Below are 71,684 nucleotides of genomic sequence, written 5' to 3'. Positions count from 1 at the left end.
TTCTTCATATCTTTAGTTGAAACTAAAAGCTGAGGCTGGGTGGAGCTGAGAGGTTGGTTTCTTTTCAGCATTTACCTGGTATACTTAAGACATTTTTTTCCTTTGGAGAAAGTCTGGACTAATTTGAGATGTTATAAATTTATGAAATAAGGGTCTCTGTTTTGCTTATTGGTGACTTGGGGACATCTGGTTTAAAATTAAGTACACCTCAGACCACAATCCTTTAATGTCCATTGATTTGGATAATTGGGGCCAAAATTGACAAAAACTAGAGGGACTGGTTCTGGCAGTAGCTGATCAGAAGTCATACATGTGGATAACTTAGGGATGCATCAAGATAAGATTGTTTGCTGCTAATGGCTGTTCACGTTGGTATTTCTACTCTCTGGATCAGCTGCTGAATGAAAATCATAAAATCACTTCCAGATTATGACTTGTGGACTGCATTGTCTTGGGAATTGGCCAAACCCAAATGTGATCCAGATCACTTCCCACAGGCTGGTTTAAACTTTTCATAAAGTTTAAACTAGGAAACCTGGGAAATTGTCCACCTGAAGTCTCAATGTGCAAAAGTTTGGATTTTAAAGTCAGATATTTGCAATACGGTATTTCTTTTTGATTTGATTTTCATGCGACATGAGTCTTGGATGTTGCTGATACAGAAATTATGCATTACAGATATAGAAGGGGACAGCAAAATCGAAACAGATAGCAAGGCCAAGAGTCAAATAAATTGATAAATGAATTAGGCTTTTCCTGTTTATCTTTTAAGTAGCTTCTACATCTTGGACCTACAAAAGAACAGTAGTGTAACACCTTAAAATCCTACATTACCCTGAGACAATAAAAAACATAGATTATTGTCATATCACTACCATTGTGAGCTGATGTCAAAGTAGTAATTAACACATGCAGAGACGCTATCAAAACTTGTTTCAACAGCATGCCAAATCAGAGATTGTGACATTCATTCACTTTGGTTTCCCCCCATACGGAATAAATCAATGACAATTAAAAACATCCCAAACTTCTGACAGCTTTTTTTGTTTACTGTTTATTTCCAATCAGAGAGGAAAGGAAAAATCTTGAACCATTTCACTGATAACAGTTGTCAGGTATAAACTTCATTTCCTGGACTGCAAGAAGGAACTAAAACAAAACAGATTACCGTATTTAAAGGTTTGTAAAGTCAGGGTGTGTATTTAATGTGCAATAACAGGTTGCCATTGAATTCAAGAACACTATTGTTGACAAAGGTCAACAGGTTTACAACACTGTGCTGATCTTGGATTAAAGATCAAAATATCCACATTTAAAAGTTATTTTAAAATTCATAGTCTAATGCAAAAATCTACTTCAATGTGAAGGCAACAATGAATTTTTAATTAAATTATGTGGGCTATATTTCTCCCCCCCCTACTGACAGGCATGGCTGAAGTGGATTAACTATCTGCCCTCAGTATGATAAGATCTGATATAATAGTGATCACGAACAATGCAGATTATTATTCTTTCTCATCTACTACTATGGTCCTTCAGCTCATAAAAGAAGCGTTCTGCCAAATGTCATGCAAAGATGGATGATTATCGTCAGAGCCGCTGTCATGGGAATTTATCTGTGTGGTGTAATTTTCAAGCTGGAGCAGCAATGAGCACATACTCAATATTTAATGAAAGTATAAGTGAGGCTTGAGGGTTGTCACTTATGCCTCTACTGTTAATGATGTGTCACATTATACTTATCAGATTGGGTCAATCTCAACTGCAATCACTGCTTTCATTTCTTTTTAATTCATTACAAATATTGGATCGTTTCTATCCAACTCTATGCAAACACATCTGCATTGCACTCTAGTTGCTTGAATCGACATTTGTGTCAAATGCGTGAACAAAAAAAAAAATAAAATCTATTAGTTGGGCCATGAATTGGTATAATTCAATCAACACAGCTCAAATGTGTTTGTAAGTTGGACAAAACATGTATTTCATGGCTGAGGAAGCCCCTATGGCTGGTGCCTCACTCTCCCTGGTAATAGTATCCCAGAGTGAACAGGTTGATTGTTTTAGTCCTGGATCACTGGCCATGAGATAAACCTGAGAGTCCAACCTGCTTTTCATGTCAAAACCTTCAAGGGAAAGCAGCCACAATCCAAGGGCAATCACACTTGAAACATCAAAGTGCCAGAGAGAAGAGCGGCGAGAGTCGGTCTGCTTTTTTTTTTTTTCTCTCCATCCGATCCAAGTGCAACTCAACCGTGGAGGAAGAGGAGATGATCTAAGGCGAGGGTGCCATTGAGAGGAAGACGGAGAGCGGACAGATGTGCATGGGCAGGTAGCGACACATCAGGGCCCCTTCTGGAGACGCAGAGAAGCCTCTGCTGGTCGCATTCCTGCTTGCTGCTCACTCACTGTCCATTTCAGTTTTAAGAAAAATTTGATTCTTAATGTGTCCCAAAAGCTTTGAACTTTTAGTTTGTTAAAACAGATAAGACCTCGACAAAGAATCAAAAACAGATATTTACTGCTTTAATATAAAATTATAACCAACTTTCCGTTTAAAATTCTCTGCCCTTCAATTGCTCTAAATTTCACGTTTGAAATAATTTGAAACTTAAACTTTTTGAGGCTTTTAAATTTTCACTGATTTCGAATTTTCCTTGTACTTCATAAATTCAACTTGATACATGAAGCACGTACGGTTGCCAATGAATATGTTCAGCTTATACAAATAAACAGATACATTTGAGGGCATCTGCCCTATTAAGATAAATAAAGGTAGAGGTTGTTAGCTTGTCAGTAGTCTGGGCACCCCCTTTACACCCTTTCTACTTCCTTGTTAACTGTCACTCATCTCTGTTCCGCCTCACTGCTGTCCAGCCAATGGGATGCTGGCGCCCCACCAAGGCCCCAAGCTGCTACGACTTGTGTAAGTTGGTTGATTGATAACCATAAACAGAGCTTTTTGGCTGGTCACTGGACACCATGCAGGTGCAATTAACACATGAAACAAAAGAAGCGGTGAGAGATGAGCAGATAAGGCTGTGAAGGACATGATTAGGTTTTATATACAGAAAAGAATCTGAAGATGCATTTTAACTGGAGGGAAATTTTTCCCATCATTTAAATATGTTTAAAGCTGCATTTTTAACAGAAACTGATACGATGGACTCCTCATTTCAATTATCTGATGTATTTATCCACAATAATTTTCCGACAAAATGCACTGACCCACCGGTTTGGGCACGTCGACATCTTTTTTAGCTTTGGCTTCGTCTCCATGTCCTGCTACATACCACACCAGGATCACAGCACTCTGAAACACTACACTCTCCAAAGACCATTTTGGTCTGTGTGATTGTCACCAGTTATCGCCATGGTTAGTTAACCGTCAATGGAGGGAGATCCACTTTCTGTGTTCACCAGCATGCTTACAGCAGACAGTTAACTGTTTCTTCTGACTTTGTTATGAAGCTCTTTTTTTTTTTTTTACTCAAACTTAGAAAAAACAACCCATACTTTCATGGCAAAGTAGTTTCTGTCACACAATGAGCATATAGCCTTTAATTTGTCAACTCCATCTGAAAAGCTGGTCTTCAGTTTAGTTTTTTTTTTTAAATCAGAATCGGAATAAAATTAAATCTTTAGTCATTTAATTCTCAACTTTGAGGTGATGAATTATTCAGGACAATTAATGGGTTCTTGTTGCAATAGTGACATAGAATTCTGAGTTTTCATAGAGCAAAAATTATCTTCTGAAATCTAACACCTTCCACTTTATTGTTGAAATAAGAAAATTAAAGATCAGTATTTCAAGAATGTTTTAATTCACATCAAAGAGGCTCACATATAGAAGTTCAGATTAATTTACAAAATTGTTTTGAAAGGTAACATTTCTCTGTTTTGGCCTCTTAGTTTTAAGGATATCAGACATGTTTGAAAATGTGCCAATTAGTTGAGGGAATGTGGCAATTATTAAAAGTTTTTTTGTGACATTCAGAATAATCTTTTAATAAATTCTACATTTAAAATAATAAAAACATAAAAAGTCACATTGCTCAGTTACCCAGTGGTAATCTAAACTTACTGTGCAGTATTTTCCACCTTTTAAAAATATGAAGCCAAAACAAAGTTGGCAAAATTGGTGTGATGAAGAGAGGAAGTAATAATGTTTCTGCTTTCAACTTAACTTCACAAATGGCAAAAATTCCTCTAACTGAATTATGTTTTATTTACCTTTTCACATTTAATTCTAAGTTGAGTTGTAGCAGATTTTCAATGGAGTGTAAAATAACAGGACTAAATTATACTTACGGTACTATATATCATTAGTACCCAAATAAAATTTATATTGCCTAAAATATGCAATATAAAATGAAAGTGGAGTGGTTTACATTCAACAATTCAACTGTTTTCACTGTTTTTACAGCAAACCACAAAAAGTCATCAATTTATTCAGAACTTAAATGATTTAGGGGAGAATCTTTAATCTGAGAAAGAATTACGTTATTTTTAGACAGACTGAAAGTCGTAGTTAAGTTGTTGATTCCATATGAAGCACCTTCATTGACTCAGAGATGACTGAGCTGGTGTCAATTTGTCCATAGATACCAACCAAAAAGGCCTTGTGGAGCAAAATATCAGCATGTTCTGCAAAGAAAACAGACAACAGTTCATTGCAGTGATAGAAATTTCACTATTTTCTTGAAAGATGAGCTGGACGGGTTTTTAAAGTTCTAAACCGCCTCCTACAAACTTTAGCACGTTACCTTGACAGACTAGTACGTATTCTGGAAGATTCCTTAGAGAAGTCTGCACCACGTCAAAGTTACCACTCCCTATGCAGTACATGAAAGTCGGCAGGAAGTCTGTCGCCAAGCTACCGGAAAGAAAGAAAAACAATATTTATTCAAAGTAAACCTAAAAATAACCCAGCACCAACTGTCTCTAGCTTATTCAATGCAAAACAAGATATTTTTCAAACGTACCTGGGATTATTCTGAATGCAGCGCAGGGCCAGACTGAAGGCCATGTTCCGACTCAACTCCTCAGACGATGTCATCAGTCTCTGCAGGTCGTTCTACAAACATCCACACAAAGCTGTGATTGACGCGTTACACACAATGACACGGATCAGAGTTTACTTTTTCCTTGTGACTCACGGTGAAGTACTGTATGATTTCTGGGCTCCTCCTGGACTTCTCATCCACCTCTGTCAACACTTCTAGGACATCTGCACCAGATGGTAAAATTCACTCGGTTAGTCACTACAGATGAAAACGGTTCATGTTCGGGTGAAACCGCCGCAGCAGTATGATTCTCACCCTCCACTGCTTCTCCCTTTGACATCTTCTTCAAGTACATAGTCATATCTGCAGCACTCAGTGTAAACGGAGCAGATATGTTGACCAGGGGCAAAGAGCCGGCAGACAAGTCATCTGCAATGTAAGCAGAAAAATCTGTCAGGAATGTGAAGCAAAAATGTTGAGCTGGAAATGTATCAAATGCTTAAAAATTAGTAAATGTTTTACTCTTTTGGGTTAAAAAGTAACCTAATTGGACACAAAGGTGCTCACCGTCTTTCTCTTCTGTTGTGACGTCTGCAGATGAGCTTTTCACTGGTAAAGTGAGTCCAGCGAGTAGAGATTTTAGCTGAACCAGATCTGGATTTTCTGCACACAAATTCCTTAAAAAAACAAAGCAAAACAAAATTTCCTTAAGACCTCCAGCAGTGTTTGAAACCATCAACGTATAAGAGGCACTTCAGACTTACTGTAAGATGTCAGAGTGTTTCTGTAAATAAGGAATGGCAGCTGCAGCGTCGTGTGTTATGTACTTCTGTGTAAACTGCAGGAACTTATTAATGAAGATCAGTGGAAAACGACTCCTCTGAAAGTTCTACAAAAAAAGAACATGACATAAAACATGACTTAAGACATTTCATTCACTAAAATAAGTTTTGTAATCCCCTTAAAGGGAAAATAAATTATTTGAGCACCTGAAGGACTTTCATAAATGACAAGAGGCAGTCTTGAAGCGCCCTCTGGTGGTCACTGTGGAAAACAAGTGGTTGTAGGAGTTCCAGGATGGCAAGCACGTTGCTAAAGAACGTCATGTGGTTTTGCTGACGGAACTCCAGCATATTCAGGTGAATGCGACCATGTAGGAGTCCTGCAATCATGGGGAGGTGTCTGTGGGACAAACGGAGCAGATGGGACCAGTCACCATTTTCAAACTGTCCTTTAAAGAAGTAGAAAATCTAAAAGATTGAAAAATGTGTTATTTTAACCTACCTGAGTAACAGAACAGGATGCGACACAGCCAGCTTCCTACAGGCAAGGTTGGCATCAGAGACACGACCCTCTGCAGACTTGGAGTCGCCGACATCGGCAAGCAGCGTCACCAGGCGATGAACCAGGACATCCAGCTGAGAAACAAAAAATCACAAAGTATTTATGGCATAGTACAGAGGTTAAAAACCAATTTAATTAATTATTGAACGCATTTAGCAAACAAGAAAAACTAGAGATGCACCAATCAGGTTTCTACAGGTTGATTGAGATTTCTGAATATGTTGATTTTGTGTTGTAGTCTTCCACTGACTACAACACAAAACTTATTTGAGTACACTTTCTGTTACATTAACAGTTAACTGCAACAGATATTAATCACAGGCAATAAATTGCATTGATAGATCCATGATTAAGTTTGTAAACTCAAAGTAAAAACTGAAGAGTTCTTAAAGTACTTGATGTCAACTACACTAATTCCAATTGTTGTGTACGTCTTTATGTGAGAACCAGTTTCTATGAGTACATCAACATATTTTTGTTAATATCAATGCAGTACATAAGGAGTCTTTTATACTTAGCAGAACAAATCTAGCACAAAATGGCTCAAGAAACTGTTGAATCTGTAGCACATGAAGCAGGAGGGACATTTTTACCTTGCAGCTGCTACCGTCTGCAGCACCGCCGCTGCTAAACGTGTCTCCAGGCAGGGTCACATGCTGGATGACCTCAGGGAAGTGGAGATAGATTTGCAGCAGCAGGTTCTGGCACCACTTACTCATTGCGCTGAACAAAAGAAAATTCCAAATTGAAATTTGTCCACTACATTCAGAAGACAAATAAATCAACACAAAAATAAGTAAGAATTGTAACTTTGATGTGGTTCCATTACAAGAAACTGAGCCTGCCAGACTATCAAAAGCAAAGCTACAATAACCCAAATGGCATTAATGCTGATGATGTACTGACACCTCAAAATCAGGGCAACTGCAGACTTTAGCAAGTCAAATTTAAGGCTTTTTAATGCCCGCTTGAATTAAATGTAAGACTGAAAAAACTCTGAATAAAGGAGATAACTGGGGGATCCTGTTGGCTCATATGGGCTGGTAACTGAAGTGAACCAGTGGCAAAAATGAACATCATCTAGCCTTACACACATTAGATGCAAAAAATGGTATCTAGCTAGGATATATTAGCAGCTAGTTAACGTCTGACTCTAGTCACAAAACGCAATGAAGATGCATTAAAGGATGTGAACACCCTCCAAACAATTAAAACAGTAAATTTTCCTTTTATATGCTCATCTGGTTTTACTCTGCTTTATCTTTTTAAAATGAACAATAATCAGATTTGATTTCCCAGAGATCAGGAAGCACTATAGAGCCCTCCTTTTTGTTTCAGTCGACTAGCAACATAAATTCATGCAACGAGCATAAATAGCATAATGTAATTCAAAGGTATTTGCGTTTAAGTCACTGCAGTTCCACCAAATCCTCTTACTGGATAAGGCCCTTGTCACACTCGTATGATGCAGTCTCTGCTAAATGAGGAGTTTATTACAGCCATGCTTTAAAGCAAATCACAGCGACCTTGAACAAGAGCAAAGAGTTTGCTGGTTGTTACCAGATTGGGTGTAATTGGAATAAACACCAACTTATCTGACAGAAAGCTCCCCCAATAAGAATGCTTTACATACCCTCAAATGTTTAGCCAACACAAGGCCGAAACCTCTTTACTTTCAGTGTGTTTTTATGCTGCCATGTTCCCACTTGCAAGTATTTTACCAGGAAGCTTAGTGCTACTTAAAATACTGTAATTCTGAAGCTAATTTTGCCTGACCTTGGCCAAAGTTTCCTCATTAAAGTGGTTTAATAAGCAAAGACATGTTCATGAAAGAAGGGTTTGCCTCCACAAAGAGTTGCACCCTGATCTCTGACAGCTAAGTCAGAGCAGGAATTCACAACACAGGCAAGTTTAGAGCTTCAGCCTTAATCCTCTTGCCTTCATTATAATACACTGAGCTTTTAAAGAGATCACACTACAGACGACTTCTGCTGGTTTTAATTTCACACCAATAGACCTAATTATCGAGTTCTCCCTGGTCCAAAGCATTGTGGGTGACAGGGGGAGTCTAAAAAGTTCATCTGTGCGGAGAAGAAAATCTGGAGCAATTTAGCTCAAAACTATCAGTGCAACATAAGAAAATAAAACATTTCGCATTATTTGAAGATATTTTGAGGAAATGATTGAGCACTAGAATAAACACCAATTACGTTGCACTATTTTGCCTCTATGAAACAAATTAGCCAAATTTCAGGCTGCATGTTCTTTGCATGTACTCCCCATGCATACATGGTTATCATGGTGGTATGGCTGTTGATACACACAGGCTGCTCTGTGTGTTGTAGAACCTCTATTCTACCGGTCTTTTGTGGGCTCTAATGTCCCTTATTCGAAAGTAGGCTGACAGGAAAGGGGGGAGTAGAGGGAAGAAGACATGCGGCAAACGTCGGCCGGGTCCAGGAATCGAACCCACGACCGCCGCAGAGGACTGAAGGCCTCCAAATGTGGGTCGCGCTATCCCCTACGCCACCACAGCATGCCCTCTACCGGCATTTTCATACACAAACATCTCTCAGATTTACAGAAATTGGTTTGAAAGAGACAAAATATCCAGTGAGCAGAAGTTGAGTCAATATTAAAGCACTGCTGAGGACAAGTTCAGAGAAATCGGACAACTACAGATTAAAAACATTTCCTCGTCTGCTGAATATCTGTTTCAGGTGCAACATTAAACTTGTAAAATCAGAACTTGAAGCAGAAGCATTGATTCGTCCAGTCCTGTATCAGTGGTCCAGCCTGGGTGGTGCTATGGTGTTGGGGATATTTTCTTGGCACACTATAGGCTCCTCAACACTACAGACCATAGTGTTTCCTCTGCTGAAGATGACTTTATGCAGCAGGACAATGCCCCGTGTCACAAAGCTCAAAACATTTCAAACTGATTTCTTAAACATGATGAGGAGTTCACAGCACTCTGATGGCCTCTACAGGCACCAGATCTCAGTCCAACAGAGAACAGTTTGGACGCTGAAGAACAGCAAATTAGCATCATAATGCTATTATGTCAACATTTACCAAAACTTTGTGGAATTACCTTAACGTTCCGCCATATTACCCATCCTGTTTTTAAGGTTTTGTTGTTGTAATGAGAGAGGGGGAAGACATTTGGCAAATGTCACCAGGCCGGAAATCAAACCTGCGACCATCGCCATGAGGACTAAGGCCTCAATACGTGGGTTGAGCTTTGCTTACGTGCCACTAAGCACCCCCATATTACCCATCATAAACGGAAAATTATTCAGTAAATGTTATTAAGTGATAGATTTTTCTGTTTAGTTTACATCCACTGACGTTTGTGTTTAATTATTAGTTAACAGTTGGTATTTAAAGGATTCTTCTTTAAATGTCTTTAAATATCACACACTCTTTAAGTCTTAAGGTGTTTTTAACACCCAAGGTATCACATCAGTTTAAAACCAACATTGGTTCTCACCAGGAGTGAGAGTGAGAGTGAGCATGATCCAACACGGATCTGACTCAGCTTCCAGATCTGAGCAGCAGGTTTGAGCAAAACACCTTCCTGTGGCCGGGTTTGCGCTGCATTCAGAATGAACTACAGTAAACAAACTAATAAACAATGGCTCTGCATTTTTTTTCCTTGAAGCATAAAGCCCTATTAAACTTTCAAAATGTCTTCTCGGACAATTTTGCCTGAAATAATACAATAAAATTAACTTCTTTGTTTTACCCTGGCTTAGAAGACAGAGTGTGGCTTCTGTGTTTACACTTGGTTCTCCCACCCGACCAATAAGCAGACTAAATGTTCACACTTGATTTTTAGTGACAGATTTAAGTCTGCTGAAGTTTTCTTTGAGTGAAAACAAACTGAACCATTGGAAAAAGTTACAGGTTAAACCCATTAACTGATTCAAAAAGAAAAAGCAAAAAAAATATAAAAAATACAACTGTGAAATTAAACATTACCTGTCATCCCTCTTCTTTGTGCAGTTAATGAGGTATTCTGATACTTTCTTGATGTTTTCGAGGGACCCATCACAATAGGAGTGAAGGAGAGGAAGTCTGGATTGGATAAGGGAACAGGAAGCCTGGTCCAGGCCGCTTCTACCATCGCTGGGTGAGTTGACGCTACTGAGCTTTGATTCTGACAAGATGAGGTCCACCAGGCTGATGAGCTCCTCGGAGCTCAGTCGCAGTACGAACTTCTCTGTTTTCTTCTGCAGAAGCAAATACAATTAGAGTCATCAGCCTCAGCAGATAAAAATGTATCACCTTGTTTTCAACAGAAACAATATGAAGTCGTCAGGAAAGTGTGAATGCAACAGTTTAAAGTTACCTGAGGAATCTTCTGGTCACGTCCTTGCCAGATGCGTGGAATATGACTGCATGCCCAGAGGAAGTCTAGGGCTGATGACGGATCCAGTCTAACAAAAAAAAGAAAGAAATAGACTTAATTATTTTAGTCATTTGTAATTTATTATATATTACAATGTCACAAAGAATATTGCAGATGAATTGTACTTGTAGTCCCTGTGCTTGCAAAGAAGAGCACTGATGCACTGCAGCAGGGTGGACCAGTTGGACTGGTGAGTAAGCAATGCCAAAAGATAAGGTCTGTAAGCTGGGGTGCCACGTGCCTAGAACACACAAAAAATGGATCATTAATACAGCATATTATTCTGTCATTTGACCAAAAGTAAGAAAGTTCCTGTACAAATTTGATTTTACCTTGTTGAGGGCAAAAAGCAGCTTCTGCTGCAGGTCTGGGCACACTGAAGTAACTTCAGGGTCGAGATGCTCCAACCAATCAACCAGCAGGCCGGAGTTCAGTCCTGACTTAGTTACCTCACAACTGCTGAGTAAGGGCAAACAGAGAGGTTAGCTCCTAAACTTATAAATCTGTTACATCAGCTTAAAAATACAAAAAGACACACAACAGGTGCAGTTCTGCTGGTTCTGTCTCTGTCAGGAGTGTCTCTCATTTGGTTCAGTCAGACATAAACATTTCTTATAGAGACCAAACAGGATAAACAGCTACAGTGCTCACCTCTTCGTTTCCACTTCCTTTTTCCCTGGTCTCTCTTCGCCTTCCTGGAGGAGCAGGGATATCACCATGGCAACAGGGCCAGCTGCCCCATTCTGAGTACCAACGGTCATCAGCAGTGACAAGAGCTCCTCCAAATATGGTGACTTTACCTCCATCAGCCCTTTTAACACTAACAGAAATAAGACAAAACGGTTAAACTAACAGAAACAACCACTAAGCTTTAACCTGATACATGGAATTAAACTTCAGTTTGAGATGCCATTAGGCTACAGCTTTGCCTTCTTCTATTAATAGCATTAGGGCTGAAACGATAAACCACAATTAATTGTGATAAAAAAAGAAACATTTTGCAGTCAAGATGAAAAATATCTGTCTGTAAATATGTTCTACCCTGAACTCAGGGGGCATAGAAATTATATAAAAACAATCTTATTAAGCACCTTATGCTATCCAAATAACAGTTAATCCAAATAATTGTCAAAAAAATTTGTACTACACTGTATTAATGCTGAGCTCTTCACATGTTGATGTTAGGAATATTTTTTAGCAGTGGATGCACCCTTGGCAACAAGTGATCAAGTTTACACCAAAAGAATGTTGTTTTGCATTTTAGGCAAAAAAAAAAAAGAAAGAAATTCTTATTTCAAAAAAAGAATCAAATTTTTTATTTGCATATTTTAATGTATTGTGGAATGTGCGGATTTTTTATGTGATTAATGATCAGAATAATTTATTAATTGATTACTAAAATAATTGTAAGCAAAACTACAAAGTTAGTAATAGATAAACCTCCACTTTCAGCCAGTATTCAGACAGAATTATTGTGCATATAAAAGCCCCTGATGAAAGAATGGCAATGTCAAAGCACTGTGTATACACAATAAACAGCTTTAAGGATCCGTTTATTGTCCCTTAGCTCCATTGATACCTTTGCCAATGAGCTCCGGTTCAGCGTTGCATCGTTCTCCGGCTTTCAGCATCGCCATGACAGCTCTTAGCGGCACCTCGGGGTCTCTGCGGTACGCCAACGCTTCGGCCAGATGGATGAAACCTGTTCTCACTGCAAAGCAGCAAACACGCATAAAGTTATTCATGCAAACATCAATCCACCAGCATATAAAAAGACTAAGTATTCTCACCGTCACTGTATCGCTGTACGTGAGTGCTCTGACCAGCGAAGGTCTTGAGGAGGGACTTCAGAGGTCCAACTTCCAGAGTTGGGTTGTCCAACCACATCAACATCTCAACGACGACTTTTAGGAATAGAGAGGAGAAAGCAATGTCCTGGGAAACGAAGCGCTGCAGCAGCACAAGATTAAACAAAATCAGACAAAACTATTAAATCAAGCAGGAAGACGATTACACACTGCCTGGTGTGGTTATATCTTTCACCTGGTACAGATGAAGTTGCCGCATTAGAGGACAGGAGAGCGCATGGCTACGGTGCATTGACATCACAATCGGCCCTGCATGGGTGGAAGTGAGCAGAGCTGCAACAGCCTGCAGGAGACGAAAGGCCAGACTCCCCTGCTGAATCTGCCCCTGCCTGGCCCGCATCAGCTCCTTAGCCAAAGCCTGCTGCAAGGTGAGTGAGAGCTGACTGGGAGGAGGCCCGTGCCAACGAGGGTCCACTTTTACCGGGAAAATCTGGCGAAGACAAAAATAAATCAAAAATCAGTTTTATATACGTACTTAACAACTTCATGGACAACAACAAAGAAACAAAAGTGGTTAGGGAAGTTGTTTAAAAACCAAAAGAAGGGAAGACCTGAAGCAACATGCCGGTGAGGTCATCCTCAGGCCCAACTGGTGGAAGCTGAGTGGCCGCTCTCATCTTTACTGAGCTGTGAGTCGTTTCCACGGTAACTTTTGCCTTGTTAGTTTCCAATGAATCTGCCAAGAAGAAAGTATTTAGGAATCACAAAACCTAATTTGCATCCTGTGGTTTATAAATTACCTAAGTACGTGGAAGTTTAATGAGAGAATATAGTTTTGCTGATTAAACTCAAATTATTACAGCTGTGTGATAACTGATTATTACAGCTGTATGATAACTGATTATTACAGCTGTGTGATAACTGATTATTACAGCTATGCGATAACAGATTATTACAGCTATGCAATAACTGATTATTACAGCTGTGTAATAATTGATTATTACAGCTGTGTAATAATTGATTATTACAGCTGTGTAATAATTGATTATTACAGCTATGTAATAATTGATTATTACAACTATGTAATAATTGATTATTACAGCTATGTAATAATTGATTATTACAGCTATGTAATAATTGATTATTACAGCTATGTAATAATTGATTATTACAGCTATGTAATAATTTGCTGAACATATTGTTTTATGTCCAGCATAAAAACAATAAGAATCTGGGAGATAAAGGAACTCACCTCTGCGTGGCAGAAGGGATGAGCTAAGCAAAGCATGGAAAGTGTGCCCCCCAGTGGCACCTCGCTCATGCTGCACCTCAACCAGATGAGCCATGTAGTCTGTTGTTGAAGAAATAAACACATTATGACAATTTTAATTACATTAACGTTTGAAGAGAAGAACATCAGGAGAAAAACCTTACGTTTGTCCATGATGTTTTGCTCCAGACTTTCTGGATCATGAGAGACGGCCTGATCCAGGTACTGCAGGAGTTTACTCATGCTGGAGACGGGAATGCCAAATGACTGGACAAACAGCAGCAGCTGCTGAGGCTCCAAGTCCTGTAAAGCTGAAAAAAAAGAAAATAAAAACACAATGATTGGTTCATGTAAAAAAAAAAAAAAACTCTCCAGTGGAAGGTAATGTTGTAATTTTACATTTTACCTGCATCTACTAATCGAGAGACCTCTGAACGGATCATCCTCAGTTTCAACCAGTCCGGCAGCAGCAGAGCCTCCTCCGAAGTGTCAACCAGGAAGGCAGTAGGCAGAGGTTTCTTCTCAGGAAACCAGATGTTTAACAGAGCATAAAAATCACTCTCTCCTGTAGGAAAGTAACAAAGGGGATCCTGTATTACAATGAAGCAAAGCCAAAAATGTAAAAATTGTTTGCACGGACACTCTGTTCTTCTATCTTCTTTAACAAAGCAAACCTAAAGTAAGCTAGCCTACCTTTGGGTGGTCCCAGCGTTAGCAAGATGACCATCGCATGGACAACAAGAATGTGCATCGTGGCCGTCTCTCCTGTCGTCCAGCGGAGGAACACTTGGTCCTGAGACTCTGACTGGGAAAGAAAATTAAAATAAAATCAACGTTGAGATCTGTTACAAAGTTTGAAGAAGCGGTTTCACTTTGTGTTAATTGTTTGTCTCACCCAGCTGTACAGATCCTCGCCCTCCTTCGTCTTCCTCATCCTCTTGATGTACGTAGAAAATATAGTGAGGAAAGCAGAGAGCACTGCGTCGGACTCAGGTCTGCTGGAGTGTTTGGAAAACAAATTGTTCATGATGGTGGAACGCTCTACAATGAGTCGGGCAATGTCCTGGAAGAAGAAAAAAGAAGGAAAAAAAATAAAGCTGTCAGCTGTCCTCTGGGAAATAAAAGCGGAGGCAGGAGAAGATGCAAGCAACTTGCTTTGATTACCAGCGCGAGGTCGTTATGAGCTGCCTGCTCCTCTATCGGAGCATGCTGGGAAAGGTAGATGAGGTATGCGCTGATGGTCTGGGGATCTGTTTCCATGTGAATGGCCTTTAAGAAATAAAAAAAAAAAATCAATTGTTAGGAGAGAACAACTGGTTTGTACACTTTTCCCAAAACGTGTAAAATTCAGGCATTTTTCAAGCATTTTCAAGGTATGTTTTCAACCTTTTCCAGTACTACACTTTGGAGATAAAAACGATACAATCTAAAGAAGAATTCATTATTCATTATTGTACTACAACAGTTATTACTGCTGATAATGTCTTGTGGTGATATTCCACACTGTATGGACAAAGTAAACTAAAATATAACAAAATGTTATGTTTTGAAAAGTCTCTCTCCCTTATACGCATATCACTTGAGCCAATAGGAATAATAATAAATGTGAATTACATTGGACAAATCTGTTTGTGTTGAGGTAAATGACCTTCCCTCTCAAATTAAATGATTAAACACAATATGAATCATCACTTGACTTTCTATAAATAGTCTTTTCATTTTCAAAAGTGTGTAAATGGAATATCGAACACTTTCAAAGACTATCTACAGAAATCAAGCGCTTTCCAAACCTTGAAAGCATCTTATAAAAACTCAAGCATTCTCAAGAACTTTAAGCACCCATGAAAATCTGGAAAAAAGCTCCACAAATGACACAAGCTCATCGTTGGTTCGGACTGACCTGCTGCAGGGCGGTGGATGTCATGCCACGGACGCTGTCGAACAGGGGGAGCTTCGGAAGGTCCTGCAGGAGCCACTGGTAACCAGGCAGAAGCTCGGCATCTGCAGAGTCTTCCTCCATGGGCTGCTCTCGCTCCTCTCCGTCTTTTAAGCCTCCTTCACTCAGCACCAAAGACAAACCCTACGTATACATAAAATATAGGAACTTACCGGTAATTTGTTCCCCCAACACACTGCGACTAGGAGTTTTTACTTGGGTTTTAGTTTGGTACCTTCATGGCTAAGACTCTGGAAGCAGCTTGGGAAGAGCTAAGACGGCGCAGGAAGTAATCCAGAACTTCACAGGTTGTCTGTTCATCAGCTTTAGAACCCAGGAGAAGATCCTGAAGCCGTCCAAGCAGCTGCCTCTGCTTTTGTTGTCGCTACGAGAACAAATAAGGAGCAGTTAAGAATTTGTGTTTAGTATAATCCAGCATGCATTAACTTTACATCCAGGATGGTAAGTATAAGAAAGAAAAAAACGTACTTGTCTCTTTTTGGCTTTCTGCTCTTTGCTCTCTCCATCTTCGTCGTCCTCCACTGGCAGGCTGTCATCCGCAGCGTCGTGTAAAAGGAACTCACACAAACACTGAACTGGAAGCACATCCAGGGAACCCTCACTGGACTGGACCAGGTCGGCCAACCAGGGCATGGACTGAGAGGACGCCTTTCAGATTAAAAAGCAGAAACTTCAACAATTAGATAAAACTCACATTTTCTCCTATGTTTATCCATACAGCAGCAGCTGAAGACCTATGACCGTCCTCAAGACAGCAGAAAACTCAGAAGCAAGTGTCATACAGATGTTTCCATCACCTGTCTCTGGATGATGTTGAGCAGAAAGTCGGGGCTGCGGCTGCGACAGAGGAGATGACCGAGGCGGAGCGACTGGTTGAGGCTTTTTACCTGTTCCTGCACCTGAGGAGGGGGCCGACGCGGAGGACCCCTTAACACAAAAACATATAGTATGGATTTTAGAAGGGGGAAAAAAATTGTAAGCTTAAAAATCTGCTTACAATTAACATCTTACTGTGGGTCCAGGCTGGTGAGCTGAGACAGCAGCAAGCTGTTGCTCTCTGTGATGGTTTGTTTCGTAGAGGCGGCCGCCAAATGGCTCTCAAAGGCCAAAATCTCCTGCTTCTCCCGCTGGGAGATCTGCAGCTCTCTGTTGATCATTTCTGTCTTTGTGTCTTCGTCGGCAATGGTGCATGGCGGGAAAGTGTAGTTACTGAGAAATAAGAGAGAAAAAAGTCTTAGCTGGTGTTCACTTGGAAATGATTTTATTACAAATTACAAGTTTTACTTACTTTGTCATTACCATCTCCATAAGCATTTTCAGGGTAGGATAACCATCCCAAGCAGCCAAGCCTGAAGAAAAAAAAAAGAAATGTTGGAGCATAACAACTACAGTTCATTACTAGAGTATAACTTCAATGGATGTGATAAATCAACACAAACTAGTGCATAGTTGAAAAGTAAAAAATAAATAAATACATAGTTTACAATTTCTCAAAGATAAAAATCTGAAAAATGTGGTATGCATTTATTGCTATTGTATTGTATTGTGAGAAAATAGTCCAAGGATGAATACTTTGCAATGAGCTACACACATGCTACTACTCTACCTATTTTTTGAGGATTAAAGGCAGCCACCACCAACAGCAGGAGCCATGCCTTCCAATAGAGAGTGGATATTGCCAAATTTGGCGGTTGGTACCTTAAACAACAAAGTCATTAGTCATTTTTAGTTTGTGTTTAAGTGACCCAGTGTGTGTCTTTCAAACCAATAAATGACCAATGTCCTACCCAGCTGGCAGCTGAATGTTCTCTGGGTGGTGGTATGTACACAGATTCAGCACAGCATCAATGAGCTGGATCCTCTCCACTCTCAGGACCTCGAGATCTGTTTATCAGGAAACCAGATATACAAAATTAGCTTTGCTCATGCTTCACAAATACTACTTAACCAACTCACAAAGACAAAACATGAATGAAGGAGTTTCCTCTCGGAATAAGTCAAGGGGCACATTACGCTGAGGCACAAGTGTTTAAAGTACTGTCCAAACATTCTGACAGAGAGTAAAATAAACAGCTGGAACGGATCCATGCTCACCATCGGACTGAACCGCAGCGGCTCTCTTGACCAGGTGATCTGCGAGCTCCATGGCATCGGCCGGGCCGAGAGGCAAATCACGGGACAGCCCAATGACCAGGATGCGCATCAGCGTGTCCTCGAGCAGTGGCACCTCAGAACAAAGGCGGAGGAAGAAACTGAGGGACAAAAAAATATTAAATCAATTAAAGACAGTTGAAAAACAAAAAGACATTCAGAAACGCTGAACGTAAACTCACTTCCTGTCACTTTCTGGAGGCCAGTTGTCCCACTTGTAATAAGTCTCAGGCTGCTCGGTGAAAAGCACTTTGTGAAGGCTGCACACAAGAAGGACATAAAGTAATAGAAACAAAGGTTACATGCAAAGCTAGTTTGACAGTAAACATATCAGACAGGTTTACACTCACCAGTGAACATAGTCTTTTGCGCCCACTTTGCTGATTGTAGGGACCACCGTGTGGAGCCACCACACAGCGTCTCGCTGGATGGAAGCAATCTGATTCTGGAAGGACCTCAGGACTTCCAGATCTGAGAAAAAAAAATTTGTTCAAGTCAACAAAAAGCTGATCATACATCATTGATCACATCATTCCACCATACTTTTTTTCTCTCCTTTGTCCCAAGCAATGCCAGCTTCTTTAACTTGAGCAGTGATGCCCAACATCATGGAGACTGTGAGTAAATCCGTCACCTGGATCACAAAGCGCTCCTACAGCAAAGGATGGAGGTTAAATAAATAAAGAAAATGGCTGAAGTAAAACAGAGCGAGGAGATTTTCACGTCTGCTTACTTTGAACTCCATGTCCACATAGGTGGTCTCTTTTCTCTCCTGCATCAAACCGAAACAAAACGACTGGAAATTGATCTCATGCTTGGTCTGTTTGATGATCTCTCTGAGCAAAGCTCGAGAGGCTCGCAGATAGTCGTCCTTATTGGTTAGCAGATCCTGGAACACCATCGCCAAGAACTGCACATGCAAAGACAAGAAAATAAATTTCTTTTGAGGAAAAAAACTTTAACTGATTGCAAATAAATAAGAACATTAAATACCTTCACGGTTCAAAATTCTAAATTTTTTCATTTTAGAATTTTTAAGTACCGTAAATTTCTGGACTACTGAGCATATCTGACTATAAGCCACACCAACTAACTTTAACAAAAACAACAAACAACAACAAAAAGTTGTTTTTGTTAAAGTTAGGCCGTATTTGTCTGTAAGCCACAGGAGTCCATGTTTCAACATGTAAACACATAACTATTTTTTGAACTTCTAAGGAAATATGAAAATAATTACATAAAAATATGTAGTTTTCCTTGTCTCAATTTGTTTCTATGTGACTCTAAATGAGTCTAATCTCACCTTTGGTGCTTGTTCTGGACTGTGCTGCAGCACTGTGTGCAGAACCTGCATATTGTTGGGATTCCTGGCATTAGAAAGTTCGTTGAAAATCACCAGCTTCACCATCGTGCCCAAGTTGTCTTTATGTGCGTTTAGCAGCTCTCTGGCAAAGAGCATCCAAAGCACATGTTAAGAAATGAAAGAAAATAAATAAATAAAAACACCGACACTTTTATAACAAGTCAGAAGAATGATAGCGAGTAGTTACACACACCTCACACACAGCATATAGTGATTCAGTAAAACTTTAGGTTTCAGACGGATCTTGATGAGGCTGGAGATCACCTCCATGTCGTCTGCTCCATGTGTGCTGCAGTTCATGCACAGCGACATGAGGAGGTCCTGAGCGGGTCGAGTCAGCTTTGTGCACAAAATTTAAAAAAGCAACAGTCAGCTACAAATAACGACGATGGAGTGCCTCTAATATATTGACACAACTGCACTCATAACAGTGGTTTGTTCATTTTCAATAACTTTTGACGGTTTAATCTGCGGTATGTAACTTTTGTCAACAACATGCTGACAGCATACTCACAGATGAAAGTGATAAAATCAACAGCATCACAAATGAAATCTTCAAAGCAAATAATGATCACAATTCGACCAGGAAGAGTCTATGTCCTTTGGCTTTATTTGAAATAACTAATTTTGCGAAAGACATTACCCAGCATTCATGTGTATTTCTTACCTTCGGGTTCTGGAGCCACATCTCCAGCCTCTGCACGGCCAGAAGACGGGCCTCTTTGTAGCCGCAAGTTGCGGTGAGCAGACGCAACAGATTCCGGGACACATTGTCCATCGGTTGCCTGCGGTTCAGCTGATCCCTCAGGACGTCCAGCACGTAGTCTTCCACACTCTCTGCCAACTCCTCATACCTATAAAATAAGACACGATCAGAAAAAAAACAACAAAACCGCTGCAATTTAAGAGATTTTTGAAATAATGTTTTAGCTTATTTAAGTGCAAAACACTAATAAAAACAAAACAAAAAACAGCTATCTATCAGTCATACCTCGGCATAATTTGGCCTTCATCCTCAGGACTAAGTTTCTCTTCTGCTATTAGTAATTCAGTCTGACTGTCATCTTCATCTGGTGTTGATGGATGAGGGCTGTTACCTAGCAGATCAAAAAGCAAAACATGATATCAGAAGTCAGTTAAAAAAAACATAGATCTGGCCAGGTCAAAGAGTATTTACGCCACCTGCACTAAGATCCCCAGGGGTGCGACCACTGTCAGCCTGCAGCAGCATACTCTTTGGTGGCATCTTAGTGCCAAAAGCAGTTTGGATGTTGTCGACAAAAGTCTTACAGTGGGAGCTGTCAACCCATATTCTTTCTCCAAGCGAGTCTTCAATATAAACCTAAAAAATGCAGTTAATTACATGCAGTAAGAATTTAAGCCAATACTTATATTTTGCTAGTTAAATTTCCAAATGTTCTCACTTTGACAAAGATTTCTGGCCAGTTCTCATCCTCCTCGTAGGCTGCCATGAGTAAATTGCACGCCAGAACTGACACCAGGCTGTTGCCTTTCGCTTTAAAGTTGATGGAAGCGTCCCGACGCAGGAGGCTGCACAATGCCTGGTGAACGGAGAGACAGGTAAAAAAACGTTTAGTCGAAATTTAACAATTATAAGATTATTTGTTTACAGTCTAATTACTTTCTGAATGAATAATTGGTTTATTTATTAGAATTAAAAGAGAAAATTAGATAGGAAAAAAAACAAGCAGTTCAACAATCTCTGGTTTAATTGTCTACATTTGACAGGGTGGTGATGATGTACCCTGGCAATTATATGAAAGTGAATTGTGTGACTGCAGGATTTCAAAATTTGTCAAATTTTAGCATTTTAATCTGTGTGGAATTTGAAAAATGCATATGATTCTGTAACACCTTCTTTCCCTTCAGTAGATCCTCTGGACAGTGTACACCTAGAGTCTCACCTCAATAATTCCTTGAGTAGCAAAAACATTGGGCTTGATTTTAGCAAGAAACATTAGGCTGAGGTACAGAGTGATATCAGGTTTGGCTCTGTTCATCTTCAGCTGCCTCACTGCTCCACACAGCAATCCCTCGACACGATCGTCGTTTCCATCTGACTCTGCAGCTTCAATCTCATCCAGCAGAATGGCTGGAGATACTGCACAATTGAGGAGCAATCTGTTAGGCACTACAGAATTTTTAGCTGTTCATCTGTCAGATTATGTGCTGACATAAAACAAGTGGTTTACCTTCAATTGGTACCACTGAAGGCTCCTTTATCGAGGGTGATATAGCCCTCTTGTCCACTGCTGCAACATCGGCAAGGCGTCCCAGAGCACTGACAGGAGGTGTAGTAGATAATTTGGGTCTCTTGGTAAGGGTGGACAAGCCGGATGAGGAAGGCAGAGCAGAGGAGGTCTCTCTCTTACGGTCAGCAGGTAAACCAGTTGATGCTGGCTTTAGGAGGACAGGAGGCGCTTTGGGTTCTCCTGACTGGCTCTTTGATCCCAGAGCGATGAAATCCCCTGGTGGAGGATGTGCTGAGAAAAAAGATGGCACATTTATCATGTCCAATTTACATAAGACAAAATTAAGATTGAGGCTGGATTTTTAAATGGTGCTACCTGACGGTTTTGCAGCACTTGGGCGCCTCAGTGTTGTAGGTTTTGGACGATTCATCTTGATAGACCGATGCAAGAACTCAAACAGCAGGATGAGCTAATAACATTGTCGTTGAGTAGCCCTCTAATGATAAAACAATAAAGACAAAGTGCACACGGTTGTGTTACAGATTTAAAATAATTTCGATATGAAGCCTTTATACTGTCTATTACATCCATAATACACACAGGAGTGGCAAAGTAACAACAAAACACAAGCAAAGCCAGTTACCGTTAGCAATTTAAGCTAACTTAATGGGCTAAAGTTTTAGCATCAACGACAATCAAAGCAATTTTTAATTTATCTTAAAACCAGAAAGACATTCAGAAAATATAAACGCTTTACAAAAATGACTAACTCTAACAAGGATGTCAAAATAAAAATTACCGTCTCAATAAAGATACCCCAAACAGTAAGCGATGGTGACTTCTTCTGTTGTAACTTTTCATTAACCAAGAAAATTACCAACACCGCCATCCTGCGTAAAGTAGTGTCATAACAGTAAAGCGGCGCAGACCGGTTTTCTGCTCTCTTTTACTAATCTTCTCTGTTAATATTGGTAATGATGTTTTAATGATAAATATTACAGCCAATCTACGTTTACATTGAAATACATCCCAAGAAACCCCCAATAACCTTAAGCTTAACCGTTCAAAATATGTTACTCAATGTGTAGTTACTCAATGTGTCCACCAGGTAGCAGCATTATACTTACCCATCTTCATGCCCAGAGACTCGCTCACAGAATGACGTACTATGATGTTCCCAAAATAGATGCACTTATGCATAATAAACACAAGAGGGTAGTAAAAACATAAATCAACTTTTTTATATATCTTGAATGATCCCATAATTAAAACATACTTGGGGTCAAATGTGTATAGTAAGCATCCAGATGGATGAATAATCCCTTTAAGCTAGAATTTAAATTGGTATGTTTTTGTGACAATGTTAGAAAGGCAGTTTAAAAAGTCTTGTCAAAAAGGTTGCTTTTTTCCCTCTCTTTTTTCACCAATTACATTTTGATGGTTTTAATAGATTCCAAACAACACAAAAGAAATTCTAACACATCACATCACTCTACAGAACATATATATATGATGAGTACTTTATTAATCCCCAAGGGGAAATTCAAGATTATATACATATATATATTTGTACAGAATCATATTCAAAGTAACCTAGTTCATGTCTTAATTCAGAGCCTCTTGAAGCCCCTCCTATAATTTCTGTGGGCAGAGGTGCCCTTAGTCACTTTAGCTACATCAATCGCCCCAAAACATGAATCATGCGATTACTTTTATTATTGAGTAAGAGCTTGGAAAAGGTTTTTATACGTCACAATTACAATTTGAAAAGTTTGAAATCAATCTTGTTTGTGTCACTGTTGTCTCTCTCTCTCTCCCTCACCCTCTCTCTGGTGCTTTCTGCATCCCTTTGTTAAACATATGTAAAACACACTTGATTCCCTCATAACTGACAGATAACAATGTACGCATCAAACGTATTATTTTAGCATATAACTAGCACATGTCATCAAAACCTGGAAAAAAATAGCCATGATCAAACAGGGTGTAGCATTATACGTGGGGATGATTCTTTAGAAAATGTGTATGGATGCTGGTCACAGTTAATTTCAGTCTCTTCAGTTGAGCAAACCTGATGGAGACCAAAACTCTGTAAATATAGAAAAAAGTTACTACTCAGAAGAACTGTCTAAAGGGGCCTTAGACTTAAATGAATGTCATACTCATAAGATCATTACAAAAAGAAGCAAAGCCATATTTAAATATATAATTTATCACTTAAATGACATATTTAAGTGCTACACACTTTAAAACATCTTTATGTGTTTTTGTACACATAAAGGCACAAAAACACTTTGTACCGTTATGCGTATGTTCTCGTTAAGCTGAGCAGATAATTTTGGTGAGAGAAAATGACAATATGATCGAGCCAAACCAACGGAGGACAGAGTAAGGCAGAAGTATCCGTTTTCTCAAAGAGGGCGTTGAATTTTCCCTGCAGCATTAGATTAAAACAACGAAAAACAAAAACAGAACCGCTCCGGCGGCCACTGTGGAGTAGCATTTTTACTTAGCATATCAGCTTGTTAAAATTATGCTACTGTCCTACACTACATATCACAATATATTGAGAATTGAATCAGATATTCAATACGGAAATGACTATATTACTATAGCTCACTATATTAACATCAGTGAAATAAGAGCCAAACTAGATCTAAAAGTTTCTAAAGAAAGCAAAAATACTTCACTATGTCAAAAGAGATCAAAATTATTTCAAAAAAAGTTTTTAAAAAACACCCTAAAAAAGATTCAATATCTACAAATTCTTAACAGAGCTTTAACCTTTATGCATTGCTCACAAACCCTCTGTTCTGGGAAAACAAAACCAGAGCATCAGAACTCTTCTTTTCCTTCATGTTCATATTTATTCCCACCCTTGGTCAGTGGAAGTGATTTGTTAATTCCTCTGGGCTTACTCAGCTGTGACAAGATGGTTTAGTATGAAAAGATTTTTCCATCTTCCCACTGAAATTCCTGAATAAATATTCCAATACCATAACCTTCTATTTTGTTAATTTAATAATAGTGACGAAGCAGAACCTTGTAGCACTGAAATCAATCCACAAAGGCTTCTCCAGTTGCTGCTTTTACCACCACTGCTACTGTAACCCCACCATGTTCCTTTCCATGCAACTTTGTACTGCCAGCTGGTTACGTAAAATGTTTTTATATGAAACACATTTTGGTGAAGTCAGTGGAATGTCCAATAAGTGCTCCAAATTAAATCCTGTGTCACTCTGGGAGTCTACAAGTGTGCAAAAAAACAATTCTTCAGCTTTAAGGATGACGTACGACTCATGGTGCGCCAAAGAAAGCCTTTTGATGTGCCAACTATTTTTTAAAGCAAGCTGTGTCTGAGAAAACTTATTCAAAACTTACTTAAAAAAATCTTTTTACATTACGCATTTCATTTTCAATGAAATGAAAATTCGTTTCAGCTTAGAAAGTCTTGCAAGTTAAACATTAGTCTTTTACTTCAATCTAGTGCCCTCAGAAGTAACAAAAAAGAGTTCTTTACAACAGAGGGCCTCTTTCAACCAGATCAGGTTTCTGCCTTCAACAGTCTGAGTCAGAGAGAAAAAAAGATTAGTGAGTCAGTGTTACTTCCTGTAATCCAAAACTGGCAGAAAGGAAAGCACATCCCACAGATAGAGAAATCAACATCATTCCTTTCATCCAATTGTGTTCTACTTAAATAAAAAAATTTAAAAATCTCCAATATTGTCCAGTAGAGAGTGGTATAATTCATACAATTCCAGTTAATTTAATAGTAAAATTCCATGTTGGATAACCTCTAATTGTTTATGATCCCATCTGATCAAGTATTTATGTTCCAGGTTTAGTGTTTCTCCACAGCAAATTTAGTGTATTTTACAACAAAATTTCATATTGGATGGCCTATAATTGTTTATGATCCCATCAGATGCCATTTGACCCATACACTTGAAATTTGTGTTGTTTATTTTGACCCGATGTCATCTAATCTATGTTAAACCAGTATGAGGAAAATAATGCAATCTCATCTCCTCTTTGTTTCATCCAGATTGTATGGTATTTTGTTTGATCTCCTTCCTCCATTCCTCCACATATTCACTCTCTTCTGCTTGTCTGAGTTCTAGCTGTAAAGGTAACAAGGCAAATTCAAATCTGTCAATGTCTCTAACAACACTTTAGTACTTTTTCTAAGGGATATATTAATCTCCCATCAGTATTCTGTCTTCCTTGTGGAATAGAGGTAGAAAACCTCCAAAGGTAGAAGTTCATGAAGCTTTGATACTTAGACTGTGTCAAAATGACCCCTTTTAATGCAAAGGAGCAGCAGCAGCCTTGGTATACCCATGATTACTTTTTTGTCATTTGGCAATTATAAAACTGAGTGCACAACAGTTATCTATGAAGTTCTCCAAGGCTCTATTATCAGACCACTTTCATTCAATATCGATTATTCTCCCAGCTCAAATTATGGAATAATACAACATATCTTACAATGGATGTGCTCACATTGTTAGGAATTTTAACACCTACATAAAGTCTATCACTTCATCAGCATATTACCACTTCCAAAAATTGCGAGAAAATGTTTGTTTATCAAAACATGTATAAAGTTCCTAAATATGAAGTTGATTCAGATTCCAAATCTAAATATTCAGAGTTGCTGTTATAAAAAAAAAAAGCAGAGGTGAATCGGCTCATCAACCCATGCATCTGCTTGACTGTTACATACAGGAAATGCTGCGGTGCTGCTTGTGGTTAATGAGGCGGTGATACAAGCTGAGAAAACAAAAGACTGTTAGTCATCAGGTTCAAGTGCCATTTGGCTTTAAAACATGTTGCAATACATAAGCAATAATCAGACTCACCATCTTCAGCAAACAACTGATTCCATGTGTGATTTAGAAAAAGATACTATTTTTCAGAGTCATATAAGAGAAACTGGAACAGTAACAATTAATGCTACAACCTGTCAGTATGGTGCAAAGACAGAGTAAATTAAAATAAATCTGAGTCAGTTTCACTGGAATGCGCCTTTGGATATTGGACAAACATTCCTTTGTGAGTTCAAAATCTCGTTGCTAATGAATATTTTCGTCTAATGTAAGTAATATGGATAAAACAGACCATAATCACAAGTAAAAGACACACTTGTTTTGTTTCTATTTGTCTGAATAAATGCAATTGCAAAATTTGATTCAGCAATGACTAATTCGGCATACGTCAAGGAGTATCTGAAGGTTAGGATAACATCATGCATGTGACTGTGATGGATTTTTCTTTTTTTCTTCATTTCCTCATTTGCTGCTAAACATAGTCTCATAAAAAAAAAGCATCACAAAGCAAAAGAGTTTCAATAATGAACACATACACGCCCCCACACACACTATACAGAACTGCAGGGTGTAAAGAGGTGATGTTTTACAATGTAGATAAATTATTTCACAAGTTCAAAGGATAAATATTTATATAAACAAAGTAATATATTTGTTTATATTATTATTAGCGTTTTCAAAAGGGGGCGGGGGGTAATCCTTTCCTTTGTTGATTTTGACTGTGTCCCCCAAAGGAAGGGCAAATGTTGTTTGGCGCCCAGAGTAGAGTTCCTTTTGGGGGTCCACTTCCAACTATGCTCATCATAGGATGAAGGAAGTTTTAATGTTTAGTTCATGGGCAAACAAACCAGGCTATTACTCACTGATCTATACCAACAAACAGTGACAGTGTGTCCATGAACTGTGCCCCTCAGCTCAGACACATGACACATAAATTAATAAACTAGCTTCAAATGTAGACATGTTATTGCAACTTTCAAATTCTAAAGGTGATTTAATGTGCAATGTAAATCACTGGTGGTGCATTTGAGCATATTCATTCCAAGAAATTGTCATTTCATCATTTATGCTGCCATTCCAGCAATAAAAAAATATATAAACATTTCAACTCCATTACCATTGCTTATCAATTAATGTGTCCTGGTAGCTACAAATCGTGGCAATGTATAGTTTAATTTGATTATGTATTATTTTACTGAATATTTTTAATTTCACTTTACTTGCACTGATTGCTGTTTTGACCCCAGTTTGTACCATTTCATTTTATTTAAAAAAAAATTCAACATACGTCTCCTGATCAAACTAAAATAAATCTAATATGTGAAATATACTTAGCAATGTCACATAACCTCTTTCCTCACTGCAGGTCATAAGCAAATAGAGAGAAAATTACTTTAAATGAACTGATACCCGGTTCATGCAGAATGTCATATGGATGAAGGAACCATTTTGAAAGAGACAAAAGTCAGGAATGAAATGACCGAAAGTCAAAAAGTATGAAAACTCAAAGTTGCAACTTTGAGCTGTTGTGTAAATTCAAGTGGTCTTGGAACCCATGCCAGCAAGGCCCCATGTAGACGCAAAGTCTGCTTATAATTTGAGTGAGCTATATATAGGTGTTTAAAGTATAAACGGAGTGTTTTTATTATTTTTATTACCAGTGTCAAATAAATCCGATTGTTTTAAACTGAAAAGCTGAACCGGCAAATTAATAAAAGTTTCGACCTTATATGGCTTAACATATTTAAGGTCAGTAGTTAATTACCCAAAATAGCAGTGACGCCACATGCTGCAGTTAAAATAAGAGAAATCCTGTGACTTCTGGGCTACTACTCTGCATACTTTCCCCAGGAATGGAATGCTGCTGCTCCCAAAAGGCAGACAGAGGGGATGGGGAGGGGGGCGTCGCTGTTTTCCCTCCGTGAAAGCACATTTTTGAATACCTTGTAGTTAAAACCTGGCCATGAAAGTGTCCACTCAGAACAGGAGGCTCGTCTGGCGGAGAGAGCAACAAGTAAATAGCCAAAATGTCTCCGGGCAAACCAACTTTGATATGTTTTGTAAAGTAAGCAAAAGCGGTTGCCAGCGGTATCTGTCTTCTATTTCTGGCCTCCCCCCGGCCTGGGCCCCCCTCTCTAGACTGACGTCAGCAGAAAGTTATTTTCATGAATGGAGGGGGCGGTCACGAGGAATAGGTGACGTGAGCGCTTGCGGAAGCACAGCGTGGAATGTTGGTACATTGTTGTTGTTTTGTAGTTAATTCAGTACGAGGATACACCACTACCCTCCTGCCGCGTCTCGCCGACTGGGTCAACTCACTTCGCCGCTTGGATAGGAAACTTACTCCGCCACCTTTACGCATCCCCGTCTACACATATCCGCGTTCACAGAGGTATGGTTGTTTTTTTTTTTTTCCTTTTTCTTTTGCTCTTCTACAATATGTTTTGACATTCCTCAGAAAATTGCTGAAATTTGTCACGTTGATGTATAGGCGCAGACACGCTGGTGTTGGATTCACTGGGCGATTAGGGAGATTATTGGTAGTGGTTAGGGAAGTTTATGTTGACTTGCGGATTGTTTGAGCCGAGAGGACACGTGTTGGTGCTGGAGAAAAAAGAAAAAAAAATAATGCACAGAAAGTGATTGCAATTGAAGTGAGAAAATGATCAGAACTGCTGAAGATGTCTTTCCTGTTTTTATTATTATTATTTTGTAAATCACAGCCATAAAAAAATACTTAAATTTATTATCCTTCAGTTTTTTATAGTAAAATAATTTGCATGTCTGAAACCTATGAAAATATTAAAATAACCTATAAAAGCATTGCGTCAAAGCGGAACACTCACTTAAAAATGACAAGCCTTCGCATATCATTACAAGTTAAAAAAACACTTTTTAATTTTTTATAATGGTTGTGCTTTTCAATAAAAAAGTTATCGCCAGTCGGATCAGGTTTTTAAGAAAAATGGAAGTGAAATAATCCAACAATTTCCACCTGTCTCTGCTGAAACTATTTCCACGCACATTTTTCACAACCTTATAGTTTGTTTCTAACACTCAGCCCTCTATAACAGGTTCCAACGATGCAAAATTCCAGCCTACGGTTTCTAACATCGGAATCAACACGTGGTCTGCTTTGTAGACATGTGGGAGAAAGGGCACCAGAGACCACCGGGGCTGACTAGTCCATTGCAGGAGGGAGGGGAAGGAAGAAGGGGCATATTTCCACAAACAATAAATCACTCAAAAACAAGTGCCGTTATCTTATCACTCGTTTTATTACGATTTCTGGGGGATAGAAATTGTCATTTCTTGGGCCAAGATAAGTGAGACATTCTGTAAGGGCCAATGACATAATGGCACATGATTCTCATTACTTTTGCATTATCTTCTGCATAACATTTTGGACTTGTGGTCCTGGTCCAGTGATTAATAAATGGAAAATATTTGTCTCTCAATGGTTTATTCCACTAAGATCTGCCATAGATTCGAAGCCAGGAGGATGTTCTGATTCACTTTTGTTTCTGGTGGGCGCCTTTCAGCCTGGAGGAGGGAGGGGGTAGCGTGTGTATTGCGCTGTCATAAGGTTAACATGTGGCTCAGTCTCCAAAGTGATGATGTGTTTTTTTGGAGGGAGAACTTGCAACAGCTGACTCATTGTGCCACCAAAGCACTCGAGGAGAAGTCCCCCCACTTTGTCTAGTGATTGATGAAATCAGTGTCGCCAATTGCACCAGCCATTGTGGTGAAATGTTGTGAAAGTGAAATGTTTGTGGTCACTTATGGTATGATTCACATGGAACATGTTCACTGTGATGTGTTTTGCTCCTCTTACTGGAATAAAATAAGTTTTGTTGATAATTACCTTTACGCATCATATATTTTTAATACTGTTGGATGTGCAAAGTGGAGTATAAACAGGAAAAATAAGACATAATTGAATGAAGATGTGTTTTTCTTCCTAAAACAGTTCTCTCGCCACCTAAAATTGCAAATACGATTTTTTTTCTCTGCTTTTCCTCTTAAAGTCTTAAAAGGTTTCTTTCAACTCATGAGCTAGTAATGTTTCAACAAAGCCGGTCTCAGGTTGTTCAGAGACCTGGGGGCTAATTTCCACCACTACCCCATTAATGTCAAAGGGTGTGGTGATACATCTAGCTCACAAGAACCAAACACAGCATTGTGATTGTGAGAACAAGAACAGAATCTATGAATCCTATGTTTTTTATTTATTCTTTTGCTTTCATAAAAGTTTCATCACAAAAGTTTAAAAAATCACGGGCCTTAAACAAATATTCAATTAGAGTAAAAATTAATAGATTTAAAGAGTCTCTGGTTTATATTTTGCAATTTCTTTCTTTAAAGAATATCTGTTTAGTGTAGGATTTTCCAGTCTATGTTTAATTAGACTATTTTAGGTTTGATCTAGAGGTGATCAATGTGTCAATTGGAAACTTCAGTGCTGATGGCTAAACTATTTGCCAGCTCAGTATTCTTGTATTACTTATGAATTGTTCCTATGTTACTATGTTGTCACTCCTGCAGTTTCATTTTTTCCAAAGAGCATAAAAAAATTGTCATTTAAAGTTTAAGTAGGCCTCATTAGTATTTATACTCATGTTGCTAGCCAACCAAATGAGGAATAACTTAAGCACTTTTTCCAAGTGGACTTGAAAATAAAACTTTCAAACAGATAGGTCAAGCTCAAAGCACTCATCTTCATGTCCAGGCCAGAGATTTTATTGCACCTTCCTAATTTCTCATTTATGCCGAGCATGTTTTTTTTTGTTTCAGAGTTGGCCACGGCTTGCTTTGAAGGTAACTAATGACCCTGAACTAATACCTTAAAAGGAGAGTACAGATACATTTAAAGAGTTTTATTGAACAGACATGAGCAGAGATTTATGTACCAGCAGTACATAACTCTCTTTTATTTTGCTTAACAGATCAGATTTTCTTTAAAGGTCTAGCTAAGCAATGCTGGGCCAAAAGCAAAATAAACTTTTACCGTCTTAAAAAAACGGCAATCTCAAAAATGCCATAGCAGTTTCAGAGAATTACTATTATTTTATCGATCATTAAACTGCTGTCTTGTTTCACTATTTCTTTATGGCAATAGCATTGTTTCCCAACTTGACCTGCAAAATATTCACTGCTATTTTAAATTATTTCCCCCAGCTACTGGGGGACCCTCAGAAGCCGCATGTGATGCTTATGCAGTGGGCTGGTTCTGGGTTTTATCTATTTTGAGGCATTCTTTTTTGAATGCATCAAATAGTGGCTTCTTACCGCTGTGATGAGAATAAAAGGTGATCATCAGGGCAAACAAATAATCCAAAACATTCAAAGTGGTGGTCTTTTTATTGCTTTAAATGTTGCAGGAAAACCTCTCAGCTATTCACTACAATTAATGTGTGTAAGCCTGCTGATGATAATTTTCTTGCTCACTCATATTTAATGTCAGGGTAAAAAAAGTGAATAGAAGTGCGTGTTTCCTCCCTGCATTCCTAACATTTCTATCCCAGTGTCTGGAAGAATATCTTTTCCGTGAGTCCTCCTCCCTTTCCGCACAAAGGTTCCGGCTGATCGTAGCAACTATTTCCAAAGTTCTCTGTACTTTACCTTCCTCTCTGTGAAACAACGGGATTTTCCAGGAAATGTCAGATCAGGAGGGTGTGATTCCCTGCCGCTGGTCGTCGCTTTTACCCGTAAACAGCATGACTCACCAGGCAGTTATGCTCGCCGTTTCCTTTGCATAACATCCCACCAAATGTGCTGTGCTGGAGCAGAGTGCCACGCACGTCAGTCGGGAGTAAAAAAACTCCTTGCATTCTTGAATAAGTGTGGGAAAAGATTTCTTAGAAGAGTCTAGACAAATTTGTTTTCTGTTTACTTCCGACATAAAAAGGAACAAAGACAAGTCAGCTCTTTTTAGCTCCAGAGTATGAGCTCATAACTCTTGATAAGCTGTTTATTTTAGGAGGCGACTGGGCCCCACAGTATCATGCTGTAACCAAGATTTGGTAATAGTTTATGTCACTGATCATGCTGAAAAGTTTATTGAACCTCTTTTTGAATCAAGTTGTTTTGGATTCATTTGTCTTGTTTCTATTTGCCTTCTTGTGCTAATGTTAAGCGCAAGCTTTTTGGTGTCACAAGTCTGTTAGTGTCTCTTCCTTCTAATACACTGCATATTTAGTTGAAGCAACTTATTTTAATTTACATGAGCTTTTGTCTTCACTGACATTAGATGCAGAAGTTTTTATTTTTCAAAAAATGTCAGAATGATGAGAATTATTTTAGATTTTTGTTTATTATTATTTTATTTACTTCAAATTTGGAATTGAGATTTGCTGGTATACCTGTAAATAGTCTGGAAAAGCCCAGCTGATTATTTTTGTTGATTTCTAAACTTCTTTTTAAATTATGTAAAATAATTACATGTCTGTATGTGTTTTTACATGGAAACCCTCAAATGCACTGTTTCCTTGTATGTTCACTGAATTGTCTAAAGATATCAACTTTCATATCAGAAAGAGAATTATGAACCTAAGTCTGGACCATCCCTTGGTACAATTTCCAGATGTTTCAAGGGCCCACGGTTTTCTATTCTAACAATTATATGAAGGTATAAGCATCTCTTTGTCTTGCACAGTATATTGCTATGCTATTGTGCTGCAGTGACAGTAGATACAAGTTAGAATTAACCTGTATTTTCCTGACACTTTTCTTTCTTATCCTTCATCTCAATGTCTCTAACCCTCTTGCGAACTTTAACATCTCAGTTACAAAACAACACATAGTATGGGCATGAAAGGATGTTGAAATTTATCCTACATGCTAAATATGTTATTGGGAGTATTATTTGCATGGAATGTAACATTCTTTAAAATACTGCAATCTGTTGCACTAGCTAATACTGTGATGACTGTGAAACAACAAGTTGTGCAGCTCTCTCAACCTCATATTAAAAGCAAATGAAGATTCTGGCTGAAATTGGCAAGATCAGTTCATTAACATAAAAAGTCCTTTGCTGAATGATCTGAAAGAGCACTCAGAGGACGAAACCATAACTCCAAAAATGGCACAAAAAAAGACTGATTTCAGTTGCAAATACAGGAAGTATGGCCTTTTGATTCTCTGTTGGAATTAAAATTGAATATGTCTAAACTTTCAAAATTAAATAAATGAAAGAAATAATCTGCTAAGAAAATCACGCTCTTTATTATGGCCTTTAGCAAACAGAAATATCTTTGGTAGTGCTACAATTCCAATGACAGGAAATGTTTAGGCTGAGTATTTGTCAGACATCTGGGGGGCAAAGTTTTAGTAATACATTTAAAAATTTAAACACATCCATTAAGAATGTGCACAGCTCTCTCTAGTGCTGCTGAGTAAAAGTTATCCTTAGCTATTAGTCACTAGACATGCTTCTGCAGTGATGAAACATAAGGAATCTGAGTGTTAAAAGTGGTCTGTATTGTTTATGTTTCCTTCCTCAAAGAGTGATGGTGAAGTGCTTACTTGCATACGTGTGCAAAGGCTGCGGATGATTTGTTTGGGCAAGCAGTGGATGTGAGACTCTTCTGAATTCTAGACGTTTTGGAATTTTTGCAACCATTATGCTAAGAGTGGGGATATTATGACTCCTACCACATACATGAGTACATCACAAAACATATTTCAGAATACATGCTTTCTCTCTTCCGAGAAGATTTACCCATATGCATGTGAGGGTTTGCACATGGCTCAGGAATGTAATTTAGTTTTTAGTTGTTGATTTTTTTTTTTTTCGGCTTTGCTTTGAGGAATTTACTCAGACTGCCTTATGGAAAACCTGTTCTAAGAAGCCATGTTTTGTTTGTGTCTCGTCTTTACGAGTGGATTTGGTTGTGTCACATAATTGCCACTTTCCCTCTGAGGAAACTTGATTATGAAAACCATACCGGAGTGAAAGTTGCAAAAAGAAAAAGCACATGGCTGAAGAATTTCAGGGCAACAACTTGGCTTCTGGATTCTGAATTTAACGCACATGGATCAAATGATGGCTCGTTAGAAGGCCTAAGAAGAACACTGACATGCTGAGAAGGTTGTTGGTGCCACCAGGGAGAGAACTAAAACATGCAGGAGGCTGGCCCTCGAGGACTGACTTTGGGGACCCCTGCTCTAAACAGATGTTTACACACACATAGCTTAGCACCTTTTTTGCTTCCGTTTATTTTCCGTTTAACTATTCTAAAGGAAGTTCTTGGTGTTTCATAGTAATGCTGTTGATTTTCAGTTTCACTTCTCTGCAGTTTTCAACTGCATTCTACAAACTCCCGAATTAGCATAGACCTATTTATGGCCTAAAATGTGAAAACATGATAAATATCACAAAGTGAGCCCCCCAACACCCAGAGCATTTTTTCCAGTGAAAGCTACATTTCAAAGCGCTGTAGAGGATATTTGTTCTCTCCCTCTGAAGTATCACTTATCACATACTCTCCTAGATTTGTTTAGTTGGCAGAATTTTATGTCAGCAGTGTGAGCTAAAAATATCCACTAGAGATAAATAAGGGCATGGAGCAGTTCAGGAAAGCCCAATGTAAGAGGATCCAACCGGAGAGAGATGGCCTTAAATCGATAGACTACATTGTCTCGCAACAAAAATACATCACTGACTGTAAAGGAAACTATTTCCCTGTGACATTCTCCCTCCTGGAATTTTCCACCGCTGTACTCCTCTGTAAAGTTCAGCATAACTGCAAATGTCATACTGATGTGGGATGAAAGAGTGGAGCACTGCAGACTGATAGTAGACCCTCAGACATCATATTAAAAGATTAAACACTCTGCAAACGATGAGATACAAGCTAACTGGCAAAATTAAGAGATCTGTCACAGAAGCTAAGTTTAAGAGAGTGTTATGATCACATTTAAGCAAGTTTCAGTTGTTTATTAACATTGTCTAAGGGCCATGCTGTGGTTATGAATGAGAGTTGTTTACCCTTTTGCTGACCATGTGACTCACGCTCCCACCCATTCACAGGGCGTTTCCATGGTAGCTGTGGAACATGGAACAGTGAACTCCCAGTCAGGCTGGTCTGCAGGTTCTGAAATGGAGCCTTGGGGGGATGTGTGCCACACTTGCTCAGTTTTTTCTCCCCTTTTCTTTTTCTTGTTCTTTGGTCATAAGAGGAGCCAGAGAAACCTGTTTCACTGTATAAGTGCCAAGGGGGCTTTAAAAAAACAGCTGTGGCAGACACACAGAAAGTTTAAATCTTTAAAGAGTTCTGTGAAAGAAAAACCTGGTGGGGCTTAGCTGTTTTATTTCTGCTTGTTTTAATGAACAAGTTTGGCTCTCATCACTCTTAACAGAAAAGACAAACGCTGTCAAAAACTGATGAGGTTTAACGTGGAGGCTTGCTGCCATCTGCTGGCATGTGTAGCCAAGCTACTGTCAAAATTGTTACAACGTGAAAAAAGGTATAATACACTAAGGAGACCTAGTCTTCAGTAAAGCTTACTGTGAGATTGGGACATTTGTCAGTCTTTATTTAATAAAGTGAAATTACCAAATTTTAATTAACCTAGCCTATGCATACATGACAACCAGTTTATAAACATACAAGAACATGTGTTTACATGAACAAGTGTTGCTTTTAGCCAATGTGATGGGTTTTGCTGATAAAGAGCAATTAAAGCTTTTTGTACAAGCCTTATATTAGAATTTTATATATTCTAATAAATTAATTAGATATATAAATGAATTAGCTTTATTTCCAAAAGTATTTTCTCATCTATCCAAATAATTGTATGTTGTTCAGACGTTTAGCAATAGTCTTGGTCCGTATTCTAACACAGATGGCATGAAAAAGTGGTGATTATGACCAATCATGGACAACTTTTATTGTTGGGAGTGAGATTTGTCTGGGCAGAGTGAGAAATGAAAAAAAAAAAAATCTTGATTCTCAGTCCAAATGAATCAGATTTGGCAACTCTGAAAATTGTCCTTCATTGACAAAAGTGGAATGGGTAGCTGGAACTGATAAGTTTAACTAAATGTGTTGCCAATCACCTTTAACATGTTGCTCTCCAGGTAGTTGAAGTTAAATAGTCTGCTTTTATCTGTTTCATTTTCAGTGCAACTTCTGTGAGGTTCTGGTCAGTTTTCTGCATGCAGGGAATGACGACTCATTTCAAGACAAGCAAAGCTTTAAGGGTAAGCCTCATGAATTTAAGAAATGTTTTATGAAATTGCGTTTGCATGTGGAGTTGTTCTTTACTCACTTCCTCCCTCCGGCAGGTCAAGAAGGAGACGGGCGAGAATGCCCCGGCGCTTAGCGACGATGAGTTGGTGGCCATGTCAGTGCGGGAGCTAAACCAGCATCTGCGTGGACTGACGAAGGAAGATGTCATCCGGCTGAAGCAGCGGCGACGGACCCTGAAGAACCGAGGCTATGCAGCCAGCTGTCGCATCAAGCGTGTCACCCAGAAGGAAGAGCTGGAGAGACAAAAGACAGAGCTGCAGCAGGAGGTGGACAAGCTGGCCAGAGAGAATGCCAGCATGAGATTGGAGCTGGATGCGCTGCGAGCTAAGTACGAGGCCTTGCAGTGTTTCGCCAGGACTGTAACCCGGGGGCCAATCTCACCCGGCAAAGTGGCCACCACCAGCGTCATCACCATTGTCAAGTCCGCTAACCACAATACCAGCCCCACCCCATTCTCAGCTCCCTCTTAGTGCTGACAAGACTGGGCTTTCCCTTCTTTTGCCTGGTCTTTGCTGGCTCTGATGCATCCTGAACCCAGTCATAATGTACTGAGAGGTTCCTCAGTAGTTTGTTAGACTCAAGGATTGGGTGCCAAGCTCTGTCATATAATGCTGCATTCACAGTTCTGTCTCTGTTCGCCTCCCTCTTACACAATCTATATTGTCTGCACACTGTTCACAACCCCATCCGACCCCCAGCACCGGCAGGGTATTGGGCCTCTGTGACCCTACCTCTGTGACTGATGGTAGAGATTTATTACATTCTGTCTTACTTGTGTAATCCTTGATGCTGCAGAACATAAAATACAAATGATTTGACTTTATGGGAGTATAGTTATTTGCCATTTGTGTAAATTTACATAAAAACTGTAAATTTTGAAGCTGTTGCCTTAAAGATCTATAAGTAATCTACAATTAACATGCAGTTCAGCACAATAAGGTGTTACATTTCCCAGGATTAAAGTCTAGAAGTTTCTCAATAGTTTCCAGTGATATAAGAGAGTTTTCTCAGATTTTCATTTGTTATTGAGCTTGATTGGCTTATGCTAATCCATAAAAGAAGCTGTTATGGGGAAACTGACAAACATATATTTGTGTTTCATGTTTGGAAAACCCTGGTGTCAGTAACAGTAATTGAAAAGTATTACCAAATCTAGAGGATGTCTCCTCCATATTTGCTTCAATTATGAAACATACCAAAAGGTCCTAATTTGTTCGCCATTTTAGATTATTTTGTTGAAAACGTTAAAAGGTATTAAAGACATTGTAAAGTTTGTTCGGGAAATGTTGGGTGTAATTCTGATGGCTATTTTATGGCCCTGTCTTTTTTTGTAATATTAACAGGTTTTAAGCCTTTTTGCAACTCAACTTACAACTAACTTTTTACATTTGAATGTGCTTACAAAGCAGATTGAGCTAAATTTGCTTGTAATAATAGAATTTACTTTATTATAGCACTTATGACTGTAACAATACAGTATAAAGTAAATTACAAGATGCACCAATGTACCAGAAATTATTCTTGTATGTACTGGGGCTTTAATGTGTGATGATGATGATGGAATGGGAATATTTAGTGAAAGTCTAAAGTTAGCAAGGATAGTAAACTTTGCTGCACTTGCAATGTTTGGTGGGTAATCCATATTGGATATAGTGATAATGAAAGTAGTCCTTACAAAAATCAACTTTCTTCCTGTATATTACAGATTAAAGGTGACAAATCTTCTGCTAGTTATATTGTCACTTACGTTGATAAACTCCGTCCAGACACAAAAAAAGAAGTCATTCCTACCGCTGGGTCACAAGAAGTGCTGCTGCCGCCGGTGTTGGTATTTTTTATTTTTTACAACCAGTAGCTATTTACTTTGCATTTTGACACACTCTTCTACAAGAGAAACTCTTGACGCCTGTCTTCACAAAAAACATATATTAAATGCAGTAAATGTCTTTCTCTCTATGAACATCTTGCATTATTTAAATATAAAGATGACTTGAAAACAAGCTGTTCCTACAGAGGATCCATTCCTAAATTGGAGTAAATGCAATAGAGACTGCTCATGTCAGGATTTTCTCTTGTGTAAGAAGACATGACTGTTCTTCCCCTGTTCAAAAGCTGCAAAGAACAGAATGGGGAACTATGCTGCTGTACAACCTGCTGTGATTTTATTTTGTTTAGGCAGGGGCATTGCTGTGTTCTTACTCCTTGAATTTTCACCCAGTTCTTTGTTCTTTTTCTGATATCAGTTTTATACAATACACATAGAAAATCTGTAAATATATATCTATATCTATATATATCTATATCTGTATATAGATATATATAGATATAGATATAGATATATATAGATCTATATATATTACTTATTTTTCTGTCTTTCACTATACTGGGAGTGGTGTGTCTGTGTAATCACTCACTGAAGTTAGTGACATTGATGCTGACCGTTTTCAAATTGTACTCACATTTACGAGAAAACTGTGTTTATAACTTAAAACGTTTATGTATTTATGCTCGACAATTAACTGCTTAAGGATACATTTAGATGGCTCATATTCTGCAGCCTTGCAAACAGTGGAAATTGCAGTTACGTCAAATAAAAGCTCATTTAAAACTATTGGTAATGTACTATTGTTAGGGAGATGTGAAATGAACCTCACTAGAATGTGATCAAACAATAAACCATATTATAGAATCCTTCGGTGCAAATTTTAAAGCACACATTTACGTTCCCAGAGACAAGTGTTGTGAAAACTAGGAAAATGAAACTGCATCGTCAGAGTCTTCAAACTTTCACGTTTAACATTTCTTAAGAGCTCGTAAGTTTTATGTGTAAACCTGGTGCAGACACCACAGGTTTTAAAGTATATTCCAAGATGGTAATGCTTTTAGTGCTTTATGTATCCAGCACTGTTAATCCAGACCTGTTAATGTGATGGTGTTGTGTTTCAGTCCTAAAGCCAAAATCAATATTATTCTGTTTGCAAGTTCTACATATTCATAGCAAATAAAATGCAAAGCATTATGCTGACCTCTAGTGGTAAATCTTCAAAACTATTTATACACACTTGAACACTGAATCTGAGACTGGGGTGATTGATTTTGAGCATACCTTAATATTATGCGTCTTGTTTCCTATTTTCCCATGTAAAATCAAAAATGCCTTAGTCAAATAAGAGACAAACGTTTCTCTGGGTGAATTAATTACACAATCACTGTATCCAGGCCAAGATACATGATGGTCTTTTCTTTAATGCAAATCAGCAGAAAAAGTTTTTCCAATTTAATTGAACAGATGTTAGACAAAAATCTAGAAGGATTTATTTGTGAGACGAGGCAGCTATCTTCCTGCCATAGATGTTTACTAAACTTAGTTCAGACATTTTTCTTTCTTCTTACAGATTGTGAATATATTTGGCAACTTCCAGAAGTTACGTTACCTTCCGCCCAATACTTTTATATGAATTGTACATATATATAAAACTTGTATTTTGATGAAAATGTAAGAACTTTTATAGATTGTTTTTTTTAACATGTCTGATTAAATAAGCTTTTAACACCAGCTTTGCCAGTCTACAAGCTACTGTTAAATTCAGCCATGTAGAGAATAGGCTAGAAAACAGAAAGGATGACAAAAATCAATTATGGTTTTAGTAACTGCAGTTTGTTTGTTAGCCAAATTAGCTTGAAAAATAAGAGTTTTTTTGTAGTCTCAGCAAAGATTTCAGGCCAACTAATTGCCATCAATACTAACCTCGAACAAGAACAGTAAATGGCAGCATACCAGTTATTTGCCCTTTAAACTTGTCAATCTGCCCATATGTTTTGTATTTATTTCATTGATTTGTGTAATTGTATAAAAGAACAGCTAAATTATTTTTATTTTGCATTTATTTACATGTTTTCTCAATGAACTACCCTTGTGTACAAATAAAACATATTGTTCTGCCCTGATAGAAAAGAAAATATGGTCAATTATTTCTTTTAATAGTATTGTTGTGTTTTTATACCTACAAATAAAATTTTCTTCATCAAAATGTTCAGTTTTTGTTGCATTAAAGTTTTAGAAAAGTCAAATGTAAGGCTAGTTTAGAACTACTTTGTACATTTATGTTAATAATAAATGCCTTCCCAGAAAACAAACCAAAAAACAAACAAAAAAAAAAACCACATACACATTGGCACAAGTTAAAAAATAACTTAACAAAAAAGTCCCTGCAAAGCTATACTTTCAAATAGAGGTTTAACCATAAAAATTGAGAATAAAAAGTAAAATGTATAAATGTTCAATAGTTGAAATGGCCCGAACTTTTCACAATAAATAGAATAAAATGTTTACAATTACATATTTGTACACAGACCATACTGAGCAGTAAAATTAACACTAATTAGCTTGTGAACACATTTCATGACCCTTGCAAGATGGGATAACATGAGCATTGAAATCAAATCATAAAAACTACACAAAAAATAGTAACAATATAGAATATTCCTTAAGAAAAAAATTACTTAATCTGGGTATGTATTTGGGCTATTCCTTAGCATGCTGAGAAAATTAATGAGATGATCCAACTTCCCCCTTTGTAGACAATAGGTTTGTCTAATTTGTGCCTGTTATGGTGGATACAAAGGATAGTGAAGTGCAGTTCCAATTGCCTGCTCCAAAACTAATAAGTCTTTGAAAAAAAAGCCTTTCATTCGTCAGGAAACCTTGCTGAGGAATGCTTAGCAAATACTTCAAACAAGCAGATGTGAGTAACGGTCCATGAAGTGCCATTCTCAGCCATTGCCGGCTTCCCCTGCCTCCCACCTGGAGTCACATATTAATCATCTGCTCTTTGAAACTGACATGATTCAGATGGAACACACTTCAGACAGCCAGAGAGGCTGCCATGGCGAGATGGTGCAGACGGTGTCGGCATTGGGGGACGCAGCTGAAAATCCGGCAGCTTCATTTAAGGGAAGCGCGTGACTCCTGACTCGAGTGATGAAGTGAAGATGACATGTCATTTTCTAGATTATCGCAGCAAGACGGAGACGGATCAGTTCTCGGCACATTCAGTGACAAAATTTAAAACTTAAAATTTCATGCACATCCTCTGATTAAAATCATCATTATAGAAGCAGGTAGTCCTGTTTAAGTACTTGTGAAAATGAACCGCTTGTGTTCAACCCAGTTCAGCGAGTAATGCAACACAGCTTTTTCCCCAGGGGGTCATAGGTAAAGGTGGAAAGGGCACCAACACCTGGGTCTCTTGCTGGAAACATGCCTAGAACTCATCATCTGATGTAATCAGCATGATTTTGTCAGACTTGTGAGAGCTCTTGTTGCCCGTGGCCACTTTTCCTTTAGTGCCGGGCTGGCTGACCTCCTGTGTGGATTGCTGAGTGTACTGCTGATACGCTGGCGAGAAGTTGTGGATGGCGTCCTGAACCATGTCACCTGGGTTTATGGTTTCCTTTAAGCCGCTGGAGATGCTCTGCATTGGGGGAAGATTCTCTGCAGAAATAAAACAATAAATAAAGTATTTTTTTAATGTACAAAACTGTGCTGTTACTTTTGCATGGCATAATAACAGTGAAGGTAAGGTAGGTAAAAAAAAAGCAAGGAACTTGTCACTTATCTGGAATCAAAAATATTATAGTAATTATATCATTATATCACCTTTAATGTGTTTGTTACAATCTTTTGCTTTCTTTGCCTTCTTTTCTTGTTTTACTATCTGGGTTGTTCCTCCTTATCCTCTTAATCTGTGCTTTTCTCTGTCGCCACAATTCTTCTGTGTCCTTTACCAAGAATGCTCTGAAAACTGAAGCTTGATGTCCTAATGTGTGGTCACTGGCCATCTCAGGACCAGGGCTGCTTTTTCCTGTGACTGATGGGCCATCCAGCCTTCAGAGCATTCGCTGGTCTGTACGGCCCATTCTTTCCAAACTGTCATGCCTAATGTTCATCTCTGCTTTGAGACATCCTATATTCATTATCATGCCAGCCCACTCAGCTGTAATATAACTGACAATTAGCAGTGACAGTAATAACGACTTGTTCATAGGATTAAAACAGTAATCCTTATGAGAACAATGTGGACCTTCAAAAGCGTTTCCATAATTACTACCTTGAATGCTAGATATTTTTCCCTTTATTTTATCCTCTGTCAGTCTTCTACATACCATGCCTCACTTTCATGCATCGTTTTGGTTGTACCCGGCTTGGATGGTAATTTGCTTTATCTCTCTTTTCCTTTCCACCTCCCAGCTCCCCTCAGGCTCCTAGTGTGTGGAGCCAGTTTCTTCTGAAGGTTTACTCTGGTTAAATACATTTAAAAACGGTGCTTTTTCTTACGAGTGTCTATAGAGCATATCTAAGCCGATGTTGCTTGCTTATAGGTTTCATTGCTTTATGTTCTATTTACCACTAAATGATTCTGTTATAGGACATTGCAAAAGTGAAATATTCATAACTCCATTTAGAATTTCTACATTTTACCACTACACAACAATGAAAAAAAGCAGTGACATGAATGTTTTAAGCAAAGAATGCTTTTGTATTAGAAGGGCCCAAACTGTGTGGCAAGACTTAAAATTACTCATCATGGACAACCCATCCGATCTGATCGAACTTTAGCAATTTTCCAAGGCAAATTAATTTAGTTTTCAGTTTGTGTGTATAGCTGGTGTAGATATACTCCAAATGACTTGCAGCTGTAATTGCTGCAATATGTAGTTCTCACAACGTATTGACCTTAACATCACACTTTGCACATATTTCTTTTAGTACAAACTAATTTTCTTCTACTCCACAAATCAGATACTTATTTTGTTTTGTTTTGGATTATTACCAAAAAATAAAATAAATCCTAGCATAAAGCTTTAATTTTACAGTGGAGTTATGGTGCAGGAGGGGCCTTGAAAAAACATAACAGATCTTTGATGGTGAGAGAATACTTTTGCAAGACACCGTAGAATAAATTATGTGAACTACAGCTTCAACAGCCTCAGCACGGCTGCACAAAAAAATTTTTTGCATTGAGCAAATCAAGGTACAAAGCATCAATAAAGCCACACTGTTGTAAGCTGTGCAGAATGAGGTCTGCAGAAGCAATCACAAACCTAGACCAGGCAAAAGAATTACCATTACACATTTTATGGCGCCTGAAGACTTTGCAGCCCTTTACACCCAATAGTCATAACCTTTAAAGTCAGTTTTCTCAAGAATCCTTAAATCTTTTCATTGTTGTGCCTCCCAGATGTTAAAGGAACGAACAATCTTTGCGATTTCACATAGATTCTGTTCTTCCCCCTTTTAGTGTTCAATAAATGCAACTCATGTAATTGAAGCTCCTTGGAGATCCAACCTAGACACCCACACCATTCATGTGACATGGATCCAAACAGTGCTGTTTGTTTTAAAAAAGAAAAAACATCTCAACTTTTGTAAAAATAGACTTAACATAATTTTATTAACAGATGAGATGTTTGCGAGAATCTCAAATTCTTTGATGTATTTTTGTGTTCTCAGGGCATGCAATCAAAAGTATTTTCTTACAGCCATAAAGAGAAAAACAAACAAAAAGCAATAAAACCATAAGGTATAATCTTTCAAATGCTTTTGCCTTCATCAACATCAGAGCTGGAAAAATAAAAGCTTCAGTTAATGTCAACTATTCTGTCAGGCTTTGGAAAACGTGTCGGCTTTACAACACTGTTTAAAAGGCCAAGCTATGAGTTAAAGGTCAGTGTGACTGGGCCAGCAAAACGATATCACCAAAGAAATGCTGCTACACTTTCAGGAATGTCATTGGCAATGCGAGAAGGGCAATTAGCCTGAAAACACGTCAATGTAGTTTATTTGTTGCAATAGCAGTGCCTATTTTCAACTAACACAGCTCACCTGGTACGTCGTTTTTCTTCTCTTGGTAGACTGTGCAGGTGAAGGCATATCGGAGCGCAATGGCAGCAAAGAACATTTCGATGCAGATGATGAAGTTCTGCCAGCCAGCTGCAACGGTTCCAGTACCCACTTCATGTCCTTCGATGAAAAGTGCGTTGGGAATGACGCCGCACCGCTCCAGGATAGCAAGGACCATTCCTATGAAAAAAGCAACATTTTACCTGTTCATTTGTGGTTTTATGCTCCGGTGATGACCAGATTTCTATTAAATTAAAACCAAAAACACACACAAAAAAACAAAACAAAAAAAAAAACAGGGATGAACTTACCTTGCCAGAAGGATAAAAATATGACAGACTTTATTGTGAGGAATTTGAGCACGGGTTCATACGGTCTGAGCAGGTCACTTGTGGCAAAGTAGAAAAGAAAGAGTGCATAGAGAGCCAGGCTCACAGAGAAGTTGTAGATGATTGTGATGTACAGGTAGCCTCCATTAACACTGCATTGAGAAGAAGTGGAACAGCGTCAAAGACCATTTAAATATTTGCCTAAGCATAGGTGTAATTCCATGAGTGCATAGAGAAGCAGGCAGACTTCCACATTTGATTGTTTCTTGCTGCACCTGAACAGAGCCACTCTGATGATTCAGCTGTGACCGCGCTTAATAAACCAATGCAGAACAGAGTGCATGGTTGGATGAAACTCATTGTTTTCTTATGCTTTGCTGCAAAACAATGTGGTTTTGCAGCAAAGCTTGGAGGAAAATGTGACGTATGTGGATGAATAAGAGAAGAAATGAATTAAGGATATCTTTAAGTTTGATATGAGGGCTAAGACGAATGTTAACTGGAAACTCATGTATCAAGCACTCATTAAGGTTTGCTTCCTTTATGTAATTTTGAATCAAGTGTTGTCACAGCTGACGCTTCAGAAGGAGACACTGAGCTGAGAAGGATCAGAAGAGGTCTAATGAAGAATTTATATATGCTAATATACCCTCCTTATTATGTTAAAAGCTTTGCTCTTATCTGAAGCTTTGAAATTTTACTAAGTGCAATTTATGCCCATCTTTTACATGAATTATATACAAGTGTAAAATGGAATCGTCTTTTTCAATTTATAGTACACCAAGTAATTACAACCCTTCATTCCAGAGCAAAAGTTGCAATATCACATTTGACCAAATATAACAGACTTGAGCTGCAAAGTTTGATCCCATAACTTTGAGCTCAAGTCAACCATTTTTATCATTCTCCCTGCAAAGAGGTGATATGCCTATCTCCATTTCCAAATTGTTTACATGTTCACAGAAGCAGCAAAACAAACCCTCTGGAAACTACATGCATCAGTGGGATACACAAGAGAATGAAATGCAATAAAAAAAAAAGAAAAAAAGGAGGTGCTGCTCACTTAAAATCTCCGTCGTGATATTTGCCAAAGGCCTGTAGGATGATGGTGATGGCCGCCATGATGGGTTTGACAGCACAGAACTGGAGAGTCGCCTGGAGGATACATGACAATTCAGAATGGCATACCAAGAGACAGCAAGCAAGGGCAAAACCAACAAGGACGGGGGCATCAGAATGAGGGTGGGGAAAATGTTTAGGACTGCTCAATGACAAGCAGTTTCTTTCTCATCATCACAAACAAAAACTGAAATACACAATTATAGCTGGTTACTATTAGACATACATTTGTTAGTAATGCCTCATACCAAAGATCCCAATTTTGTCATACCATTAAAAATGTCCCTGTATTCAAGTTTTATGTTATAAACTAACAAAAAGAAGCATGGAATTACAAAGAATTTCATGCTTCTTGGAAGAAAACTATTGGAAGAAACTATTGTTTTTGTAACTGTTTTCTTAGTAAGCATCTAAAAAAAGTTCAAGCTGGTTTTGCTGTGTCTACTTGCGTAAGTACTTCTAAAATCTCCTTTTGCTTTATTTACAACGGCAAGTAATTTTTAATTAGTCTATACCAGGTCTGAGAACTTAAAACCTGATTGATCTATTGTTACTTGTACAACAGCTCAAACTCAGTCAGATTGGCTACAAGCCATTTGAACATCAACCTTCATCTCTTGCCAGCTTCTGAATTTAATTGGGATCTGTACTTTGACTAAGCCATTCTGACAGAATGAACAGTTTTTTGTCCAAACCATCCAATTGCAGCTCTGCATGAACTTACGGTTGGCAAAGCTCCTTCTTTGTACATATAGTATTTTAGTGAGTAAATTAATTGTTAAAGTGGTCTTTTCTTTAAAAGAATTATGTCTGATGTTGATTTAGAAGAACAATGACTCCTGGAGAGAGAAAAATGCAAGCCATAGATGCAAAGCATTCCCAATGGCAGGAAAGTAGTACTTTGTGTCGTCTACTGAAGTCTGAATAAGCAAATCTAACAGAACTTCTCACATGAAAGTAACTGCCCAGAAGTGTTCAGTTTGATTAGTCAAAGGGAAGCTTCTTGTACTTTGCAAATTGCCATGAACAAGTATTCACACTGCAGGAAAACTGATTTACTTTGAAGTTTCCAGTGCTGACAGTCATTATTTGCCTTTAACTTGTTACAGTGCCAGTCTGTCACTCTGAAATTTCTCAAAGTAAAGATTTCAACATGAAACGCTGACATGTCTGGAGTTCAAAAATACAAAGCATTTTCTTGGTTTCTCCCAAAACATAATCCTGCAACTTACACTCTTTGGAGATGTATCAGAACTTCATAGTAAATTTACATGTTGGTACACTTCATGAAAAATGATAAAATGTCAATTATGCATGCCTAATTAGGATCATCTTCAAGTTGATGCAAAACTTAGATTTTTATTACTCTACATGTGAAGCTGTGAGATTTAGGTTACATTTTGTCATGGTTGTCATCCCATAAAATTGCTACTTTGTGTTGGTTAGACAGTCATTAGTTAATACTCTTTCTGGTGTAATATAAACTATTAAACAGTAAAACTCTACACTTAATTCCTAATTTATTTGGATCTTGTACAACAAACTGTGGCAAGGGTTTTCAGGGTTCTCTTTTCTGCCCAATCAAATAAAACCTTCCTCAAGCATATGACAATGACACACTGAAATGTCAAAAAGCAGTTTAGCATGCAAGAGCAGCCCGCCCTCACCCTTATCATCAAAACCCACAGTAACTTCAAGCTACTTTCACATATCAGTGATTGAACTGGTAAACTGCCTTCTAATGACACTGAAACGTTTTCCAAATGTGCAGAGACTGCTCATGTTAATAACCTCCCCACTCCGTATTTAAATAGGAGGGAAGGTCTATCAGATCTGCTGCATTGGTTTGATTTAAAAGGTTTAGCTTTAATGCACTTTTAAAAAGATTTCTTCTCATCTGTGCCATTTTGCTCCTGTAAACTCCAGAACTATTGCTTTTAAAATAAGGGCATAAAAAGCTCAGAATAAAGACAGAAACTTCTGAGAGTGCTGGTTTGTGATTAACACAAACAGTCCAATGGATGTATACCATTTACTGCATTCGTCTGTGTGGTTACTCATAAAGAACCGACTTAGGTCACAGTTCAGCCCTTATAAATCGCTTCCAAACTCTTGAATGGGTTTTACTGCAGTTACTTCTGTTCCTTCAGCATGTTTTTTCCATCGATTTTTTTCCTTCCACCTACCTCCCTCTTATTATAATTTGATGCAGTCCTCAGAACAACCAGCTTCTTTAGCAATGACCTTTTGTAGTATTCCTTAATTTAGGAAGGAGCAATAGACTGCCTGCTGGACAACTGTCAAGTCAGCAGTTTGGCCATGACTGTGCAGGCCATAGCCTTTTTGTGCTAAAAAAACACATGGACTATCACAATTTTCAGACAATTTCAATTTTTCCATTAGCTATAAAACAAAGCCATGACAAGATGACAAGAAATAAATGCTTCAAATACATCACTCAGTGTATAATGAAACTATACAGTACAAGGTTCACTTTTTGACCCGAGTTACTGAAATAAGTTAACTTGGATGCTATTCTATTTCATTCAGGCGCACCGGTAATATGCAAGGCAGAATTATTAAATTATTCTGAATCTCTTCAGCGCTCCTTTCACATTGGTCCTGCTGGGCATATCAGCATTTATTAATGTCACTAAAGTACTTTGACAGCAGTGAGAATTATGCTAAATAATACGTTTCAAACTGCAACGTATTCATTCTCAAATTACAAGAAATAAATGGATTCATTTATTTGTGATAAACCTAAATATTAAGTACTACATCCTACTCTATTAGAGAAATATCCTTTACCACTCTCTCAGTTATGCCTCTAGAGAGAATTTGAAAGGTTTTCAATTTAAAACCTATGTACACAACACTGTCAAAGTACACAGTTTATCATCTGCCTTTGGGGGAAAAAAAATAGTCCTTTTCACCATGCGTTTTGTTCTGAAGACATCTCTCAGTTTCAATATCCATCAGTGTTAGAGAGGAAGCCTGTGCAGCATCCCAAGACACAGAAGGAGCTCTGTGCTGACAGTTCACATCATCTCTCTGTGTGCATCATCATGCTGCCTTCACCCACCCTCACCTGCTTTTGCTTTCCTTTTTCAATGTTTTTAAACCCACAGAGCATCCAATTACCACAACTGTCAATTGTAAGCCGTTTGGAGGCTTTAAATAACAGTTCAGGGTTTTTGTTTATATATTTAATAATGATAATCTAAAGTATTTTTATTTTCAGCGTGAGCAAGTTTATTCCAGGGTTCAGAGGGATCATCTCTAGAGTAGAGGAGACAACTGAGGCTCACCTGTTTGCAGAATCTTAAGAAGCCGATGGAGTAGCTCATTCCAACCAGACAACACGTCCCATATAAACAACTTGACCTGTGTAGACAGCACAGAGATGGACTGATTTTGCATTGCCAAACAGGAAACAAACCACCATGCAGATACTAAGTGTAAATTATCATATAAACTAGAGTACATGTGTAAGAAAACAAAGACTAAATCAGCATTTTAATATATACCATTAGGCTACATGATATATTGACAATGTACCAAGCACCAAAAATTGTCACTTAATTCACTTTTAAGTGCATTATACTGTTAGTGCAATACTGCGTTTCATGCACTCATTTTTATTATTGTATTGTTTACTTGCTTATTTAGTGTCAATGACCCAAACTCATCAAACCATGCCAATAATCATTTATCGCCCACACATCTGACAATTTTCCCTTCACTAGAGAACATTAAACTTCAAACATTTTATTGCAACACAATTTATATAAGAGAACAACAAAAGTTTGAGTAGCAAAAACTAATTTAACAATCTACAGAAAATCAGCAGGATATCTGTTGAGCTACAACACCTGTCTCTACCAAAATGGCAGTGTTACTCATTCATTTACAGAGGTAGTCATTTTATTATCATTTCGTGAAGAGCTGTTTAAGCTTTTATTGTGGCCTCAAGTATGGGAAAGATTAAGAAAATTTGTCTGCTGAAGTGCAAATAAACCTCTTATTGTGTGTTTTTTTTTTTTTTTTTTTATCTAGGCAGCAAATCAACCTGACGCATAGGCCTGAGCACATAAAAATGATAAAAGTAGCAAAAAGGTAAGAAAAAGTCCTCTGCATTACCAGAAATAAAGATGCAAGTCAATATATTTTAAAATCACCATAACATCCAGCTTGTGGGATTATTTAGAGATGGGATGAAGGTTATTAGTGTTTAAACAAAAATGGGGCTGCATAAAACAATTGTAAAATAATATTTTGATTCTGTTTTGATGCTTAAATTAAATCGACTATTAATGTGTGTTACCAGTAACAAATGGCATGCAGAGTTCAGCTCTGTGTAACTATATATAAAGTATAATAAAACAAAAAAAATTTAAAAAAAAACTAAGAAACCCTTGTTTGCAAAGTTACAAGGTTATAAGGATCAACATTATCTTGTACGAAATGTTTCATGGCATTATATACTGCAGTTACACAATGGCACTTTGAAGCAGGGGGAAAATCTGGAAAAACTGACATTAAAAAAATTAAAACTGACTAAAAGATAAGTAAGAAACTGGTCAAGGAGGCTGCCAAGAATGGCAGGAATTTCTAACAAGTAATAGTGTTGGTCTGCATGCAACAGCCATCTCCTGTATTCTTAATGTATGGACTCAGAAGCAGAGTTCAAAGAAAAAAATGTATTTTCCTCCAAAAAAAAAAGAAAAAAGAAATTTGCAGGCCTCAAAGTCTTCCAAGCCAAAATGTGTGAACGTCTGAAGGAGCTAAACTTCAATTTCAGGACGTCAATATCAAAGTGTATGAATAACTTTTGCAAGATAGAGCAATTTTAATTCAAGGGTTTGCACATTTATGCTGCGTTAACTGTATTTACTTTTTTACTTTCATTATACAAGATTTTGTCACATTTCCAAGAGTAAAAAGACTTTCAAAAAGATTTAAAATAGTTTAAATTTCAAAAACCTGGCATTTTAATAGTGGTTTGTAGAGCCTCTGTCTATAGTATTGATTTAGTCAAGCTGACCACTAAGTGCTATGAGTCACATTCACCCATCCACACTCCCAAATTGCAACACAACTATTCTTCCCGCTTAGTCACAACCACCCGACTCCAAAGGTTTTCAGTCCATTACAAAAGTTGTTCCACTTGAAGAACAGTTTTTAAATCCTAATAAACTTAAAGTTGATCATCGCTTCTATCCTTAGCCAGGGATATTCCACATCTGTGGGATAAATGAATTAATTCATTTGCAGGAAATTCCTGACAGGGTTGACTTCAGACACATTAACATTTTTTACACATTGAACCAAGTGAAACAACAAACATTTCTGACAAAGAAAGTCTTAAACTAAAGATCTCAACATTATAGCTTTAGAACCTGGCAAAGAGCCTGTGCCCCAAACACAGACTATAAAGGGCATTTCAGATGCTGAAAGATAAAGCAACTGCCACCTATGAGAGTTGTTTACTACTAATACTTTCAGAGTGAACTTCACACTAAATGTTAAAATAAAGGCCAGAAAGACAATTCTGCAGCTTATATAGCCATAGAAATATTTGCACAAACCCAGCTGATGCATTTATTTGTCCTGAATTAGCATTTTAAATATTAAAATGAAAAGGAAATACATGTAATAGGTAAAGTGATTCAGTCTATACTTACTGTATAGGCTTCCCTCTAATCTCAGACATGATTGCACTCTCTCCTCCAAGATACTCGAAGGACAGGCTCAGGAAATTGTAAATAACAAAAGCTGGAACACAAAGAAATGTTTTTCCTTTAATAAAATAACTATATTTTGCACCACTGCAGCTGGCGAACAGTTTCCCATTCCCTTCAAGTCTTACTTTTCTGTGAAGGTCAAAGAACATGAGATGGAAATAAACTCCCACATAACAAAAAAAAAAAAAAAATAATCATCATTAGTTCGACTTTATAGAACAATGAATGCTTCAGTACTGACATTAAGGCTTTTCCAATGGTTCTGCGTCTCGAAAATCCCTTCTTAATCCTTTGGTGCTATTTAAGGGAGGATTAAATGAAGCAAATGCAGATTGTGTCCAGTGTAGAGAAGGTTCATTATGCTTTAGCTGCAAATAGTGTCAGTGCTATCTGGTGCAGTCACAATACAAGGCTTTATGTAATCTCCACAATCTGATCTTACAAATAGCTTTTATTTAAATTAGAATGACAATCACCTTTGCAACTTAGAATGTACTTTTATATTTTAGTCTACAAATAATAATTAAGATGTACCATGGTAGATTCCAGTGCTACATGTTACATTTCATCAAAACTAACAAAAGCAAAACCTGCCACTGTCCAAAAAAAGGGATGCTACTAAAATTACTCCTCCAAGAAACGCAACACCTCTTATAATGAGGTTTTTAGTTACGAGAACAAAGGCCGGAGGAAGAAAAACTAGTTTGGTCACTTTCTTGGCTCTCTGACATCTGCAATAACAACGAGGGCAGGAAAACACCAATCTCTGCACAAAAAAAAGAAAAAAGGGAGCCATCTACCAGATACAAGATCAAACTTTTGGTGGTATATGTACCTTCATAACAGTCTCGAATGGAATCAAAATAAACATAGTACTGGTCATTGCTGATGAATAGGAGGCTGAGCCAGGAGTCAAAGGCATAAACTGGCACAATGAACAGTATGCGGATGATGTAGCGCTGCTCATTGGGGACAGTATAGGACCGAAGGTGTGTGTAGATCTAGAATAAAAACACAAAACATAAGGCATCAGTTAGAAACAGGAATATAGATAGAAAACCATCAAATTTGCTTAGGAATTTTACAATGTGTGAACTTTGCTTCTGAACATGGAATAAAGCACGGCAATAAAATCGCACCACTGCATTTCTGAAATCAGAAAAGCATTGTAAAAACAACAGATAAGAAAATGTGCTGCCTTAGTCAGACTGTCTTAGCTGGAGTTTGCATTTGGTAATCACAGCATCATTAACTGATACTGCAATGAAATCAACCAACTTCCTGACAAAGATGCCTTTTCAGGCAAGCTTGAAAACTTTTGTCTCCAGTATCTTTTCTGTGACAATTTAAAAAAAAAGTGGTGTGTTTTAGGTGCCAAAAAAGTGTTGATTATTCATAAATCTTTAATTTAGATCTTTTGTTGCTCAACTGTAGTTATGAAGCTCATTGCATCCTGATAAGGTATTACACATTCATGCTTCTTCAAAATGACATTTCATACCAACCGCGCCGTAATTTCTACCAACCTTAGAGGCATTTCCTACCTGCTTTGTCAACTAATTAGTTAAAGCTTTATCTACTTTATTGAACTTCTGCTTTACAATAAGAAGATGTAGTTATGGAACTAATGATGTTGATCAATAGGAAGTTGCTTGGACAATTTGAACTGATAATGGACCAAATAAGAATCAAATGTCCCAAAGAAGAATCGGAATTAAAATGAAAGTAAACATAAAATCTTCATAAACTCACATAAAGTAATAGTTAGTTGTGTAATTATTCATTTGTTAATCTTATCAAATGATAGTTAAGTAATGGTTAAGCACATGGGTACAAAACAGTTTGTTTAACAGTATGAAGTGAAATAAGATTGAAATGATATGGCAAATAGGGGTACAATTTTGTGACGAGGGGAATTGGCCTTTCAAATATAGCTAATAGCAAAATTTTGAAAAAAGAAAGACCTTTTATTATACTAATTGAAAACATGAACAGAAAGCAGTAACTTTATAGGATATCAGACCTGGGTGTAATTTGCCATCATTAAACATCAGCAAAGTTAAGCAGTATTCAAAAGCCTGCAGGCCCAATTTAGATCTTGCATCATTTGTAATTTTTATTCAGTAAATTATGTCAATTACACATAAGAAATGAACACATTTTAAAATTTTAATTGCATTTATATCCACACGAAAATTATATGTTCCTTTGTTCTCGTCTAACTTTGCATGAGATTAAAGGATGGACTCCTCTCGTTTATATGCAGCATTCATAAATGGTTAATTCCAGTTATTGGGAGTCTTTAAATGATTTATAGCTCTCAGTTTCAAAGCCATTGTACGAGTCCTCACTGTCAATATTTCTGTAAAGAAAAAAAGCAAGCATCACCCTCATTGAAAATCTCTGCACATTTTTCTGTTGTGTTCACATCAATGCCTCTTCTGTTGAATTGAGTCAGATAAATACCTGCAGCTACTGGTGAGTTACCGGTATATGCTGGATTTCCATGTCAACTTCTCACTGCGCTCAGAAGCCAGATGTCATGTTTTTTGTTCGTTTTTTTAAGTATTGTATACAGAGAACATGATGCTACATCATTATCAAGAATGATAATGATGCAGAAGAGCAAAAGCTCGCTTGATCTAACCCTAAAAACAAGATTGTGACATAGCCAACCTTTAGATTTGTAAAGCTCTGGATTTTATCGGGAAGGTATGATTTATAACCACAGATTTACTTCCATCATCTGTTTGTCTGCTATTATGAAATGAAGCTTTTACATTGTCTTGACTAAACAGATTACCCAACTCATATTTTAACAACCTGCCTAACACTCGTGCTTTAAGCTTGCAGGGCACACCTTGTTTACACCAAGAGTGCTTCCAATTGAATTTTCACACAGGAGTAGATAATACAGCATAGTAATGCTGTTTCCATGGGCTGATTAAGGTTTTAACACACATGACTCTCCCATGTGTGCCCTAAGGCCTCCATATATGTAACATGGCTCATCTGACAAGTTTGGGAAATACACAGCAAATATCAGGCACCGCTGAAATTGATCTTAACAGTAACCTCTGAGTTGTACAAAATATCTAAAATAACTAACACTCAAGAAATACATTTTAGAAATTAAATACAAACAAAACTGTTTGTTATATTCTTATAAAATAGTAATACTGGTATTCAACTAGCAAACATAAAGTAGGATGTATGAAAGAAAATTTATACAATTATTCAGACACGCAGGGATTTACCTAAATTATTCCACTTTGACACTACAACTTTTCAAACTTCTCTGTATAAGAGTTACGATCACAAATGGGAATAAGACAGCCACAATGTTAACAGATTACAAATACCCGAATTATACCAAATTAAATTTAACAGTAAAAAACATCTCTGACTAATATACTAACATTTCTTAATCTGAAGATAAATGAAGTTGTAAATAAAAGTCCATGTGCTCACAAACTGCTGTGGTCCCTGAGCTTATTGAACATTTTTCTTACTACCAAAGAAGTTTGGTTAAAACCATTGGAAAGAAATAACAAAAAGGCTTTGGAGTAAAACATATAAATATTTGGTTATGTAGTTGACTAATTGTCATGGTAAAATTGAATGCAAGTTTAATTTTATCTCTTAAGACAAACAATTAAAATTTCAATATTCAAATTATCAAACTATTGACGTTAAGTCATTTACAAAAACAACAGTTGTTAGTCCTGAAAATAATCATATTTTGGCTGTTTTACATCACATTGGACTCTAAACTCAATGAACTTCATCAATATTGTTCAATGCTCCTGTATCAAATTTCAGCCTAGTTAAAGTGTATAGTTAAAGTATATATTCATTTACTGATAGCAATTGTTTAAAATAATTAGCAGTCATTAAGTATTTGTAATAAAGGGTTTTTGGGAAGAGTACTAAATATTTAGGAAACAAGTTTTTTTTTTTGTATAAGTTTAGTGCAAACCCTTGTATTAATCAGATTGTTTTCTCTAAATGCATGAAAAAAAAATTATTTCGTGAACAAAAGCTGCTTGATTAAATTTCTGTTAAAAGCTGATTATTAAATCCCAATCACTGCGAGACTGGGAATGTGATCAACCTTTTCCTGTGGACTGACTCCACTTGGCAAACAATCTAGAACAGAACCAGAGTTCCTTTTGACTGGAAAACACTGACCACTGATGACAGCAGTGCAATCGTTTCCAGCTTGGATTTATTTCTGCAATTTCCCACCTGACAGTGGAGAGACAACGCATAGGAAACAGGGAGCAGTTGAAACATATCTACTCTTTTTCATTTCCAACACTTTAAGTTCCAAAGGAGCTAATAAGACCCCCTGGACAAATACTTAAATATCAGTATAAACTGAACTGTCAACATCACAGTAAAAAGATTTAAGGTCAAAGAGTATTTAGTATTCAGAAAGAGCATTTAGCAGTTTATAGCCATTCTCTGAAGCCAAGTCAGATGAAACACTGCCAGCATTATAACGCTGGTCCAATAGACCGTTTTATTCCCCCAGTGTGACACAAGAGATGCCTGTTGCAAACTCTATTCCCCCAGCAGAAAACTTGCTATTTATTTGTTCAATTAAAATGTCTTGCTAGCAAGTGTTTGGTCAAACACGTACTATATTAAAAACATAGAAACCAATTTGCAGGATATTGAGTTACAAATCCCTAAACGAGGGTGTTGCTGCTGCCGTTGTTGTGTCTCCCTGATGCGCAGATTACTCATTAATTATTTCCACAACACAGCATACAAATACATGTTAACAAGCATTAAAGAAATTCTGTGTGGCTGCTTACTAAATGTTTTCATGTTTTATTTTTTAAAAAAAGAGAGATATTATGGCTGAAAAGGGAAAAAAAAAAAAAGAAAAAAAGTGACCTGGAAAAACAACAAGCTCAAACAGCTGTGAACATTATCCCAGTATCTACTGATTTCCCTGCTGATAAAACACAGCACTCCTTTATATTCACAGCAAATGATAAATTTGTAATGATAAGCTATCATCTCTGCACTGTGGGCAACGTTCACTCACATGAGGAAACACTAATTTTACAACAATGATGAGATAGCAGCAGGTAAAGGTGGTCCACAGTAAACCATTTATTTCTCCTGGCCATCGACTTCTGCCATGCAGAGATGGCTTGCTGTGTTTCCGTTTCTTTGTAATCAGTTAGAATTTTTTTTTTCTTTTTTAACTCTAGGTCACTTTTGTGTTTAGAACAAGCAAACTTTGAAGACATACGAGAGTAAAAAGAAGCTAACTGATTACGTACTGCACAGTTTGTGTAGATCAAGTTAATATGTATAATGTACCGTACTGTAAAGAATATTTAGAAAATGCAACGCAATATAATACAGAAACCAATTCACTGTCCGAGTGACATCCTAAAGTTCTGCCATGGTTTTTCAGAAGGTTTAGGGGAATTCTTAATCATTCCTTCAAAAGCGCATTTGTGAGGTCAGACCCTGAAGTTTACACGGGAAGGTTTGACTCAGTGTAATTCAATCCAAATGTTGGTTGAGGTCAGAATCAAGTTCTTCTGTTATAAACTAACTCATCCAGGTTTTTTTAGGACATCACTTTGTGCACTGGTGTACAGTTATGCTGAAACAGGAAGAGGCCTTTCCCCAAACCATTTCCACAACATTACAAGCAATAATTAAAAAAAAAAATATATATATATATATATATATATATATATATATATATATATATATATATATATATATATTCAATTTCACTGGAAATATATATATATATATATATATATAAAAAAAATATATAAAAAAATATATATATATATATATATATATATATATATATATATATATATATAAGCACAAGCCAATGGTGAAGAATTAAGAATTCAATTTCACTGGAACTAAAGGGCTGAGGCAAACTCATGAAAAACAGCCCCATGATAGAATTGCCTCTTCAATAAATGCTGCACTTTACACAATGCATTGAGGAGAGTTTTTTTCTCCTGGCAAGTGATAACCCCAGACTAAGAGAAACACAATTTGTCACTCAACAGCCCACTGCATCCAATGCTTTACATTGAACTTTTTGATGCAAGTGCTATTTCTAGCTGTTCAGCTATGGAAACCTATTTCATTCATTACTCTCTCTTTCCACTGTTCTTGAGCTAATCTAAAGGCCACAAGAAGCTTGGAGTGTGTTGCTATTGATTCAGCAGAAATATGGCAACCTCTTTTCATTATGTGCCTCAGCATCCAGTGTAGCCACTCAGGGATTTTACATGGTCTACCGCTTTGTGGCAGACTTTCTGTCGTTTCTAACCATTTCCACTTTGTTATTATATTACCAACAGTTCACTGTTGAACATTCAGCAGCAAGGACATTTTATGGTGTAGACAGATGGCATCTTCTCAAGGTACACGCTTGAATTAACCAAGTTCCTGAGAGGGATCAAAGGTGTTCCATCTTAAAACTGGAAATATTTCTTTCAAAATATATAATGTACAAAAAAAACTTAAAGTGTATGATTTTATATTACAAATTATTGAAATAAAAAGTATATTTTGCAATAAGTATAATCTTTAAGGGCTGCATGGTGGCAGAATTGCAGGTTTTCCTGTGAGTGCACGAGGTCTCTCAGAATACTCTGGATTCCTCCCACACTCAAAAAAAAAAAAAAAAAAAAAAAAAAAAAATGCATTTTAGATTAAATGGCCACTCTAAGTTGCCCTTAGGTACAATTAAGTGTGTGCATGCATGGCAAGTTAATGTGTTTGGAACACATTGACAGCAAAGCCAGACTTGCTAAAGTTAAGATTTGAATATATGCAAAAAAAAATAAATGAATGAACATTTCCGTCAAGTCCTTAACACATACACCATTGTAAGTTAAAGTGCCATTTTTTAATGTAGCTGTATCTTTGTCTTTTTACCTTTACCAGTGCTTTTTCAGCATGGATAAAGTAGCAGAGTGCAAAACAATAAAAACTGTAATTAGGCATGTTAATATCAGAGATTCAAATGGGAGTCTGCAGCTTCAATTTGTGCTTCAATCGCTAGATTGATAATGATGCTACTAGTTACGCAATTCCCTCAAAAAAATAAAATAAATAAAATATTTGCCATCAAAAGTTGCAGTTTTTGGAAACTCTATTATATTGATCATCAAATGGAAATACACCAAGTCAAATTTTGCACCTAAAACAATAACACATTTCATCATCGGAGTTTGTGCCTTGGTGCAGCCTTCAGTATAGCACCCTATAACACCCTTAAAGGCAATAACAAAAATACCCACCGGTAAAATAAATAGCAGTATGAAAGAAGAAGTGGCCTAAAACTTCCGATTCATGATGCTAACTTAGAAAAAATGTTTCAGCCCTTTATTGCAGAATTCAAAGTATACATTTCTTACTTAAGGCAAAGGAGAAGTCCCCAAGCATCTCTGAATACATTTTTACATAACTGTGGCTGCAGAGCTTTAAGGGTGTGTTTCCCTCTGCTGTTATTTGATCATGAGATTTTTGTTTTTCTGGTTATGGGGTGTGTGAAAAACAATTTAGTAGAGCACCACAAACTCACCTGGTGGCATGTTATGAGCAAGGCGGACCAGACAAATATCCCAGACAGGGCCTGAGCAGTCACCGTGTTCAGAAACATCTGACCCTCCGTGAGTGACCCGTTCATTGTCCGAATGATGGTTATGTTTTCCGGAAGGATTGGTTCATCCAGGTGAACAATCGAGTTATTTTCGGACGATGAATCCATGTCCAAAGAGTCGTTCATCTAAAAGACGAGAGGAAAGAAAGTCACCGTGAAGTGAGTTTATTCTAGCAGCGATATATTTTACAGATAACATTACTTGAAAAACATCTCAGACGCTGATCGGTAGGCTAAATGTCAATCATTTGATCTCTCTCCCTACTGTCAACAAGCGGCTCACCTTGTTCCGAGTGGAAAGCAGCTTTATCCTGTTTAGATGACAGTGATCGTCCTGGGTCAGGGTTAAAGGATCAGCATAGAGCACAAAACACCCGTTTGTCAACCGTGATCATCTACAAAACCCGTTTTTAATTTAATATACGAAACGTGTTGAGCAGGGATAGACTTCCTTGTTTTTAACAGGTGCCTCAACAGCGGAGGTCGAAGTCCAAACCTAAAGAAAGGCTACAACACAGAAGGGAACTACAACAGAATGCTGTTTAGCACACCAAGATAAATATCTAAAAGTGTTCTAAGAAACGCGTATTAACTGAAACCTATGTGAGCGCAGCGGTTCGACTCAGCAGAAGAAGTAAATAGGCTGGGCACAGGTAAAGGAATCACGTGGTCTCGACTAAACGGATGCCGTCATCACGTTGACTAACAGCGTCCAATCAGTTTTATTAGGCTTACTGGCGTGTCAGGTGCGAGAGGGGTCTCAAACTCCAGTCTTCTAGGTCCGCTGTCCTGCAACTTTTAGATGTGCCTCTGCTGCACCACACCTGAATACAATAATTAGGTCTTTAAGGCTCTGGAGAACTTATCTACACAAGGAGGAGGTAATTAAGCCCTTTCATTCCAGTGTTTTGTACCTGTGACACATCTAAAAACTGCAGGACAGCAGCCCTCGAGGACTGGAGTTTGAGACCTTACATTTTATACATTGCCAGCATTTCCAGTTAACATGGATCAGAAGGTGACATTTGAGCTGAGGTGGTTAGTAACTGCTTAGCTTTACTCAGTTATTCACTATATATGTACTTTATAAGGAACGTATTTATATGTGGTAGTTTCACTGCATCATATATAGCCTAATTAATATTAGTGGTTATCTCTTACTTGAGTATTTCTGCCTTCTCTAAACATCTCATTAAACGAAGAACAAGGGTGGTTTAAACAAAATATCATTGATACTTAAAGTTTATTTTGTTAAAGTGGCTTGTTTGTACACAAACTGTTCTATTGTTATTTTCTGTATATGCAGGTGTATGTGCAGGTCAAGTGAATATATGGTTATAACAAAAGAAAAGGAATTACTTTACCTTATCCTAGCATGTATACACCACCTTCTGTATTCCTTTCACAGCTCCAAGTCAGGACTGTTCTGCCACTCAAAAATAATAACTGATTCCAGTCAAACGTTAAGTGTAAAAATTGTCGCCAGATCTATAAAAAATCTGTGGCTTTCCCAGAACTGCCGTAATTTGATCAATAAACTGGATATCATTAACTTTATTAACTTGCAACATTCATCTTTGCTGTATCCTTTACTGGGGGGGAAAAATATATTGTGACTGTTTGCATGGTCAGCTTGATTTCAATTCAATTTTGAATTGAACTGAATTTATTGTAACAGCTTTGAAACACAGATTTTATTGTAGTAGCAAAGCCTCACACTATAAAAGCTAGGAGAAAATCTGAGCTTTAATTTGAGAACCTAAAAGTCCTTTTGAAAGAAGTGAAGCATTTCATTCAATTGTGCTTTATTTTACATTTCAAGTTCAGCCATTTCTAGGAATGTCTAATAAATAATCTACACATCTCTTTTTCCAATGCAATTTTCTTTTTTGGGGTATAAATATAACAGAACTAAAATGCTCATTTCCTTTAGCCAAATGGCCAGTAGGCTGGATGACAACCCCTGGTTATCTTGTAACCAAACAGTCAGGATGTCTGAAGAGGTAAAATTAAAATCTTCAAAACTCACAGCAAGAAAAAAAGAACACAATAAAGACTGACATGTTGGAGTCAGCCATTTGTTTAAGTGACACCACTCCACCCACTCAAAAAAATAAATTGTCTGTCTTATCATCACAGATTGTGGAGTGCTAGTAAACTGAAGATGGTTCATCAACTGGTCTTTTCAACTTCTGTTTTGTTCTACTGTTCCGCTGGCTGTGCAAAATATGGACAGCAGGGCTATCAATGTTGGAACTTTCTAAATTTATCAGTGCAAGATTATGCTACGGCCATTAAAAATATATTGCTATCAATAAATGTGTTTGGCATTGTATATTTCTCAGTTTTCTGTACTATCTCATGATCATTTTAAAAAATCAACTCATTCCTCATGAAATGATGAAACATGTTCATTAAACCAAGATGAGCACATGTTGGGTCAACATCTGTCTCACACCAAAAAGGTTCCAGTCAGTCATTTCCAAGCTCACTAAAATCCTTCAATTCTCAAAGACTATTATTATTATTAGAGAAATAAACAATGCTCCTCCACTTCCAGTAATAAAGCAATATCCAGCTCCGAGAAAATGAGAAATGACTGTTGACCTTTACTTCATGTTTCTGTGATAAGAGTGCTGCAATAAAAAACGTCACCAAACATTGCACAGTCCAATGTATATGGAAGGAACTAGTCATTTATAACAGGCAAAAGAAGCAACAAAAAGTCATTAGACTTAAAATAGTATCTTGAACTTGTCTTTAAGGATTTTATTTCTGAACATTCCAAGTAATACAAAACCGAGCTAATGAATTTCGAAATACAAAAAAGTTATATTTTATATCATTTTACAAAATATAACACTGGTAGAAGCGGCTACTGTTATTTCCCCAGATCTTTTTAGTTACCAACATTATTTTCAGGGCTCTGACTTTCTACCACACTTTGCAACTTTTGATGATCTCTTTGATTTCTTGTATTGTGTCTATGGAGGAATCCTTCAGGGCCAGTCCCACTAAGACAGGCCTGTTTCCAGCTTCAAGGGATACGAACGTGGCCAGGTTTTTAGCACAGACATGAGTCAAAGGCTGTTGAAAAAATGAAAAAAGAAAAAAAAAAAAACACAAATTAGGTATAAAACTCTTAATATAGCATGTGAGTTTTCTAAATCCATACCCCTGGTAAATAAGAAATCAACTTAAAACCACTTTCCAATTGTAACTTGAAAAAAGCCTAATCTAATAACTTGTCACTGCTGTTAAAAAATGTGTTACATTATTCTCTGTCTTCAACAATAAGCATAATTCATTCAATAAAAACAGTCAAAGAAAATTGCTTTTTGAAGCTGTTTTAAAGCAACTAGCACTCATACATCTCCAAATAGAACAATCATTTATCTTTATTCTGATTTAATTAAATTGTTCATGTATCTTCAAGTTGCTGTGTAATGCATATAACTAGTGGATTACAAAGGAGAAATGTCCTTATCTTCAACTGTCTTTTCAAGGCAGAATAATTATTTTTAAATAAATTAAAAGTCTAATCAACATCTTGTGCAAACTCTGAAACAATTTATATTTCCACAGATGACACACCTTATGCACTGTGTCCCTGTTAAAATGACAAGCTCAAGCAGAGACGAAATGAGTTTTCTTGAGTAAATTTTAAAAGACCGCTGAACTCCGTGCATTTCATTTCTCAACAATCTGCCAGAGTAGTTCAAAACTGATCTCATCTGGCCTTTCGCCGCATGAAATGAGTTACCCATGTGACAAGAAGTCTATAATCACACTGATGCAATATTAATTTGACCAATTTCACCCAGCGTACCTCATCTTTGCCCAGCAGCACTTTAGTGGAGAATGTGGGGGTGCTGATATCATTAGATCGGGAGTCAGGTGTGACCGAAATCAATGTCCCGATTTTGCCATACTGGGTAAGGACCAAAAATATGTAATTACTGAACTGTGTGCATACGACTTCTGTTGAGATTCCATTCACTTCTTTTTGTGCTTGTTTCGATTTAATGATGGGCTCAGCCATGTTGTTAATCCTGGAGAGAGAAGCAAATACAAAAAAGATACTAAGTTATAATAATTATACAAATATAATAATGTATACACACACACATTTATTTCTGAAAGGTAGCTGGGTCTTAGTATTGAACATTTGATCCTACTCAAACAGATTTAAGTTTACTGACGATGAGTTATTTTATTTTAAACTACTAAAACAGTCTGCTAGTTAATGTCATCAAGCATCTAGATTCCAAAAGTATTTTGATTGCAAAAACCTAGTGATTTGACTGGCCAGTTAAAGGTTCTGTTTTTGTACAGAAATGGAAATAATTTATTTCAGCTTTACAACTAAACTGTAATGTTTCATACAAAAATGCTGGATAACCACCAGTCAAATATATCATTTTAAATACTTAAAAAGGCAGAACTCTCATGACAGATTGTTGAACACTGCACAATATCTAAAAACTATTTTGAAGATAAGCAGTTTTACTTTCAGATAGCCAACAGTTTGAGCGAGAGTTACTTTTTTTGGTATACTTACATATTTAATACATGTATTAAATACTCCTTTAACTTTTCCTTTAGTATGAAAATGGGAAATTGTCTGTACTTGTACATGACTTTATCTAGTTCAGAGGACAACAATGTACAGCTTAAATTCAGAATTTTATGTTTATTTTGAATAATAAAGTTTAATTAACTTAATTTCAAATCAGATTATTCTCTGTTCTGCTATTTAATGGGGGAAAACATATTTATTACCATATTTTTATTTTGGTCGACTAAAAATACTATTACAAGTCAAATAACCGACACGTCATTCTAACCACTAAAAGAATAGACCATTATTCAAGGATGGATAAACTACATGCTGCATAGTAAGTAAAGAAAAAAAAAACTTATTACACCTATTATTTTAGGCATTTCCCCAATGTATCTATTATAATCATACCAGATGATACCTTTGGACATTTTCAGATAACGGGGCATAAAACAGATGGTTCTTTATGGATCCATATATTTAAGATTATTCAGCCATTTTCTAAATCATGCCATGACTTCATAAAGATGTGGATACACTTTTAGCGCCATTGGTGAAGATGTTTGAACTGCTTTAAGTTAAACAGATCAAAACGAAAAAGAAACCAAAATTTGAGTCCCAGAAAAACTCATCCACATAAATTTGTATTTTTGTTTACGGAGATTGCACAATTGAAATGGCAAAATAGACTACAACTATGGCAGAATAGAATATGCACTGCATACTCAAATCCACAAATGAGCAAGCCAAACGGATCATTTAAGTTACTTTGAGTAAAGACAAGCTTCATCAGAATGACTGATATTGCAGCTTGAAAGCTAACGTTAGCTTCACAGCTACGACGAGCTCCGGTAGAAAAACGAATATCGCTATTAAAAAGAAGTACACACGTATAAAACTCTCACCATAAATTTCTGTCTATCCAGTTTATCTGTGTGGACTAGGAAGACTTTTGTTGGTTTTAGCTCAGCTCTGCTAATCTTCCACCGCTATGAAAACAAATCGAAACAAACGTGTTCCGCTGTGTAAAGAGTACGTACTTTGCGTGATAACGTCACTCCAAATCTCCACCTATCGTGTGGTTCGTGGACAAAGTGGGTCCAATTTCTTTTTTTTAAGTTGGAGACTCATGACAGAAGTGACATAAACACTGTCACAAGTAAATAACTTTCAAAGGAGGCTAGTAGACACATTTTAATTGAAATATATCTAACAGTCAGTCGAATAGAAGTATAAAGGATCATAGAGAAGAAAATGAAGTTGCGATAGCAAAAGCAATACGAAGAAAAAGAAAATGTAGGAGTATATATTATTCAGTGGAAGGCGTGAGACATGAGGTGAGAAGAAAGTCGTACCACATCTGAGTTTCTGACATACAGGATTAAATAGTACCTTAGTCTTAGGGAAACATAGGTAGATGTAATTATTGTGGAAGATGGAACTATTGGACATGTTCTGATACTGTCATACGATAATTTACGATAATGGCATACGGTCATTTTTTGCCAGCCGCCAAAAGCAATCATGTGAGCTAAATATTTTTTTTTTCATTCTAAATATCATTATAGCTCAACTTTAGTAGTGTTATATATATATATATATATATATATATATATATATATATAGATCTATATATATATATATAGAATAAACAGAGATATATATATATATATATATATATATATATATATATATATATAAAACCACAATAATTTAGTGATTAGGTAATACACATATAGACTGAAGTTGTAATAATTTTTTTATTGTTAAACATATAGTATTTTACAAATTTGTAAAGACATAAATTGAGAAACTACTCCAGATCAATTACTTTTTCTGCAACTGCAGAGATGGACAGCTGAGGACTTTTCACTGATAGAAAAGTGCTTGCATTACATTTTTTTCAGGTGGATGCAAGACTCCTCAGAAATCTGTGAGTGCTGCATCAGGCTTCCTCGACAGGATGTGAACATGATGCATTCACAATGTCAAAAAACCAGGTCTGCTGAGTTGTTACTCATTCTGAGAAGGCAGCAGCTTTGAAATTGGTTGGACCAATTCTTTTGCATCCTCACAACCCAATATGTGTCACTGAATGATCATCTTAAGCTTAAATTGTAATCCAAATATTCCTGTGATTGCAGAATAGATGTGAATACATCGTCTTGTTGACAGATATTTTTATTTGAAACTTGCCTGCTGCACAAATTGTTTTAGAATTAGTTTTAGCAACAGTCAATAATGATTTGTAGCATATTTGAAAAACCTGTTGGTTTGGTACCTACATATTAACTTGAAAAAATATATTACTGAATATTCCATTTATTTAGTAATAATAAATAATAAATCTGTTTTATTCCTTTTATGCAAAGGAATAAAAGAGAGAGTTGGTCTTAATTTTAATAACTTGTTTTTATAATACTTTAGATATATCTGAAGAATATGTTTGTTCAAGCTCATAACCAGTCATTTTATTCATGATTAATTCACATAGAATAGCACTTCCATGTAAAATACGTAATTTCTAAATTAAAAAAACCCCCAAAACATTAGTCTTCTTTCTTAAATGTTATGCATTCTATAGTTAAATATCAACATTGAGAAGAGCTGACAAACATTAATTTAACATCAGCAAATTTGCAGAGTGGCTTAAAAGGCACAGTTTTTCTATTTGGCACGTGAAACTTTACTCATCTTGACAATGACAGCAAAACACACATAAATCCAAATTGCTGTCAAAAGCTCAGAAATCTGATTTGATTAATTAACCAGTTGATTTTTTTTTTCTTTTTTTAACGAACTCACTATCCCTTGCCTTGCCTATAATGACAAGTCAAAAAACACAACAAAAGAATTTCCATTTCTAAAGATTTAAATTTCCTCAAAAGCCCTAAAACTCTAATATATATTACTCAATTCTGAATGGCTGATCCTCAAATAACAGTAATATATTTTAGGTGAACATGTCACTGATTTTGGGTTATGAAGTTTTGTAGTGATAACCACTGTTGCCTGCAGCAAGAACATCTTAGGTGTAAACCCCAGCATCCCCGCTTGTGTGTAGAATTTGCATGTTCTCCACTTACATGTCTAGTTTCTCTCCAGGTACTCCAGCTTCCTCCGATTGTCCACAACATCACTATTAGGTAAATAATTTCCTATATTCTAACTATATTTGTGTATGTGTGTGGTCATTTATCCTGTGTGTCTCTGTGTTATCCTGTGATGGACAGGTGACCTGTTCACCAGTCCAGGAGGGTCTACAGGGTAATGCAAAAAGAAAGATTTGCTACTCCCAGAGCTTCCTTCAACCCAGTCACCTCCATCCTCTCTTGAAATTGCACTGAAACAAAAAGCTCAGAAGACACTTCAAACTAAGAGGTGGGTGGAGAAAAGCGAAGAAGAGCTGTGGGGCTTAAGGGAAATTATTTTATTGGCTTCAATTATCTAAGTTTTTCCTGTATTACGCTTCTCACCCAGTGACCGCTGGAGATAATCCAGTTGCTACCTGCCGCCCTGCACAGGTAGCTGCTACAGAGGATGGATGGAATTTTTAATGTTAGCTGTTGCTTAGGGAACTAACGACAACATCTGACACCGGTTATAGCAGCTCATACGATACTTGATCTTTTTATGTTTCTCTAGCTTAAAATACCACAGAGAGTTTGAAAAGAATTCTTGTCTCAAATCACTTAGTCCATGTAATGTTACACTGTGAATTGCTTAGGCTTTGCTTTGCATAATGAATTGCTGTCGACTCTTGCTAATGGTTGCAGCGGCTGCAGGGCTTAAGGGCTGCTTGCTGTTTCCAGAGAAGATGAAGAGTACTTTAATTTATTATGGGGTGATTTAAGGGAAGATAGCACTGGGCATGGACTTCATCTGTTTTTTCAAATCCCAAGTTTGTACTCTTATTTTGCCTCCATGTTGTTCCTTGAGGTATTTTACATTTATATAAGATCGATAGTTTGCTTTTATCTGGAGGAAATGCATATAAATGTAGCCCTTTAAGTTCCAACATCATAACCTAAAAAATAATGCAGAAAAAACTAATAGAGGGAACAGAGATAAGATGCATTTTTGATTTTTTTTGGTGGTGGGGCATACAAATGTGACAAACCCTAAGCCCAAACGTTTAGCTTTGGTGCGACACAAAGAAAAGTAACAGAACTGATGCTTCTTAAGGGTTTTGAGTTCTATAAACACTTCCCACGTTAAAGCTGAGTCTTTGTGTCTGCCTGTCTCAAAGAAAGATTCTGCGTGTCAAGATATCTTCCCACATAAATATCTTATTTGCAGGATGAAGAAGTTGCTGGTCACTACCACCCCCACTGGATATTGTTACATTCAATTTGTATATGCCTGTTTCTCTTTAGCAGACTCAGTTTTTTTTTTAACTGTGGACCTTTTTGCTTGGTAGCTATATTTTTACTTAACAGTAATGTTTGGAGAGCATTTTCTTCACAGCTCCTTAATAAAGTCAGGGAATATATTGCAAAGGAACCTGTCTGCTTTGCTGATCCCGTTATCATAAAGTCTCACCCTAACCCGTATTTTATAGCGCAGGTCCTAACTGTAACTTTCAAGCAGCTCTGGGATTAATCTCCCAAGACATTCTTTCTCCAAAGTTTTATAACTTTGAAGGAAGAATCACCCTCTTAATCTAGCCATGCATTAGACACTCAGACATTACCCTGGTGGCCACTAGAGTGCTGTGCTGCATTACAGATACAGCTCAAAGACAACTTTACCCTGATGTATGGCTGATCTTATGCCACATTAGATGAACCACTGGGAATACTGTAACACTGGTTAGAAACAACAAAAAGTGTGATTTAGCAAGATGTGAAAAGCCAGTGTGGTAGTTCTGTCTGCACAGTCAATGTTGTCATAGTTCTTTTTTGTGTTCTGAATTTATTTAAAAAGGACCACTGGGTGAAAGCAGTGTGAAACTGACTGGGGATGAAAATGAAAGAGTAGCAGGGGACAACCCCTTTTCAAACAGTGGAAACTGTTTATTAATAATTAATTATTGCTCCACAATTTGCTACAGTTTCTGGATATTTTCAGTTTTTTCAGAAGCCCCACTTTAAAAAGAAAAAAATCTGCTGCAGCAATCCCATGCTTGACCACTTTCCCGTCCACATTCTATTTTTAGATGGGACTAGAGACTGCAATAACACAACCAACTGCTCAGCAATGCAGCTCAAAAAAAAAAAAATCTGAAAAGTCATTATAGTATACTAGAGCGTAAAAGTGGTTTTGATATTTCGTGTTTGGCACATCCTAGTCAGCGCCACAGTGATTCTATTTTGTCACCGACAGAAGGAAGATTCAAATATTTTATAGAGGAGAACAGAAATCAAAGAGGCTTTGAGCACACCTCGATTTCCGTCTCCTCTTCTGACTGTGCTCCAGAAATGCACACATCAAATTCTGACTGGAACATCCTTCAGCCAGTAAAGCTCAGACTTGGAATGCTTTTAAATGACTATATGCACATCAAATCATATCGCGCAGCAGCAGAGGTGACACAAAAATCCACATCTCCCAAAACAGCACCGCAGCCAATTTGAGGGTTAATCTAAGTCTTCATCAACAACAAAGAAGCTCCTGGTTTAGATCACAAGACAGAATTTCAAAATTCTACTTTTAAATATTTTGTGAAAATGCAAATCTTGGGAAACATGAGTGTGATTTAGATTTAAAAATACATATAATTGATAATATTTACTGCATGAGTAAATATTTCAATAATTTAATCATTTAATTCTCAAAAATCTGTGTACACAAGGGATGAGGCAAATGGATGTCATTTTTGAGCCAAGAGTCATAATAAAAAGGAAAACTCAAAAGCTTTCAGAACTTCTGTGACTTAATTCTGAAATAAAGTTTGAGCACCATTTATTTGGGACGGAATGCAATAAAATCAAACTGAGTGAAATTGTAAGACATATTTTATTTGTTTTAGAAATTTAGATGCCATAACCAGACTCGATAATGCTGTAATCTTTATCTGCTTAGAACAGTTTTTAGGAGCAAATATCTAAGAAAAAAGTAGTAGTAATTGTGCAGGTTTAATCTCAAAAGAGCTGGGAAACTCCTTGAGTGATGCTCGCAGAAAGGAAAACATGTTAGAAGAAATCTAAAATGCATTGAAGTAACGATTCTTTGGAGTAACAAAGTTTGTATTTGTCAAATTACTCCCCATTAGACTGGTAATGGTGCCCTATATTTATTTAATATTTACAGCAATTTTTTCAATCTCAGTGATTTGCAAGAACGGTGAAGAATACAGAAAGTCCAGTGGCGACAGAAGAATCATTAGTTTGTGTTTTTCAATTTACTTTGTGCACATTTTATTACTTGCACTTTTGCTGGTGCCCCATGTTGAGAGATTGCTGTGAAGAAGCTACCTCCTAGAGTTAGGGTTACTTTTCAATGTCTTTCTACTGGATATTTACTGTTTTGATGTTAATCTGGTCTATCTCTTTCACTTTGTTTGCCAAGCTCATCTTTTCTGTTAGCTGTCACAACCTTGATCTCTTTCCAACTTTATGCTGTCCTTAGGCTTTTTGTTTGTGTATTCTACTCACCTATCAGAAAGAGAGACACTGTTTGTCATCACAGTTGCCTCACAGTAGAAACATCTGTGAGAAAAGCCGTTTCAAGGTGGTGTTTGCATAATCTCTCTGATAGCCTCAATGTTTAAACTTCAGAAAATAATAAACCGGTAGTGTCTTCTGTCAATGTCTTGGCAAAAATAAACAAGAGCCTAATTAGAATATGTTGGAGAAGAATTGGTACAGAGTGCTGTAAAATAAAGAAATTGCCTAATTCCTTGTTCAGATTTTTTATACCTTATTGTTTCAGATCAACAAATTTTCAAAGAAGACAGAGAGAAATATGAGTAAATGCAAAACATGCTTTAGAAATTGTGATTCAATTCATTAAGGGAAATAACTAATCAACCTGGTCATATTTGAATAAATAATTATCTCCCTTACTGAATGATGAATTACTTTAATTTACCAAATATTGAGGTTCAGTTTCACTGGCCAAGATGAAATAGGTCAAAATACCTTAAAAAGCAACACATCCCTCATCTTAACACATTCAAAATTAGAAAGAGAATTAAGGCCGCAAGCGGCGTCGGGCTTAGAGCCACTCGGGCCTATTGGCCACCGCGGGGGTTCCAGCACCGCCGCCCACTAGTCACCACAGATGCTCCCACGCTGTTCCCACACCCGTCCGCCAGGCCATACACACTGATGAGTTCGGCAGTGCTCCCTGATGATACACCAAAAATCTGGTGTATCAGCTGATGTAGCAAAGAGATATAGCTGATGGATTAACCTAGGGGGCGAGGTGGAGTTAAATTACAATTTAACACTATTGGGCTCTTTATAGGTGAACAAAGGTTACATATATCCAGTTTGGTGCCAATCAGATAATGCATATGTGATTAGAGACGACCATATAAATATGGCAAGGAATTGAAGTTTGCCATTCGGCCTAAGTGATGTCATCATTAGACCGTTGGGTACTGTAGGTCACCCGATGATGATCAGTGACTGAAAGTTTGGTGCCTCTGTGAGTTTTTGTGTAGGAGATATAACAGTTTTGTGTTTCATGGTGAGTAGGTGAACTTTGACCCCTGGTAATGCCCCTTCAGCATGCACGAAAACTCACTGTTTTGCTAATTATTTTGCATTATGACATTAATTGTATTTTCTGTGCGTCTAAGGGAG

General features: G+C 37.3%; 4 protein-coding genes across 5 annotated transcripts; 1 reads left to right on the top strand and 3 right to left on the bottom strand.

Annotated features, from left to right (window-relative positions):
- Positions 1–3,801: 3,801 nt before the first annotated feature.
- On the bottom strand, positions 3,802–22,469 carry ints1 (integrator complex subunit 1). 2 transcript variants are annotated; one of them, XM_044099445.1, is made up of 48 exons: positions 22,326–22,469; positions 21,902–22,022; positions 21,527–21,817; positions 21,239–21,435; positions 20,738–20,875; positions 20,496–20,655; positions 20,305–20,410; positions 19,981–20,167; positions 19,507–19,652; positions 19,254–19,395; positions 18,684–18,860; positions 18,494–18,602; positions 18,301–18,421; positions 18,133–18,210; positions 17,894–18,051; positions 17,587–17,683; positions 17,406–17,497; positions 17,088–17,148; positions 16,811–17,008; positions 16,597–16,726; positions 16,268–16,447; positions 16,014–16,163; positions 15,743–15,922; positions 15,007–15,111; positions 14,738–14,905; positions 14,536–14,647; positions 14,249–14,407; positions 14,007–14,153; positions 13,825–13,923; positions 13,184–13,308; positions 12,808–13,062; positions 12,555–12,714; positions 12,344–12,475; positions 11,416–11,584; positions 11,097–11,220; positions 10,890–11,005; positions 10,705–10,792; positions 10,335–10,585; positions 6,944–7,073; positions 6,291–6,424; positions 5,996–6,188; positions 5,771–5,895; positions 5,574–5,683; positions 5,322–5,435; positions 5,160–5,230; positions 4,986–5,077; positions 4,767–4,876; positions 3,802–4,647 (listed from the first exon to the last, which is right to left on the bottom strand). In XM_044099445.1, the coding sequence occupies exons 2-48, from the start codon at positions 21,954–21,956 to the stop codon at positions 4,532–4,534; spliced, it is 6,558 nt and encodes a 2,185-aa protein (XP_043955380.1). In that variant the 5' UTR covers positions 21,957–22,022; positions 22,326–22,469; the 3' UTR covers positions 3,802–4,531. The 2 variants fall into 2 exon arrangements, with proteins under 2 accessions (XP_043955380.1, XP_043955379.1); XM_044099444.1 differs by having other exon boundaries at positions 11,097–11,223; positions 22,326–22,468.
- Positions 22,470–28,481: 6,012 nt separating this feature from the next.
- Positions 28,482–39,191, top strand: mafk (v-maf avian musculoaponeurotic fibrosarcoma oncogene homolog K). The gene is made up of 3 exons (XM_044099447.1): positions 28,482–28,747; positions 36,481–36,559; positions 36,644–39,191. Exons 1-3 carry the CDS (start codon positions 28,584–28,586, stop codon positions 37,076–37,078), a joined length of 678 nt encoding a protein of 225 aa, XP_043955382.1. The 5' UTR covers positions 28,482–28,583; the 3' UTR covers positions 37,079–39,191.
- A 1,607-nt stretch (positions 39,192–40,798) lies between these two features.
- Positions 40,799–60,188, bottom strand: tmem184a (transmembrane protein 184a). The gene is made up of 9 exons (XM_044099446.1): positions 59,656–60,188; positions 59,295–59,498; positions 52,542–52,707; positions 51,647–51,737; positions 49,271–49,346; positions 45,904–45,995; positions 44,823–44,992; positions 44,494–44,691; positions 40,799–42,102 (listed from the first exon to the last, which is right to left on the bottom strand). The coding sequence occupies exons 2-9, from the start codon at positions 59,496–59,498 to the stop codon at positions 41,873–41,875; spliced, it is 1,227 nt and encodes a 408-aa protein (XP_043955381.1). The 5' UTR covers positions 59,656–60,188; the 3' UTR covers positions 40,799–41,872.
- Positions 60,189–61,966: 1,778 nt separating this feature from the next.
- psmg3 (proteasome (prosome, macropain) assembly chaperone 3) lies at positions 61,967–64,983 on the bottom strand. Its single transcript, XM_044099448.1, has 3 exons — positions 64,839–64,983; positions 63,202–63,424; positions 61,967–62,459 (listed from the first exon to the last, which is right to left on the bottom strand). Exons 2-3 carry the CDS (start codon positions 63,412–63,414, stop codon positions 62,307–62,309), a joined length of 366 nt encoding a protein of 121 aa, XP_043955383.1. The 5' UTR covers positions 63,415–63,424; positions 64,839–64,983; the 3' UTR covers positions 61,967–62,306.
- Positions 64,984–71,684: the final 6,701 nt, after the last annotated feature.

This window comes from Gambusia affinis, linkage group LG19 (genome assembly GCF_019740435.1).
Source record: "Gambusia affinis linkage group LG19, SWU_Gaff_1.0, whole genome shotgun sequence".
Lineage (NCBI taxonomy): Eukaryota > Metazoa > Chordata > Actinopteri > Cyprinodontiformes > Poeciliidae > Gambusia > Gambusia affinis.
Note: the sequence above shows the minus strand (reverse complement) of the source record. Positions and strands in the feature narration are given on the sequence as shown.

Coding starts and splice junctions, on each gene's coding strand:
- ints1 (XM_044099444.1), bottom strand. CDS start 21,956: ATGAATCGTCCAAAACCTACAACACTGAGGCGCCCAAGTGCTGCAAAA. Junction 13,309..13,824: donor ATCCCTTCTGCCACGCAGAG/GTGAGTTCCTTT, acceptor TCTTCTTGGCAG/ATTCATTGGAAACTAACAAG. Junction 11,224..11,415: donor AAGGAAGTGGAAACGAAGAG/GTGAGCACTGTA, acceptor GCCCTTACTCAG/CAGTTGTGAGGTAACTAAGT.
- mafk (XM_044099447.1), top strand. CDS start 28,584: ATGTTGGTACATTGTTGTTGTTTTGTAGTTAATTCAGTACGAGGATAC. Junction 28,748..36,480: donor ACATATCCGCGTTCACAGAG/GTATGGTTGTTT, acceptor TTTCATTTTCAG/TGCAACTTCTGTGAGGTTCT. Junction 36,560..36,643: donor AGACAAGCAAAGCTTTAAGG/GTAAGCCTCATG, acceptor TCCCTCCGGCAG/GTCAAGAAGGAGACGGGCGA.
- tmem184a (XM_044099446.1), bottom strand. CDS start 59,498: ATGAACGACTCTTTGGACATGGATTCATCGTCCGAAAATAACTCGATT. Junction 49,347..51,646: donor ATTAGAGGGAAGCCTATACA/GTAAGTATAGAC, acceptor CTGTCTACACAG/GTCAAGTTGTTTATATGGGA. Junction 44,692..44,822: donor ATTTTTATCCTTCTGGCAAG/GTAAGTTCATCC, acceptor CTTTTTTCATAG/GAATGGTCCTTGCTATCCTG.
- psmg3 (XM_044099448.1), bottom strand. CDS start 63,414: ATGGCTGAGCCCATCATTAAATCGAAACAAGCACAAAAAGAAGTGAAT. Junction 62,460..63,201: donor TGCTGCTGGGCAAAGATGAG/GTACGCTGGGTG, acceptor TTTTTTCAACAG/CCTTTGACTCATGTCTGTGC.